Consider the following 72,089-nt stretch of genomic DNA (forward strand, 5'->3'; position numbering starts at 1 on the left):
TATCCTCCTATTAGCCCCCCTTTCCCCCCAATCCTACCCGCCACCCCATCCGCCCCATCACCACACCCACCCCCCACTGTCGTCCCTTTTTCAACCCTCTACTAGCCCCCTTTCCTCCCAATCCTACACCCCACTAACCTCCCTTTCCCACCCGCCTTCTAAGCACCCCTTCCCCCACCACCCCCTTTTTCTTCCCCCCTTGGCCCACGTTCCCCCGTAGAAACCCCCAATCCCCCACGAAGCCCCTTTTATCCACTGTTCCTATGGGCCCTCCGTTCTCATCCACAGCCCCACCACCAATACCTTGTTCATTTTTGTGCCCACACATCAACCACCATTACCAAATACCACCTCGATTGCGGTGTTCCTGCGCGCGTGGGCGTCCTGGATTATGTCTGTGACTGGCTTGTGGGTTGTTTCGTGAGTGTTCACGTGCGAGGAAGCACATCCGGTCATGTTCATGCATTGGTGCGAACGTTCGTAGCCGTTCATGCGCCATAGCCATTCTGTGCTAGCAACTGTTCCCATGTACTTTTCAAACTTAAACCTATTAAAAACACCAAAAACCATAAAACAATTAAAAAAAGAGAAATACATGAAAAAAACTCAAAATGTCAAAAAAATCACAAAAAATAGCTGAAATTTATTAAATCAATTGTTGATTTTTGGAATCATTTTTCTTTGTTAAACACACATGAATAATTTAAATGAAATATTATAAAAAATTCAAAATCCTTTCACCACTCATACAAATTCAATAAAATCAATAAAAATATTTAAAAATCGATAAAAATCCACAAAAATTTCAAAAAAAATCCCAACAAAATTCCACACTCTTTTCCAATGTTTTTCAAGATTTCATGAACTTGCATTACCTATATAAATGCTGAACTCTTTTTTTTTTAAACAAACCAACAAAACACCACACAAACAAACAAACAAAAACAAAAACCCCAAATCCAATACCTAATTCATTCACTCATTTTGAAATTTCACACATCACTTGAAAAACAATACGATCCAAACACAAACCCTCTAATTCCTTCACACATAAACTCTTCTTTTTTTTTTAACAAACAAACAAACAAAATCCTTAAATGGTCTATAAATCTTAAAATAGATCCACAAAATTTTTCCAATTCCCCTTCCCTAACGATGTGCTCATCCACATTGCACAAGTTCCCCATCTTTTTCTTTGGTGAATCATGATATTCGTCTTTTGGTTTGTATTTGACAAAAGGCAAATTGTTCCCTAGTCGCCTTGCTATTACTCGTGGATTTTTTCTCTTTTCTGTAAATTCTTTGGATGTGGAGTACGTTTCAAACATTGCGGTTATCTACCCACTGCATGGTTCCTTTTCCTTTTTCCTCTTCCATATGCACCATAACACACCGTTAATTGTAATTTAAAATCTACGGACTGTTGTACCCATCAAATAAACACATTGCACATCCTAAATTGTAATTAAAATAAAGCCAAACGTTAATTATAAAAGAAACCACGCCGTTGCACGAATACTATTACACAATAACCCACGTAATTTGTAAATTAAAATCCATTCTCAGTGCATGCGCACACTCTACAAACGCATAATTTTTCCTTGGTTGTCTGTGTGTGAACATCCTATGTAGTCTGAATGGCATAATCTTCCTCTTATTACCATTCTTATTCCTTCTATTTTTTTAGTAGATTCCCTTCAAACCTTTTTAATGCATTCTCCGTCTTTTCCACCTTTATCACTTTATTTACTCTCATTTTATGACTTATCTTATCCTCCATTACAATCTTCTCCTCTTATTCCATTGTCCTCTCCATCTGATTCTATTAACCTTCCTTCTTCCAGACAGTGCTGGATATACTTGACTATGACAATGACATTTTTCGTCGACGATAATGGAAACTACATGATTCTTACATGATCGATGGCCTTTTATTCTAGGGTTCTAGAATACAACTCTGGCATGTTCAAATTCTTATCTTTATTTTACCAAAGTATATGTTACTTCTAAGGATACCACTATTCGTCTTGCAACTTATTTTTGCTAGTATCTTACCTTCATACATCATCAATCTCATTTAAAAACTCGAAAGAGTATCCCCCATAGCTAATCATAGATCCAAATGTGGATGTAGTTCCTTCTCAAATGGATGTACTATATTACTTTGCACAGGCCTTTCCCACCAAGTTTATCATCTTACTACAAAGGATGTGTTCTCCAGTTCCTCCAAAATGTACCTCGGTACTTTGTAGATGAGAACAAAGCCTTGGAATGTCTTAAACTGAGTATGCAATTTAAGAATAAACATTTTCATCCTACTTAGCAAAAGAGGGTTTTTATGATTGTATCATCTTTTTTTCTTAATGAAAATTTTTTCATTTGCTCTCCGTTTTTTGGAGCACGTGTCATTCAGACTACTTGTCAAGTGTCAAGAGTCAATGTATGTGTACGTATTATTTTTCTCTTAAGTGAAGTTGAAGATGAAGATAAACCTGATCGCAAAGATGATTGATGGATGAATTGATAGAATATCTTATATCCTTTACCAATTTTTTTATTTTATTTTAAGAAGTATTAATGGATAAAGGATTTTACTTTCGTTGTATTATTTATCAGAGATACAAGTTATAAATTGGAATCATGATTGGATTGAGCTTTCGTGAAGATTGATATTGAAAATCAACGATATGAGCTCTTAAATGAACTTGTATTCCCTTTTTCTTAAGTCACGAGAACGTTTCTCTTTTTAAGTGTGGGGATATGTCGAATATTGAATTGACTCGATTTTTTTGTTACTTTTTATTATTTTTTAAGCTTGAATGATTGATTTTTAATGAATTTTGAGTTATGATTAGTTATTTTAAAAGTATTTGAAAGTGTTTTATATATATTTATTATATTTTAAAAGCTCGTGATCATTCTCAATAGAAATATAAAACTGTGATGTTCTGATAGGTTCTGTCAAGGTTCTGATTAATTATGTTTAGCTTTTGTTTTGTTGTATTTTTCTTTTGTATGAAGCATAGATTGATTATTGATGAAAGTTGGTTTTGATACTTTTTGTTGACCTGTGAAATCTTATGTAACCTTCTGTTGAGCTTCTATAGAGCCTCTGTCCCTGCTCTGTGATATTTCTGTTCTATTTTATTCAAATCTATAAATCTTCTATAAGTATTCTGTGGAATGTATGTGTGATTTTGAAAATGCTTTTTAGCCTTGAAAAGAGGTAAATAAAAGCTCAAAAGAGCTCAAGAAAGTGAAAGAAGTAGCTATTAAAAACTCAAGAGAAGAATAGAGTGAAGTGACAATGGTGAGCTATAAAGAGTCACTGTAGTGACTTTGGTGACCTTTCATATCAAACACACATTTTGAAAAGAGCATCCACGACCAAAGAAAGATTATGATGAGTGATTATTGAGTATTGTAGTAAGGAGATGATGTATTATTGATTGGGAGAGAAAAAGAGTTAGAGATAACCAATTCTATGCAAAACAATGCATCTATCTATGAGACTCTAAGAGAACTATGTAGACAATGAAGATGAATCATATGTGATATTTTTCCATTCAAAGTAGTGTTTCTATTATATTCTCTTGGTCTATTAATAAATTCTATGAAGAATATGAAGAGGATGTTCAATTTTATTGAAAATAAAAACCGTGAAAATTTTGTTTCTATGATGCTGCGTGAAGATTTTTTGCTAGTAGTATTGTTTTCTTTGTTGCAATTATATAAAAGATGAAAGAGATGGTTCTTAATGATACAAGATAGATTTTCTTGGTCTATTAATAAATTCTATGAACTATGTAGACAATGAAGATGAATCATATGTGATATTTTTTCATTCAAAGTAGTGTTTCTCTTATATTCTCTTAGTCTATTAATAAATTCTATGAAGAATATGAAGAGGATGATCAATTTTATTGAAAATAAAAACCGTGGAAATTTTGTTTCTATGATGCTACGTGAAGATTTTTTGCTAGTAGTATTGTTTTCTTTGTTGCAATTATATAAAAGATGAAAGAGATGGTTCTTAATGATACAAGATAGATTTTCTTGCAGTAGAAATCTTATTTTCTTAGTGTCTCTCTTAGGGCTTCACAGGTGGAGGAAAGAAAAAAAAGGTACATGCTAAGGGCACAAAGCAAAAGGACAAGAAAGATGAGAAAAATGAGAATTCCAAGTGCCCACAATGTGAGAAGAGCATGTTAAGACACTTCTTCAATTCACACACTTCATTTATGATTTAGCACTCAACCCTAAAAAGAGCTAGTGTCCACATTTTGGCCACTGTTTCAATGGATGCCTACATTGTACTTCCCCACCCTAGATAGCTTATACCTATAAATAGACGATCACTTCATTCATTCTATACCTCTCTTCAGTCATTCTTCACCACCTTCAACACCACCACTTCCCTTCTTTGCCAAACCCCTTCCACTACCCTCGCACACCTTCATGAGAACATTGCAATTCGTAACTCATGTCTGACTTCACCCTTCTTTTTCTACTTCAAGTAACGTATTCCTTCATTAGACCCTGCATTTATAGCTTCCACCTAGAATCACCATCATTTCCTTGGCATCAATACCCCTCTCCTTCAAGCTCCACCTTCAGCTGCATTTTTCAATCTCAAGGTCTTCTCCTTGCTTGGCATCATCATCTCCAACTTGGTATTAACATCCTAGCCTCTCGCAGCAATCTACACCACCTAGCATCAATGATTTCATCATTCCTCTATCACAAAGGCGACTAGGACCTACGTTTTTGCAGCATAGCTTCTCAATCATTTGGCATCACTCCTCTGTCACACAGGCTACTCCGACCTGCGTTGTATAAAACTCGCGCGGGGGTTCGTAAAACTCGCTCACCGCAAGGATGTTTTGCGATGGAAGAACTCAACATAAAATAATTATCCATAATAACTTTAGATTTAAGACGAATGAGAAAACAAATTATTTAATTAAAGATATAGCCAAGATACAAGATCAAAAGATTCTCGGATATGATTAAAAGACATCAGAACGGCTCCAGATGGAATTTCTCTTTTAAGCGAGTAAAGGTTCACTGGCCAATTAGAAGACAAGGTCGTTCTCTCAATCTCAATCTGAGAGAGAAGAAAAGGTGGAATGTCATGATTTATGGAAAGATCTTTAAGGAAGGCAAGGAGAACCAAGCTTGAACCCCATCCACTCGTAGAATTTGATGACGAGAACTTCGATGAGGGCAAGGAGCTCATAGCTCGATTCAAAAGCCACTCCATAAAACTTGATGACTATCTTCAAAGTAGGCGAGGGATACAAAGCTCAACCTCAAGCCTCTCTCTCCAATTTGATGGCAAAGCTTCAAAAAGGCAAGGAGCTTAAACCTCGACTCAAGCCTCTCTCTTGAATTTGATGGCCCCTAAGGCTCTCATAGTGTCTCCCTTTTATAGTTCTCTCTCCTACATCTTCACGTTTGTGCTTTTCTTTACTCAAAAAAGCCTAAAGCATTTAGCTTTAAAAAACCATTAAGGTTATGTTTTTAAAGCTTATGCTTTAAAAACGTGTAAACGCTGAACTGCCATCTTGCGATCATGACCCATGATTAAGCCATGATCAAGAGCCAATCAGCACCTCATTTCCTATCTTTGGATGACGAATTCCACAACAATTTCCCGTGCCTCCAAGATCTACCTGAGACTTCTCAGTTTCCACCTCTGCCTCACCAAATAGTGACAATGGAATAGGAGTAGAGATTTTCTCAACAGCAGAATGGCTAATGTGATAACTCATCCAATGTCCCAAAAATGTGCGTTGAAGTGCTAACCCACTAGGTGATGCTGTAACACCATTACTCAGACTCTTGAGCTCTTGTTCATCAAACCTCTTTCCAAGCACCCCCATGGAGCCTTCTTTACCTATAGAATCAGGTCTGTCAAGAAGCCTAAAACCATTTTCTTTCAAAACCTGCGAAGCCTGTGCTAGTGTGCGCATTTTATGATATACTTACAGCTTCCAAGCCTGTTACTCCAACAAAGCACTTGAAACTCCATCATTCACAGATCATACTGACTCACCTGAATGCTCAAACCAATCAAATGGTTCCGTATGTGCTGATCTTAAATACTCCACAAATTCCCCCCAATCATCATCAGAACTGCATTATTGTGGCTTCAGAGTAGGTGGCACTGAATCCGTGACACCTTCAAGCTTTTCTGAGTGCACCAAGGAATTCCAGTTTGAGAAAGTCAAACTGCCCAAAGGATCCTCAAAGCCCTCACTCATGGATTTACCAACAGGCAGGTGTGGTTTTGATGAAAAGAAATCAAACATATCATCGTATGCTTGATATCCCTGTCTGCTGCAGAAATCTGGTGAGTTGGAAAGAGCAACTGGGAGTACGTTGGCATGAGACTCGTCAGGTGGTACGGATTTGAATTCGCCAAAATCATCATCCGAATCAGACATACTCATCATGACCGCGTGAGAAATTGACTGCATTGAACTACCAAACAATAAGAATGCTGAAGATTCCGTCTTTGCGGGAGTTTCATGTTTAGCAGCTGAGAACAGAAAGTTGAAGTTCAGCGACTGGTCATTTGCACAGTGAAGACTGACAGGGTTGGTGGGAGCAGGCATAGAAATCTTTTCCATAGCAGGCATCCATTCCATTCAACTTGGAGGTGCTGAAAAACGTTTCACACGTGACAAAACATATTCTCAAAGAAGAAAAGCACCAAACCAGGATAGTTGGCCTCTATACTGAGTCCAAAACCATGGGCTTCACTTGAGATCTTTTTGTTATACATTGAAAGCCTTAAGAGTTGAATCTATAATAGATGGTTCTGCCATTACTCCATTGCCATAATCTCTACAAGCTAGCTTTTTAGGTATTGGTGGTATAATAACAAACCCCAACTCTTTGATTGCCTTTTGTGTGAATGGGTTGTCCCACATAAAAGTATTCATTCCTGGAGCTACAAACACCGGCTTTGAGAAATCCCATGCCCAAATAATGCATGTCAGAAGATTATCACAAAGCCCACCTGCTAGCTTTGCAAGCGTGTTTGCTGAAAGAGGTGCAATCACCATTGCATCTGCCCACTTTCGTAACTCAATATGGAGCACGTCATCACCTATCTTGCTCCAACTGGACCATTCATCCTCATCTCTATACAGCCTTACTGTTGTTGGTAGAGAAACTTTATCAATGAAATGCAGAGCAGATTTAGATGTGACAGCTTTCACTTTTGCCCAATCAGAGAACCTCTCAGCAAGAATTCAAAACTTTATGGCAGCAACACTACCACTTGCTGCTAGAATAAGTCTAGGCCATTGACAACTTGCAGAAACTGACATTGAGGCTGATAATGCTTTTGTAGCAATTTCCATCTCGGCACATGTGTTAAGGCAGCATTTATGACCATGTGAAGACTTTGAAGACTTGTGAGGGCTGGGTTTCCATGCAATATGATGGACTGAAGCTGCTGGAAGTTCAAGAAGAGAACGCCCGTCTTTTCTTCAAAGAATATTCACTGACGATGTAAAACTTACGACCTTTTCCTTCGATCCTTGAGTCTTCAAAACGGATATTCCCTTCATATGAACCTGTTTTTCCATACAATGTGCCCTATCAAGAATATGCTTTGGAAGAGAATTTCGTGCCCAATCATTCATATGGTTTGCAAATTGAAATCCATGCAATGCAATCAATCAAACGATGCTTCCATACAAAAATTTATGAATGCACTGAAGAAAATGTGCCTAGCCTATCTACATGTGCTCCTGCGTCATGCAAAATGCAAACAAAAAGACACACACAATGTAAAACAAATTCCTAATGACGCTAACTGATGAGATCAAAATCCTAGCAAAAAACTCCACCCTCACGTTCGCAGTGGTGGACGTGCAGCATCACGACATCCGCCCCCTCCAAACCTGCACATCCTCTCCGGATGGTGGGCCATAGCTACCCATCCTCGTCACCGTCGAACTCGACGGTCAACACAATCTCATCATCATCTGCAATATCCAAATCCTCATCTACATCATCTCCTGACTCAAATCCATCATAAACTTCATCATCCAACTCCTCAACTACTGTATAGGCTACATCATCTCTTCTCTTGACTTCTTCAACAAACACAACTGTGAGGCATCACTCTCCTTGTCATGAATACCACATATCTTCTTCTATAATCATAAGTGCCACCTTGAATAACATTGAAATATATTTGCTTAGACATAGATAGTATAATGGTAGACTTGCATATCTCATTAAGTTTATCCAAATATTCTCTATCCCAATTTTCTAGCTATATTCCCTTGGTTTTCAATGACCTAACCCTTTTTTTTTTTCACTAATTCCCTTGATTTTCAATAGCCTAACCTATTTCTTTTGCACCAATACCTACCAAATTTGAGTCTACAATTTGATTCTCTTCCCTGCAATCAAAATCCGCAAGGCCGTACCATCAAGTTCTGCTAAGGAATACGTAGCATTGTCATGGACTTGCTGCACCAAATAAGGCCCAAACCATCGTCTCGAAACCTTGCGGATAGCACTATACGAGTTGTCTAGACTACTGTCATAGACCAACGCCCAATCTCCCTCCTCAATCTCTCTAGATCTCAATCTGTGTCTGCTATCCAATCGGTCTTTGTTGCAAATTCTAGCCTCTTTTAGCTTTTGAACAACTCTCTCAATATCTTCAGATCTCCTCTCCAACTAACAAATAGAAAGAGCCAAAATATCCTCTCTAGTCATCTCAACTTGCTGCCACGGTAAAGCACTCCAAGTGAGTGTATAAGTCTCTATAGGCATGACTGGTTTCTATCCATACATCAACTCAACTGGCATATATCCTGTAGTCACACTGTGAGTAGTGTGATAAGCCCATAAGGCATAAGGCAACAACCTAGGCCACTCTCTGACCCGCCGCCCACTGCATGCTTTGGCCAAGGCTTTCACAATCAACGGATGGCCTCTTTCACTCTTTCCGTTGCCTTCTGGATTATAAACTGAAGTCAAAGCAAGTTTAATACCAAGGCAAGATAAAAACTTCCTAGCCTCGTCAGCATCCAACTCGCCTCTATCTGCAGTAATTTTCCCAATGCATCCATACCCGCAAATAACATCCTCCAACAGAAACATACAAACCACTGTAGTCTTCGTCCTCAATGCTCTTCCTTCCACTCTATTTGTGAGATCTTCTCATGGCAAAACAATGTAACGCATTTGCCACAATCCAACAAGTATATTAATCAAAACAAGAACCCACTTGTAGTGAATACATGGGGATAAGTAGGATGAAGCTCATCTCTATGCCTCACTGAAGAAAACAACTGACAATCAATGCATATCTCAACAAACTGTGAGATATCTCTGTACATGCCTCTGTCAGAGTGCAGCAGTGCGGAAGCATAGGACTGAGAGAGAGAGAGAATGCAGAGAGAGGAGAGAGAAAGAGACAGTGGAAGATGAAGATCTGCTGTATAAAGTGTGCTGTATACAAAGATATGCAGATATGTACACGGGCGCAGTGCGCTGGACTGCGTGTCTCCACCTCGACGATGCAACCTGCTGTTCACCTCGAAGTCCGCTGCAGTCTGCACTATCTCCTGTTAGAAATCTGCGAACAAAGATGGAATCTGCACGTGCCACCAGTCTGTAATCTGCGAGCAGAGAAGTGTGGGAGACTGCTGAAGAACTCGGCTATTTATAGCCAGAATCTGGGCGAAAAATAGGGCAGGTCGACTGGACTGCAGGCAATCGGACTGCCATGTGGCAGTCCGACTGTACAGTCCCACTGGACTGTGCAGTCCCGGTCAGGCGATGATCTCTAACACCCCCTCTCAGAGCCTGGGCGGGGCAAAAGCCTGAGGGATCTGGAATGTCTCCAAAGTAGAGCCTGGGGAAGTGCCTTCATAAACAAATCTGCAAGATTGTCCTCCGTCTTGCAGTACTCCATAGTGATGGTCTCATCCAGAAGCTTCTCTCAAATGAAGTGGTACTGGATCTCTATGTGCTTCGTCCGGGCATGAAAAACACGATTCCGTACCAAGGCAATGCAACTCTCATTGTCACATTGCAACAAAGTAGGACGAGTCTGGGGACACCCAAGCTCCTCCAATAATCTCCGAAGCCACACAACCTCACATGTGGCGGAAGACGCGGCCCGATACTCCACCTCAGTAGACGAAAGGGCTACCGTGGGCTGCTTCTTGCTACTCCATGAGATAACACCTGTACCCAAGGTAAAACAGTAACCTGTAGTAGACCGCCTGTGGTCCACATCACCGGCCCAATCCGAGTCACTCCAACCTGCAAGTACAAGATCTGAACCATCTGTCCCTGCAGGATAATGAATCCCTAAATCAAACGTCCCCCTCAAATACTGAAGTATCCTCTAAGCAGCCTGTCAATGCACCGTCTGAGGTTCACTCATAAACCCTGCCAAGAGCCCAACAGCAAAACAAAGATCAACACGAGTGTTGAGAAGCCAAATCAATGATCCAATCAACTGACGATAGCGGGAAGCATCCGCCATAGGAGAAGCTGAATGGGAAGTGGCCTTCCAATTCGGATCCATAGGAGTAGAAAGGGGCCGACAATCCTCCATCGCAAAAGAAACCAAGAGCTCCTGTACATATCTCTGCTAAGAGATGAAGATCCCCCTCTGAGACTGATAAATCTCATGGCCCAAAAAGAAATGGAGTAGACCCAAGTCCGTCATCTCAAACGTCCGATGTAAAGCTGACTTCATCTCTTGGACCTGCTGTGCATGATCACCTGTGACAATCAAATCATCAACGTATAACACAAAAAGCACACAACCATCCTCGGAAGTGTGAACATAAAGCTGCGGATCGGCCTTAGAACGCCGATATCCCAACTGAGACTAAAGGAACGAATCAATCTTCTCGTTCCATGCACGCGAAGCCTGCTTGAGGCCATAAAAGGCCTTCTTCAACCTATAGACTTTCCCATCTGAAGATCCAAAACCAGGAGGCTGCTCAACATAGATCTCCTCCTTCAAATCACCATTGAGGAAGGCCAACTTCACATCCAACTGGTAAACAGGCCATCTCCTATGGCCAGCCAAGGCAAGAACAGCTCTAATGGTCGCCATACGAGCAGTGGGGGCAAAAGTATCATGACAATCAATCCCTGGGCGCTGTGCAAAACCTTTAGCAACAAGGCGAGCCTTGTGCTTATCCAAAGAACCATCGCTAAGGTATTTGGTCTTGAAGACCCATTTGACGCCAATCACCTTCTTATTCAGGGGGCGGGGCACGAGTGACCAAGTGCCATTCCTCTCAATAGCCTCCAACTCGGCTTCCATAGCTTTCTTCCATGGTGCGGACTGTAAAGCCTCCTTCACGGAGGTGGGCTCTCGATCCTGCATAACACAGGTCATCAAACAATAGTTAGAGCAAACAAGCTCCGTAGAATGTGCCTGGTGCCTCAGTGACCGCCGCGGACCATCCTGCGGTCCCCACTCCTCAGGAACCCCCTCGATCCCAGAATCACGGAGTGTATCACGGGCCCATCGAGGAGGAGACCGAACCTCCCCTCGTCTCTCTCCATCAGCTGAAGACTCTGGAATATCCACCGGTGGTAACTCCTCAGGGGTGATTGGTGGAACAGTAGACTCTGTGTCAGAAACTAAATCATAATCAAAAGGCACGGGCTCCAATGGAACTGTAGCAGGAGCCCAACTCTCCCCTGAATCACCAAGAACGGGATGCTCCTCACCCGTTGATAGGGCCGGAACCTCCACAAACCGCACATCTCGACTAGTGTACACATCCCGCTTGACGGGATCATACAATCGATAGCCGTGGGACTGGGAGCTGTAGCCAACAAATACCTGTCTTCGGGAAGCTGCTTCAAATTTATCACAGTGAGCCTTAGGAATGTGAACATAGGCATCACACCCAAAGACCCTGAAGTAAGAAACATCAGGCTTAGTCCCAAAGTAAGCCTCAAAAGGTGTCATCCCATCAATGGCCGAAGTGGGGGATCGATTAAGAATGTGGACTGCAGTAGCCATAGCCTCGGCCCACAAAACCTAAGGGGTCTGTCGGTGCTCCATCATGGTGCGCGTCATCTCAATCACACAGCGGTTTTTCCGTTCAAGAATGCCATTTTCTTAAGGAGTGTTGGTATTAGCAAACTCCTGGTGAATACCTTTATCTGCACAAAAACGAGCAAACTCATTAGAAACAAATTCACCACCCTTGTCGAATTGCAAGGTCTTCAATTTCCGGCCTGATCGGTTCTCCTCAAAGAGAAGCCAATCCTTGAAGTGGGAGAAAGCTTCTGACTTCAATGCTAAGAAATAGGCCTATGTCATCCTGCTGTAGTCATCTACGATCAGCATGAAATACGAGCTCTCACGCAAGGACTCGTTCCTCATAGGGCCACTTAGATCCGTAGATAAAAGCTCCATCAGTGAAGTAGACCGCCGCGAAGCTATGTGGGGAATGGCATCCCTATGCTGCTTTCCACGAATGCAGGAGACGCATGGCTGCTGGCTCACCACTATATCCGGCAACCCTCGAACAAGCTGTCCACGTAACACCCTCCGAAGATAATCATAGTTGAGGTGACCAAACCGAGCATGCCATAACTCTGACTGTGTCTGAGAGGGAAAAAGAAGAGTAGAGAGGGCGGTGGAAGACTTCAATTTATAGATGCCGTTCTCCTCATATCCGGATGATAGAACCTTCCTTGACCCACGATCAAGGACTCGCACCGAGTTACTGTCAAACGCCACCAAAAGTCCAAGGGAGCAAATCTTATGAACTGACACGAGATGATACCCTAAACCTGGTACATGCAAGACCTCTGAGGTATGGGTACCACCACGTCCATCTCGAATAAGCTGCATCTTACCCCGTCCTGCAATAGACACGGAAGAGCTATCTCCAATGAGAATCTGCCCACGCGAGAGTCCCAACTGGGCAACACCATCTAATGAAGGAGTCATGTGCCGGGAGACACCACTATCAACGATCCACTCTCAAGCCTGGGGAGCCGTCATCGCAGCATCAGAAGCATTCGGTGAAGAGTCCTCAATGACAGCTAGATGAAGAAATGCAGCTGATGAGGGTGCAGCCACCGCTCCAGAATCCTTCGTGTCCTTCTTGTTGGTGTCCTTCTTGTCTTTGTCAAGGCAATCCTTCTTCCAACGGCCAGTCTTGCCACAAATATGACATGTGGATTCTTTGTCCTTGTCCTTGTCCTTCTTTGACTTGTTATCCCCCTTCTTCTTCTTTTGGTCCTTCCTCTTCTTCTAAGAGGCTTGACCTGTCAGTGCCTTCGACTTAGAAGCATTCTGTCCCTTTAGTTGTTCCTCTTGGTCCAAGACCATAGGAACCAACTCTTCCCACCGAAGAGTAGACTCCCGCCCCTGAGCAATAAGGACGGAGTAGAATGTACCGAATCGTGGCGGCAACTGGGACAAGAGTGTGATCGCCATGTCTTCGGAGGAAATCGGCTTCCCCGCATTCTGAACCTGCATCTGAAGCTGTCTTAGCTTGTTGATGTGCTCCCGTAGCAAAGAAGACTTGTTTACGGACAAGTCTTACGGACAAGGTCCAAATCTGAACCTCCAAAGAAACCCGCTTCATAAGGGTCATCCGGTTGTACATCTGATCAAGCTCCAGCCATATCTCCCGAGCCACCGTCAAGTGCTCGATGTGAGCTATCACGGCTGTAGTACACGACAGAAAAAGAAATGAACGAATCCTGGCATTCAGTTTGTCCCAGTGAGACTGAGCCTTGGCCAACTCTGCACGAGCCTCAAAAGAGAGTTTGGACTCATCTCTTACGGAGGGCCGGTCGATCTCCTCCTATACAAGCTCCGCCAAATCATAGGATTCAAGGATGGCCAACATCATGACGCGCCAGATGCGGTAGTTGTCGCCATCGACTAGAACTCCAAGTCAATCTCTATAGACGTCTTCACCTGTAATGCCTTCACAAACGCAAAAGCAGCCCCCTCTGACTGTGAAAACTCAGCCTGCTAGGGCTCTTCCGCGTCCTGAATCTTCTTCACCCGCCGGAGGCGATGAAAAAGCAAAACCTGCACTTGAAAGCTGAAAACTCAAACTTTCTCCTCGTCAAACAGCAATAAACAGCAGCAAATCCACCACCTGAACTCCTTTCCTGCGCGCCCACGCTCACTTCAGCCTTGTTCCGAGGCACAGCCCTCCTGCCTGCCCTCAAATGCTGAAAATGCAACTTTGTGTCGCGATAGAAACTCCTCTTCGGCTTGGTTCTGCGCTCAGTCAGTCCTTTAACACTGCTCTGATACCATGTCAAAGTGCAGCGGTGCGGAAGCGTAGGACTGAGAGAGAGAGAATGCAGAGAGAGAAGAGAGAAAGAGACAGTGGAAGATGAAGATCTGCTGTATAAAGTGTGCTGTATACAAAGATATGCAGATATGTACACGGGCGCAGTGCGCTGGACTGCGTGTCTCCACCTCGACGATGCAACCTGCTGTTCACCTCGAAGTCCGCTGCAGTCTGCACTGTCTCCTGTCAGAAATCTGCGAACAAAGACGGAATCTGCGCGTGCCACCAGTCTGTAATCTGCGAGCAGAGAAGTGCGGGAGACTGCTGAAGAACTCCGCTATTTATAGCCAGAATCTGGGCGAAAAACAGGGCAGGTCGACTGCATTAAATGCAGCCGACTGGACTGTAGGCAGTCCGACTGCCACGTGGCAGTCCGACTGGACTGTGCAGTCCCGGTCAAGCGATGATCTCTAACAGCCTCTCTACCAGTAGAGCTCTCTAATCTTCTCATAGGTCAGCTAAACAGCTCTATGTCCAACCCAAATACTTTCATGAAACTCTTTCATGATTCGCACCTATGAAGCTCTATCACATACAACTCTCAATGGTTGTCCTTCTCGCTTCCGTGGATGCTTCTAAAGTAGTCCATTCTACAAGAAAAAACCATAAGCTTTTCTTGTGATCTTCTTGAACTCCACATCAATCCACCCATCCTGTCTAGACATACAAAGACTCATCAAAGCTTTCCAAAGCAAATACATAACAAATATGACCAACATGCATAGCTAAAAGATCAACCCCATCATCAACATCATCAATGCAAGAAAAATCCATGTCATCATACCTCGCTCATGAAAGCATATCAACTACTTACTTGTCTTTACCTGCTATATGTCTGAACTCAAGAATCATGGATTTTATGTACCCAATCCACCTAACCATGCCAATATCTGGAGTAGAATAACTTGTTATTATACCTAGAAGAGGCAAGCAATCAATCTCGACCACCACAGCAGCACCAATGAAGTACTCTTTATAATTCTAGAGAGTCATGACAACTCCTAAGAGCTCCCTTTTAATCTGTGGATACCTACGCTATCGATCATTTAGGACTTTTACCCCAAACCGAATAGCATACCTATTCCCATCTCCATCGTCTTGACCAACAGTCCATCCAATGCCGATAGGACTAGTATCAACAGTAAGTACAATAGGTCTCCCACAATCATAACCTACTTTCCAAAGAGTCAGAGCAACTCTCAACAATCTCTTCAATTTCTACATAACTTTAGTGTGTCTCGTGTCCCAAGAAAATGTTGCCCTTTCCCAAGAGCTGATAGAGATTATCTGCAATATGAGCAAAATGAGAAATCCAAATAAGATAAAATACATAAGCTCCAAGAAACCTGCGAACCTCCGAAGTAGAAGAGCAAGTCTCCGCAATCTTCTCTATGGCATCAACCTTCGCAAGGGAAGACTTCTTGCCATAAAAACCACACATGTCCAACAATCAAAACCTCTCTAGCACCAAAAATAGACTTCAACCCTGACAAGGTCAAATTCACTTCCTCTAGCCTGCAAAGAATCCTCTCAACCTCTCTAATATACGCGGCCACAAGGAACCTGCATCCATGATCATCTAAAGTCTCATCCTTTTCTTTCTCCAAACAACCCTTAATAGGTAGATCATCAATGAAAGGCATGGTAAGCTCAAGAATAAAATCCCGTAAGACCTTATTCATCCCATTCATTATATGAGCAACCGAATTAGTACCTTCATCGTAGTCAAATCTCTGCTCTCAAGGGCAAGCTAGAACTGGTCATAGCCAGAATAAAGATCTCCAAGTGAATAGATAGCACGTCTAGCAAAAGCCTCTACAAACTCATCCACAATAGGTCTTGCGCCAACATTCCGTATAGTGACCCTGTTCATTGGCTATAAGTCCTATATGAATTTGAGCATTCCATTCTTCTTAGGATTTGTGAACCATCTATTAGAATATAGAGCTGAAGATGGTTCTAGAATCCCCATCTTGATCCGCTCATTCAAAAGCTCTACCAATTTGGGCAAGTGAGCTCTAGACACAAGAATCGGCAGTAGATTCCAAGGGACATGCGGAATAGTAAAAATAACCATAGGCGTCACAACCCTAGAATCAACGCATCCAATCTCGTGCTGGAAAAAAGTAAAAGCTCTCCCATGTCTACACAACATGTCTTCAAAACATCTCACCTCTGCTAGAAGCAAAAAATCTTTAGTTCCAATCTTCATCTCTTTCAGTGTCTCCGTTGAAAACCTGTCTCCAAGACCTGCTGCAAGATCTCGTAAAGGAGCCTGCATAGTTGCTCTCCTAATCATCTCGTCACTATTCAATGGTGCAGGTCCTGCAACTGGTCTAACCCTCTTGTCAATTGTCTTATATTTTGTCTTTACTCTGGCTTCTTTGCTACAACCTGTTAATTTCAGCCCTTGTTGTAAATACCCTGGTAAACACAAATTTTGCTGTGTATAAACAGGCCCAACCCTTTTTGCTGAAATATTTCAGTAAAGAACACTGTTTACCGAGAATTCTCAGTACCCAACTTTTCTTGCAGCATGAAATCAGTAATTTCGCAAATATATTGCCAGAAAATGAACCTGGAAAACATATGTCAACCCTTGATTTTCAGTTTTCAGCAATGCTAAAAGATACTCCATAGTATCCGAGCATGATAGCCCATCATAGAGACCATCTACCCTCTCTTCTTCTTTTAAAACACCTGCAAGCTTCAATTCTTTCTCTTTTCTCTTCACATACTGCGTGGTAGCTCTAGGCAGGTCTGAAATATGCTAAAAACACAAAGTACTTTCAGTAGATACACCATAAACACATGAGGAAAAACTGCCACTACCAAGAGGAGAGAACTTTCCCTGTCTCATACCACCATTGTCTCGCAAGACAGTGGTACCTAACAAAAATCCGGCTCTCCTATTGGAAGAGGAAAATCCCTCAAAGAATCCTTATTCTGCTGATGGTTGACACAAACTATCATGAATTGGACAGCCCTCTTTCCATCCTTGCTTCGTATCCACGTATAGGCAGACCCATTGTCCAAACCTTAGTCTCCATCCGAGACTTAGCAATAGCTGCCCCAAAATAATAGGATAGGAATAAGAATTCTGCACAAAGAAATGATAAGGCTTATCCACATCTCCAATAGAAATCTTCAAGTTCGAACAAGTAGCATATAAATCTCCTGCAGTATTGTTGGCCGCATGCATGCGCCAACCATGATCCACATCAACTGACCATCTACCAATATCAAATAATCTACGCACTATGACATTAATCTTGAAGCCATGATCCAAAAGAGTAACACAAGGGATCTTTGTCTCACCAAGCTTGACTATAGTCTCCATAGTCGCACCAGCCCAGTGACTACAAGAAAACTGGCTACAAGACACCAATCTATTAGAATATGCGGAATCTAGAGCATGGCAATTGCGGAAGCTATGGAGGTTGAAAGAGGAATAAGAAACTCATGAAGACATTGACCCTGATAAAGACAAATTGTCACACAAGTGAATTAGGTTCCAAGTTTGAGACTTTGACTCATAAACACAATCTTGTGTATTGATAATGACAAGACACTTTACTGGAAAGAAAAGAGTACTATCATTGCATTAGAAAAAGAGTGCAAGGACAATGCTTTATAGGAATTGAGTGGTGGCACTTTCTGCTACTGCTCATATGGGATTCTAGTTTTGAGCCCTCAATGCTCCTTACAAAGGGACTGAAATAGGTATGATTGCAAAATATCTCAACACCCCTCCTCAATCACAACCAAAAGTACAAAGTGTATAGAGGCTTTAGTGAAAGCAACACCTACAAAGTGTGGGCACACCAAAAACATGGCAAAACACCAGAGGCTGTTGCGAAAAAAAGCTAAGTGTGGGTACCACAACCATGATGGTCATCCAGAGGCTGTAGCAGGGGCCTCACAAAGTGTACAGAGGCTTTAGTACAAGGCTTATTGGAGGAGTTTATAAGTTTATGTTTGAAGCACTAGGACTAGGAAATACAAAGCTAAAAAATTCTATCTGAATAGAAGGAATGATGAGGTTTGTCCTTCTCCTAGTGGTCTTCTTCTTCTTCTTCTTCCTTTGCTCTGTTTTCTTCTTCTTCTTTGATTGCAACTAGATAGGCCTTTTGAGACCTCTTTCTGGCGTGGCAGAACTTCTCTGTGTGTCCAGTCCTTTTGGAGAAGTCACAAAAGAGCTGATCCCTCTTGCATTTGTACCTATTGCCAACATATAATGCATGTTCATCTCTAGAGATGCTTGGTTCTTCCTTAGTTTTTAGCTTTTTTTCCTCCTCTAACAGTGATGCCTAGTTATCAACGAGTTCAGGATTTGGCATGTTGATTAGAAATGCTGATACATTATTATATTCAGGAGGCAAACTTTTAATTAGAATACCGATGCAAACATCTTCTTCCATTTTAATGTTGATTTCTGCAAGTTGGATTAGGAGTCCTTCCATGTAATTTAGATGGGTGGCAAGTGATGTGTTGGACTTCATTTCAAGCCTGAAAAACTCAATCAAGAGACCATACTATGATGATTTAGACTATGCACCAAACAAGGTATCAAGTCTCTTTCATATATCCTGTGAAGTCTCACAATTATCCACATGGTGGATATACCTGTCGTCTAGCTCCAATTTGATAATGGCCTGAGCCTTATCATCGTTCTTTTGCCAAGTGACTACAAGGTCAGCATCACGAGGCTTCTTTTCTTTTCCAATGGTAATGGCCCAGAGGCTCTTCTTCATCAGGATGAGTTTGATGCGAGTCTGCTAGGTGTGAAACCCGACTCCTTTGAATCGAGCAGTTGGAGAGTCTTTGCCCATGTTAGATAGCTAGAGCAGCATCAAACAACTCCAGAATTCTCAACCCAACATCAAATCAAGAAGGAGAAAAACCTGGATTCATTGATGGAGGATCAACAACCCCGAACTAAGAAGATTTGAGTTCGACATAAACTAGGACATAGTCTTTACATAGTGTGTTTTCACATTGTCATTACTTGTATCTCTTAACACACTGTAATCTGCTCTCAAAATCCTGGTTTATATCCAAGTCAAATCTTCTTAGCTCGGGGTCGTTGATCTTCCGTCAATGAATCCAGGTTATTCTCCTCCTTGATTTGATGCTGGGACAGTAGATCAGAGTGACAGTGGATTGTTCCAGGTAGCAGAATAGAGAAAATGATGAGATTTTTGAGCTTCAGGTGAAAATGGCTATGAAGTCACAGTTAGGGTTTCTGGGGGCAGCCTGGTTTTTCTGATATTACAGGAGCTACACTTGATCATTTTGAAAACTTTTTTTATGAAAATGAAGCTCTCTTCATGCTCTACCAAAGCCCCATGATGATGGTCATGATTAATGTTGGATTTAAGCGCGCAGGGCGGACGACAGCAGCAGGCTTATTTTTTGACAATTCACGTTTTTTTCAAAGCTGGTCTCAACGTGCATCAATCTTGACAATTTTTATGATAGGATGGAGCGCCTTGACCTGGGAAAGATCTTCATAGAAGGAAGCTCTAGGAGATGTGCCTTATTGAAGAGATCTCGGCCCTCCAAGTCAGGTAGGTCCTGCAGGCTATGGCAAACAAACAAGGCAGCAACTATGAAAAATCACAATGCTGAGTTTGAAATGGCCTAATGTTGAGCTCTGAGATGACAGGGAGGAGCTCCAAGAGCAGCGCAGCACTTCTCCAGAAAAAAGTTTGTCAGGATCGCTTCTAGTTGAAGAGATCTAAGGGCTTGAAGCAGGATAGGTGCAAGTTGGCTATGGCTGCCACAAGGTCAAATGGAGAGGAAGGAGTAGGAGATGAGGTTCTAGACTTAACCTGATTAGCAACAAGGCGGGCCTTGTGCTTATCCAAAGAACCATCGCTAAGGTACTTGGTCTTAAAGACCCACTTGACGCCAATCACCTTCTTGTGAGAGGGACGAGACACAAGGTACCAAGTGCCATTCCTCTCAATAGCCTCCAACGTGACTTCCATAGCCTTCCGCCAATGGTTAAGACTGCAAAGCCTCCGTCACTAAAGTGGCCTCTCGATCCTGCATAACACAGATCATCAAACAATAGTTAGAGCAAACAAGCTCCGTAGAATGTGCCTAGTTCCTCCGTGACCTCCGCAGTCCATCCTGCGGTTCCCACTCCTCAGGGACCCCCTCGATCCTTGAATCTCGAAGTGTACCACGGGCCCAATGAGGAGGAGGCTGAATCTCTCCCCGTCGCTCTCCATCTATTAAATCAAGTAAATCCATCAGCAGAAGCTCCATTGGAGTGGCCGGTGGAAGGGAAGACTCTAAATCAAAAGAAGAATCTCCATCAAGAGGCTCTTGCTCCAAAGGAACTATCTCGGGAGCCCAACTCTCCCCTTGATCTCCAAGGATGGGGTGCTCCTCACCCCTCTCTGCGGCCAGAACTTCCATGAACCGCACATCTCGGCTCGTGTAGACATCCCGCTTGACAAGATCAAACAAACCATAACCTTGGAACTGGAAGTTGTAGCCAAAAAAAACCTGTTATTGGGAAGCCGCCTCAAACTTGTCACGCTACGTCTTTGGGATGTGCACATAGGCGTCACACCTAAAGATCCTGAAAGAAGAGACATCATGCTTAGTCCCAAAGTAAGCCTCAAAAGGGCTCATCCTGTCAACGGCCGAAGTGGAAGATAGATTGAGGATGTGAACTGCGATAGCCACTACCTCGGCCCACAGAAACTGAGGTGCCTATCAGTGCTCCATCGTGGTGCACGCCATCTCGATCACACTTCGGTTCTTCCACTCCAAAATGCCATTCTCTTTAGGAGTGTTGGTGTTACCAAACTCCTGGTGAATGCCCCTATCAACACAAAAACAAGCAAACTCATTAGACATAAATTCACCGCCCTTGTCTGAACGCAAGGTCTTCAATCGCTGGCCAGATTGGTTCTCCTCAAAGAGAAGCCAATCCTTGAAGTGGGAGAAAGCCTACGACTTTAATGTCAAGAAATAGGCCCAAGTCAACCTGTTGTAGTCATCTACGATCAACATGAAGTACAAGCTCCTCTTCAGGGACTCGGTCCTCATCGAGCCACAAAGATCCGTAGATACAAGCTCCATAGGTGAAGTAGACCACAATGAAGCTTTGTTGGTAATCGCATCCCGATGCAATTTTCCACAAATGCAAGAAACACATGGCTGATGGCTCACCACTATGTCCGGCAAACCTCGAACAAATGATCCTTGCGACACCTGCTGAAGGTACTCATAGTTCAGGTGGCCAAACTGAGCATGCCATAGCTCGAACTGTGTCTAAGAGGTAAGAAGAAGAAAGATAAGAGCTGCAGAAGGCTTCAATTTGTAGATGTCATTCTCCTCATACCCTACAGAGAGAACCTTTCTCGATCCACGATCAAGGACTCGAACAGTATCACTATCAAACTCCACCAAGAGGCCAAGAGCACAAATCTTATGGACCGAAAGCAAATGATACCCCAAGCCTAGCACATGCAACACCTTGAAAGTGTGGGTACCACCACGTCCATCTGGAATCGGCTGCATCTCACCCCACACAACAATAGACACAGAAGAGTTGTCTCCAATGAGAATCTGCCCACGTGAAGATTGCAAATGGGCAACACCAATGGGAGAAGGAGTCATGTGTTGTGAGGCACCACTGTCCACGATCCACTCTTGAGCCTTGGGAGTTGTCATCACAGCATCACAAGTCTTTGGTGTAGGGTCCTCAATGACCGCTAAGTGTAGAAAAGCAGCTAATAAGGGTGCAGCTACAGCTCCAGAATCCTTTGTGTCCTTCTTCTTGGTGTCCTTGTCTTTGTCAAGGCAATCCTTCTTCCAATGTCCGATCTTACCATAAATATAGCAAGTCGATTCCTTCTCCTTGTCCTTCTTGGATTTGTTGTCCTCCTTCTTCTTTTGGTCCTTTCTCTTCTTCTGAGAGGAAGGACCAACCAAAGCCTCCAATTTGAAAGCAATTTGTCCCTTCAATTGTTCCGCTTGATCCAAGACCATAGGAACCAACTCTTCCCACCGAAGAGTCAACTCCCGCCCTAATGCAATAAGAGCGGAATAAAAGGTACCAAATCGTGGCAATAACTAGGACAATAAAGTGATCACCATGTCTTCGAATGAAATAGGCTTCCTTGCATTTTGAACCTGCATCCAAAGTTGCCGAAGCTTGTTGATATGTTCTCGAAGCGAAGAAGACTTATTCACAGACAAGGTCCGCATCTGTACCTCCAAAGAAACCCTCTTTATTAGGGTCATCTAGTTATACATCTGGTCGAGCTCCAGCCATATCTCTCGAGCCACCATCAAGTGCTCAATGTGAGCTATCACGGCTATAGTACAAGGCAAAAAAAGAAAAGAACGAATTTTGGCATTCAGTTTGTCCCAATGAGACTGAGCTTTGGTCAACTCCACACGGGCACTGGAAGAGAGTTTGGACTCATCTCTCACCAAGGACCAATTGATCTCCTCCATCACAAGCTCCTCTAAATCACAAGACTCCAAGATGGCCAACATCATCACTCGCCAGATACGGTAATTGCCACCATCAAGCTTCTAATCTAATGGAAGAGCCAGTAGGACAAGCACCTTCCATTCCATGATTGCCTTGAACTCCACGTCAGTCTATGTAGACATCATCACCTGCAATGCCTGCACAAACGCAAAAGCAATCCCCTCTGACTGTGAAGACGCAGCTTGCTAGGGCTCTTTCCTCCGCTTTCCAAATCTTCTTTAGCTGCCGAAGGCAATGAAAATGTAAAATCTGCAATGGAAGGCCTAAAACACAATCTTCCTCCCCATGAAACAACAACAACCTACAGCAAATTCACCGACTGGACTCCTTTCCCGCATGCCCACACTCACTCTAACCTTGTTCTAATGCGCAACTCTCCCGCTCGCCCTCGAATGCTGAAAACACAGCCTTGTGTCGCGCTGAAATCTCCTTTTCAGGTAGGTTCTGCACTCAATCTGTCCGTCTTCACCGCTCTGATACCATGTCAGAGTGCAGCGATACGGAAGCATAGGACAAAGACTAAGAGAGAGTAAACACAAAGAGGAGAGAGAGAGAGAGAGAGAGAGAGGAGACAGTGAAACACAGAAAATTTGTAGTGTACTATGCTGTATAGGAGTGCAGAAATATACATGGGTGAAGAGAAAATATATCCATGTGTCTCCACCTTGAGAACCTCGATCTCCGTCAGCCCGTGCACTGTCAATCTCAACAAACCAACTCTGTCAGATCAAAATATGTGAAATCCCATAGGCTGCGTACGGTCCTCTAGCAACTCTCCCAACTCATCTTGAAGTGCAAGATCAGCCGCCTGCAACAATAACTCCACTTTCTCTGAGTTTAGAGCTCTTTGCTCTAGTGCATCCAACTAGTTATATCGCTCTTCAAACTCCCGCAACAACTCAAAAGTAACAAGTCCTTTGTTAGGCTGATAGACCCACTCTCTGAATGTCTTCCCCATAGCGCGTCTGGCTTTCAAAGGCTTTAATATAGGTTGAAACATTCCGGCCATCAAATAGTTCTCTCACTAACCACAACCTTGATCGCCTTGGTCGCACCATGCATATACTCCTGTTCTTGATGCAATAGTCATTGTTGATCCAACTATCACTAATGCAACTACTGATGCTGCTACATAGATAATTGCATCTGCTAATTCTGCATCATAATGGCCGAAGAAAGAGTTTGTAACAATGTCTTCAACTCATCAGTCGAAAAGGAATAAGTCATTGATAAAGAGGGTGGATTATTCGAAGAGTCTCCCATCTCGATGATCAAAAGCGACGCTTTCACATCAAGTTCACCAGATCTCACACGGAATTTGCGCGAGGGTCGTGAAAGTCACTCACCGCAAGGACACTTTGCGATGGGAGAACTCAACGTAAAATAATTATCCATAAGATTTTTAGATTCAAGACGAATGAGAAAACAAATTCTTTGATTAAAAATATAGACAAGATTCAAGATTAAAAGATTCTCGGATATGATCAAAAGACATTAGAACAGCTCGTGATGGAATTTCTCTCTTTTAAGCAAGTAAAGGTTCACTGGCCAATTAGAAAACAAGGTCGTTCTCTCAATCTCAATCTGAGAGAGAGGAGAAGAAGGTGTGTTATGTAAAGTCCCTTCATCTCGATGTATATAGTCATATGGGTGTGAACACACCCTTATTGTACCCTAACATATAAATACATTCTTTTATTCTTTGTGTACCATCACGATCTGGTACACCTATCTTTGCGTTCACTCTCGCTAACTCTCAGCTCTGCAGCTCGCACCTCGATCTCGCACTCCATTGCACACTCTCTCCCCTTCAAACTGGTATCAAAGCACACAGTGCATGCTTCTCAAGATCAAAGGCAGCTCGCAAACAGCTCGAGGCAGAAGGTCAGTTGAGCACCAGTCAGGGTGACTCGCAGCTACTGAGTGTATGACCGTCAAGCGTCAGACAGACACAGCAAAACGTGTGGCATACAAGTCAAGCGAGCAGCGGGGCGACTAGGTAAGGGTGGGCTGACAACCAACACGGACAGGAGCAGACAATCATGACGCAGGCAGTCGACGAGGCTGTTGAGTGATGGGCGACAGTTTCGCGACACTCGACAGGGGATAGGCCCAATCGACAAACGAGTGATAGGCTGGCAGGGTTTCAAATCGCGCAGTTGACAGGTCGCACGTTTGGCACGTGGAGCTAGCTGACGTGCGTCCGACGAGCAAGTCAATGGCCTTTTTTTTTCATAAATTTTGGGTTATTTTATCTCCTCTCTTCCGGGTGTTCACGCCCGCAAGCACAGTGCACAGATTTGTGCAGATTTAGGACCATAAAATTGGGGCTTTTCTAGATTGAGTGTTATTCATGCATAATTGAGACACCTGCATCAAAAATTACAGACATTATACACGTTTAAATTGGGGATTTCGCCAAATTTAGTAAAATTTTGCTCATTTGAGTAAAATTTCCTAAAATTTGGGGCTTTGCTATATTAGTGAAATTTTGTTCAGCTGAATCAGATTGGCTGACATTTGTACACACTTGAACCCGGAAATTTTGGAACTTTTGTAAAATTTTGTGAAATTTTGTGAAATTTGCTCATTTTATGCTCTCGGAAACATGTATTAATGCAATTGAGGCAGATTTGATAGTGAAATTTTAGGGCTTTTGCTAAAATCTGTGGATTTTGACAAAGTTGATGCGTGAAATGCACTTTGTGAATATTACTGAAGCAATCTTGTTGCCATAAGGAGAGTGATTTGAGCATTTTTATCTCCCGCTTGTGCGATTTTGAAAATTTTGCAGAGATTTCTTGGTGTTTTGTGTATCAGAATTTGATACGAGCACATATGTATACAATACACATATTGGGCAGCTCCCAATGAGTTGATGTATTGCTGATTATTCATGTTGCAGCAGTCTTAGTAATCATTTGCAGATCTGGGATTGTTATAGATGTATTTTTGGTGATATTGCTGAAGTGGGAGTTACCTGGCAATGATGTATGCATTTAATATATGCTGAAATTGCAGTCATACTGCTGAAAGTCATTCATTCTACTGTTGTACATGTACTTGGACTGAATCTTGCTATTTTTTGCTGAAATCAGCTTCAGCTCTTTTTTTATGTCATAAATTGCAACATTGAATTTCTGGTGTATTGCTAAAAAATGGCTGCAAATGCTTCTAGCAGCAGTGACAGTAAATCCCTCTTTGAAATCAAGAGGTTTAATGGCATTGGCTTTGACTCATGGAAGGATAGGATGCAAGGCATTTTGTTTCTCAAGGATTGTGAAGATGCTCTCTTGGAGACTAAGCTTGCAGCTATGACAGATGTGGATTGGGCTAGACTTAACAAGAAGGCCATTGCATAGATTAAGATGGTTGTGTCTGATAATGTACTTACAGACATCAAGCGTCTTGATACAAGTTATACTATATGGAAAAAGCTTAAGGACACTTATGAAAATACAACTCCTGTGAATCAAGTGCATCTTATGCGTAAACTTGTGAACATGGAGTTGGATGAGTCTAAGCCAACATTTGAGCATTTGAGTGCTTTCACAAGGGTTTTGACTCATTGCAGGACTCCAGTTTGGCCACTTTCAATGATAAATTGAAAGCTATTTTCTTATTGACGACTTTGCCTGACATCTAGCAATCTTTCGTTGTGTCACTTAGCAATAACCTCGCTTTGACTTTTGATGGTGTTAGAGGTTCAATCCTTAATGAAGAAATCAAAAGAAAGTCTAGTGGTGAAAGCAGTGGCTCAGCAAGTGATATGCACATCACCAAAAAAGAGATAATTGATGCCTTACTTTCAACTCATAATAGGATGTCACAATCATGGATAGTGGACAGTAGTGCCTCTTTTCATGTTCCCCCCTATGCACATCACCAAAAAAGAGGTAATTGATGCCCTACTTTCAGCTCATGATGGGATGTCACAATCATGGATAGTGGACAGCAGTGCCTCTTTTCATGTTACCCCCTCTTTGGAGTCATTTTCTAAATACACTCCAAGTTGCCTAGGCAAGGTTTACTTGGGTAATAACTACGCATAGGTTTACTTGGGTAATAACTATACATGTGAGATAGAGGGTGTTAGCACCATTCATTTGGCCCTTGAAAATGACCAAGAGCTGATTTTGCAGGATGTTAGATTTCTACCTGGCATAAAGATAATTCTACTATCAGTTGGGCAGCTTGATGCTAAAGGGTATTTTACTATCTTTGGTGGTAGATCTTGGAAGTTCTATATGGGCTCTATGCTGATTGTTAAAGGCAACAAAAGGGAGACTTTATATTACTTGCACTGTAAAGCATTACCTAGCAAGTTCTTGGCTATGGCTGAAGTCCATTCATAGATAGAGATTTGACACAAAAGACTTGGTCATATGAGCCAAAAAGACCTTCAAGTTCTCTCCTCTTTAGGGAGATTTGATGTAAAAGGATCTGGTCTCGAATTTTGTAATGATTGCTTATATGGAAAACAAGTGAAGTCTCCTTATTACTCTGGTGTCGTTAAGAAGTCTAATGCTCTTGACGTAGTACACTCTGATGTGTGCACTATATCTGTTAATTCGTATGGGGGTGCACGCTACTTTGTTACTTTCATTGATGATTTCAGTAGAAAGTCATGGGTGTATGTACTTAAGAGAAAAAAGGAAGTGTTGGATGCTTTTAAAAAGTTTCATGCTTTTGTTACCACACAGAAAGGGCTTAAGTTGAAAGCCATAAGAACAAATAATGGGGGTGAGTATGTCTCAAATGAATTTAACAAGTTTTGTGAGATGTATGGCATTAAGAAAGAGTTAACAGCTCCTTATAATCCTGCATCAAATGGCATGGCTGAAAGATTTAATCGCACACTTTGTGAGAGAGTCAAATGCATGCTGTCCACAGCTAATCTCCCGCACCAATTTTGGGGAGAGGCTCTTAAAACTACATTTCATGTATGCAATCACTCTCCCAATCGTGCATTGGAAAATGGCATTCCTAAAACGGTTTGGTTTGGCAAACATGATTCATATGACCATTTGCGTGTCTTTGGTTGTGATGCCTTTGTGCAGGTACCTGTAGAACAAAGGACCAAACTAGACATGAAATCCATCAAGGGCATCTTCATGGGATATGGAGATAAGGAAGAGATGGATTATAGAGTTTGGCTTCCTTAGGGTAAGAAGATAGTAGGCAGCTGAGACATAGTATTTAATGAGGCAAAGTTGCTGAAAAATGCTACACATGGTGATCTTGACAAAAAGGTCGTCAAATTTCAGCATGAACAATCCGCCATTCAGCAGTCATTAGCTGAAAGTTCTGTCCCTTTTGATGTTGAAATTGAGCAGCAACCTATTGTGCTACAGCCAGAAGATCATGGACAGCAAGTTGATGCACACGATGAAATAGGACAGCAAGAAGAACATGTTGAAAACAGATTACAACAGCAAGAAAATGCTAAAAATCAGCCACCTAGTGATGGTGTGCACATTCCTCAGGATGTAGGCCCACTGCCTGATAATACAAATCATTGGGTAAGAAGGTCTACACGTGTCAAAAGGCAGCCACAGAGGTTTTAGCCATCTTTGGATTGCATTTTGTTGACTGATGAGGGTGAGCCTCTGAAATTTAAAGAGGCACATTCATGTGAAAACAACAAAAAGTGGGAGCTTGCTATGCAAGAAGAGATGAAGTCTCTATATGCAAATAACACATGGGAGCTTGTATCTTTGCCCAAGGATAGGAAAGCTATTTCTAATAAATGGGTTTACAAAGTGAAATGTATTGATGGGAAGCCCAAGTACAAGGCACAGCTAGTTGCTAAGGGCTATACATAGAAGGAAGGCATAGACTTCCAGGAGGTCTTTTGACCAATGGTGAAGATGACTACACTCCATGTTTTGTTTGCTCTCACTACATTCTTGGATTTAGAGTTGGATTAGATGAATGTGAAGACTCCTTTTCTTCATAGTGACTTGGATGAAGAGTTGTACATGAAGCAATCGGAAGGATTTGTTATTCCTAAAAAAGAGCATTTGGTTTGTAAGTTGAAACGCACCTTATATGGGCTGAAACAAGCCCCTAGACAATGGTACAAAAAATTTGATACCTTTATGGTCAGCCATGGATTTATATAATCATGCATATCACTGCTTATACATGTAAAAGGCTAATGATGGAAGCCTTATTGTGCTAGTTTTATGTGGATGACATGTTGATTGCAGGACAGCATAAGAGTACTTTGAATGCTCTTAAAAGGCAGCTCGATTCAGCCTTCTCCATGACAGATTTGGGGGCAACTGAACACATTTCAGACATGCGCATTAAAAGAGACAGAGGGCAGCATTTGTTGTTTCTCTCATAGGACAAGTACATCAACAAGTACTTGACAGGTTTAATATGGCTGATGCTAAGCCTCTTGGTGTGTCTTTACCGCCACATACAAAGCTTAGCAAAGTTGATTGCCCTAAGGATGATACAACTGCTAGTGCCATGAAGGGTATACCTTATGCATCAGCTTGTGGATCTTTGATGTATGCCATGGTTGCAACTCGCCCCGACATTGCTCATGCAGTAGGAGTTGTTAGTAGATTCATGTCTAACCCTTGCAAGCCACATTGGAAAGCAATGAAATGTATCTTCCCATACTTGAAAGGTACACAAGAAAAGTGTTGCTATGGAAAGGGTACACTAGAGCTACAGGGATTTTGTCATCCGCACACTAGGAAATCTACCATTGGGTATGTTTTTACTTTGGCTAGTGGGGCTATCTCTTGGTGTTCAAGATTGCAGAAAACTATGGCACTGAGTACTACAGAAGCTGAATATATTTCAACCATAGAAGCTTCTAAGGAAGCTATTTGGCTTGGCCGTTTGGTCAAGGATTTTGGTCTTTTTTCACGTACTCGTTGTGATAACCAAAGTGCAGTATGTCTCGCTAAGAATGCGATATTCCATGCACGTACCAAACACATAGATGTTCGGTATCACTTCATTCGACAGGTCTTGGATGATGGTCTTGTCACACTGACTGACGTCAAAACCCAAGATAACCCTACAGATGTTCTCACTAAGTGTCTTGCAAAGGCTCAGCATGAGCATTGCATTTGTTTAGTGGGAGTTGGTTAGCTTAAAGGTACCACTTCGGGCCTTTAAGTGGGAGGTCGTAGGGTGTAAAGTCCCTTCATCGTAGTGTATATAGCCATACGGGTGTGAACACACCCTTATTGTACCCTAACATATAAATACATTCTTTTACTATTTGTGTACCATCACGATCTAGTAAACCTATCTCTGCGTTCACTCTCTCTAACTCTCAACTCTGCAGCTCGCGCCTCAATCTCACACTCCATTGCACATTCTCTCCCCTTCAAGGTGGAATGTTAGGATTTATGGAAAGATCTTCAAGGAAGGCGAGGAGCACCAAGCTCGAACTCAAGCCACTCTCATAAAATTTGACGACAAGAACTTCGAAGAGGGCAAGGAGCTCATAGCTCGACTCAAAAGCCACTCCATAGAACTTGATGACGATCTTCAAAGTAGGCGAGGAATACAAAGCTCAACCTCAAGCCTCTCTCTCCAATTTGATGGCAAAGCTTCAAAGAGGCGAGGAGCTTAAAGCTCGACTCAAGCCTCTCTCTTGAATTTGATGGCCCCTAAGGCTCTCATAGTGTCTCCCTTTTATAGTTTTCTCTCCTACATCTTCATGTTTGTGCTTTCCTTTACCCAAAAAAGCCAAAGGCATTTAGCTTTCAAAAAACATTAAGGTTATGGTTTTAAAGCTTATGCTTTAAAAACGCTTAAACGCTGAACTGCCATCTTGCTATCATGACCCATGATTAAGCCATGATCGGGAGCCAATCAGCACCTCACTTCCTATCTTCGGATGATGAATTCCACAACAGTTTCCCGATCTACCTGAGACTTAGTTTCCACCTCTGCCTCACCAAATGGTGGCAATGGAATAGGAGTAGAGATTTTCTCAACAGCAGAAATGCTGCTGTGATAACTCATCGAATGTCCAGAAAGTGTGTGTTGAATAGGTGATGATGTAACACCATTGGTCAGACTCTTGAGCTATTGTTCATCAAACCTCTTTCCAAGCACCCCCATGGAGCCTTCTTTACCTATAGGATCAGGTCCGTCAAGAAGGCTAAAACCGTTTCTTTCAAAACCTGTGAAACCTGTGCTAGTGTGTGCATTTTATGATATGCTTACAGCTTACAAGCCTGTTACCTTGGGAGATTCAAACAAAGCACTTGAAGCTCCATCATTCACAGATCATACCAACTCACTTGAATGCTCAAACCAATCAAATGGTTCCTTATGCGCTGATCTTAAATACTCCACAAATTCCCCCCAATCATCATCAAAACTGCATTCTTGTGGCTTCAGAGTAGGTGGCACTGAATCCGTGACACCTTCAAGCTTTTTTGAGTGCACCAAGGAATTCCCGTTTGAGAAAGTCAAACTGCCCAAAGGATCCTCAAAGCCCTCACTCATGGATTTACCAATACGCAGACCGTTTGGTTTTGATGAAAAGAAATCAAACATATCATCGTATGCTTGATATTCCTGTCTGCTGCTGAAATCTGGTGAGTTGGAAAGAGCAACTGGAAGTATGTTGGCATGAGACTCGTCAGGTGGTACGGATTTGAATTCGCCAAAATCATCATCCCAATCAGACATACTCGTCACGACCGCGTGAGAAATTGCCTGCATTGAACTACCAAACAATAAGAATGCTGAAGATTCTCTCTTTGCGGGAGTTTCATGTTTAGCAGCTGAGAACAGAAAGTTGAAGTTCAGCGACTGGTCATTTGCACAGTGAAGACTGACATGGTCGGTGTGAGCAGGCATAGAAATCTGTTTCATAGCAGACATCCATTCCATTCAACTTGGAGGCACTGAAAAACGTCTCACAGGTGACAAAATATATTCTCAAAGAAGAAAAGCACCAAACCAGTATAGTTGGCCTCTATACTGAGTCCAAAACCATGGAGCCCACTTGAGATCTTTTTGTTATGCATTGAAAGCCTTGAGAGTTGAATCTATAATAGATGGTTCTGCCATTACTCCATTGCCATAATCTCCACAAGCTAGCTTTTTAGGTATTGGTGGTATAATAACAAACCCCAACTCTTTGATTGCCTGTAGATGCTTTTGTGTGAATGGGTTGTCCTACATAAAAGTATTCATTGCTGGAACTACAATCACTGGCTTTGAGAAATCCCATGCCCAAAGAATGCATGTCAGAAGATTATCACAAAGCCCACCTGCTAGCTTTGCAAGCGTTTTTGCTGAAAGAGGTGCAATCACCATTGCATCTGCCCACTTTTGTAACTCAATATGGAGCACGTCATCACCTATCTTGCTCCAACTGGACCATTCATCCTCATCTGTATATAGCCTTACTGTTGTTGGTAGAGAAACTTTAGCAATGAAATGCAGAGCAGATTTAGATGTGACAGCTTTCACTTTTGCCCAATCAGAGAAGCTCTCAGCAAGAATTTCAAACTTTATGGGAGCAACACTACCACTTGCTGCTAGAATAAGTCGAGGCCTTTGACAACTTGCAGACTGTGACATTGAAGCTCATAATGTTTTTGTAGCCATTTCCACCTCAGCACCTGTGAGGGCTGGAGTTCCATGCAATATGATGGACTGAAGCTGCTGGAAGTTTGAGAAGAGGAGGCCCCTCTTTTCTTCAAAGAATACTCACAGATGATGTAAAACTTACGACCTTTTCCTTCGATCCTTGAGTCTTCAAAATAGATATTCCCTCCATATGAACCTGTTTTTCCATACAATGTGCCTATCAAGAATATACTTTGGAAGAAATTTTTATGCCCAATCATTCAAGTGGTTTGCAAATTAAAATCCATGCAATGCAATCAATCAAACGATGCTTCCACACAAAAATATGAATGCACTGAAGAAAATGTGCCTAGCCTATCTACATGTGCTCGTGCGTCATGCAAAATGCAAACAAAAAGACACACCCAACGTAAAACAAATTCCTAATGACGTTGACTAATAGATCAAAATCCTAGCAAAAAACTCCGCCCTCAGATTCACAGTGGTCGACGCACAACGTCATGACATCCGCCCCCTCCAAACCTGCACATCCTCCGGATGGGCCACAACTACCCATCCTCGTCACCGTTAAGCTCGACGGTCAACACAATCTCATCATCATTTGCAAAGCCATCTGCAATATCTACATCATCTCCTGACTCAAATCCATCATAAACTTCATCATCCAACTCCTCAACTACTGCATAGGCTGCATCATCTCTTCTCTTAAACAATTTGATTCTCTTCCCTACAATCAGAATCTGCAAGGCTGTATCATCAAGTTCTGCTAAGGAATACGTAGCATTGTCATGTACTTGCTGCACCAAATAAGGCCCAAACCATCGTCTCGAAACCTTGCAGATAGCACTATACGGGTTGTCTAGACTGCTGTCATAGACCAACGCCCAATCTCCTGAATCCCTCCTCAATCTCTCTAGATCTCAATCTGTGTCTGCTATCAAATCGGTCTTTGCTGCAAATTCTGGCCTTTTTTAGCTTTTGAACAACTCCCTCAATATCTTCAGATCTCCTCTCCAACTGACAAATACGAAGAGCCAAAATATCCTCTCTAGTCATCTCATCTTGCTGCCACGGTAAAGCACTCCAAGTGAGTGTAAGGCAACAACCTAGGCCACTCTCTGACACGCCATCCACCGCATGCTTTGGCCAAGGCTTTCACAATCGATGGATGGTCTCTTTCGCTCTTTCCGTTGCCTTCTAAATTATAAACTGAAGTCAAAGCAAGTTTAATGCCAAGAAACTCCTTAGCCTCATCAGCATCCAACCCACCTCTATTTGCAGTAATTTTCCCAATGCATCCATACTTGCAAATAACATCCTCCAATAGAAACTTACAAACCACTGAAGTAGTCTTCGTCCTTAATGCTCTTCCTTCCACTTGATTTATGAAATCTTCTCATGCAAAAACAATGTAACGCATCTGCCACAATCCAACAAGCATAGTAATTAAATCAAGAATCCACTTGTAGTGAATACATAGTGAGTAAGTAGGATGAAGCTCATCTCTATGCCTCACTGAAGAAAACAACTGACAATCAATCCATGTCTCAACAAACTATGAGATATCTCTCTACATGCCTCTCTATCAATAGCGCTCTCTAATCTTCTCATAGGTCACCCAAACAGCTCTATGTCCAACCCAAAGACTTTCATGAAACTCTTTCATGATTCGCACCTATGAAGCTCTGTCACATACAACTCTCAATGGCTGTCCTCCTCGCTTCCGTAGATGCTTCTAAAGTAGTCCATTCCACAAGAAGAAACCATAAGCTTTTCTCCTGATCTTCTTGAAGTCCGCATTAGTCCACCCATCATGTCTAGACATGGTACTCAAATAACGACCAATCTCTATATACTCTCCTATCTACAAAGACTCATCAAAGCTTTCCAAAGCAAATACATGACAAATATGATCGGTATGCATAGCTGAAAGATCAGCCCCATCATCAACATCATCAATGCAAGAAAAATCCATGTCATCATACCTCGCTCGTGAAAGCATATCGACTACTGGGTTGTCTTTACCTACTATATACCTGAACTCAGGATTCATGGATGTTATGTACCCAATCCACCTAAGCATGGAAAAATCTAGAGTAGAACAACTCGTGATCATACCCAGAAGAGGCAAGCAATCAGTCTCAACCACCACAACAGCACCAATGAAGTACTTTTTATCATTCTTGAGAGCCATGACAACTCCCAAGAGGTCCCTTTTAATCTGTGGATACCTGCACTACTGCTCGTTTAGGACTTTTGCCCCAAACCGAATAGCATACCTATTCCCATTTCCATCGTCTTGACCAACAGTCCATCCAATGCCGATAGGACTAGTATCAACAGTAAGTACAATAGGTCTCCCAAACTCATAACCTGCTTTCCGAAGAGTCAGAGCAACTCTCAACAATCTCTTCAATTTCTACATAACTTTAGTGTGTCTCGTGTCCTAAGAAAAATTTTGACCTTTCCTCAAGAGCTGATAGAGATCATCTGCAATATGAGCAAAATGAGAAATCCAAATAAGATAAAATACACAAGCTCCAAGAAACCTGCAAACCTCCGAAGTAGAAGAGCAAGTCTGCGCAATCTTCTCGATGGCATCAACCTTCGCAAGGGAAGGCTTCCTACCATAATAACCACACATATGTCCAACAATTAAAACCTCTCTAGCACCAGAAATAGACTTCAACCCTGACAAGGTCAAATTCACTTCCTCTAGCCTGCAAAGAATCCTCTCAACATCTCTAATATGCGCGACCACAAGGAACCTACATCCATGATCATCTAAAGTCTCATCCTTTTCTTTCTCCAAACAACCCTTAATAGGCAGATCATCAATGAAAGGCATGGTAAGCTCAAGAATAAAATTCCGTAAGACCTTGTTCATCCCATTCATCATATGAGCAACCGAATTAGGAGCTTCATCATAGTCAAATCTCTGCTCTCAAGGGCAAGCTAGAACTGGTCATAGCCGGAATAAAGATCTCCAAGTGAATAGATAGCATGTCCAGCAAAAGCCTCTGCAAACTCATCCACAATAGGTCTTGTACCAACATTCCGTATAGTGACCCTGTTCATTGGCTGTAAGTCCTCTATGAATCTGAGTGTTCCATTCTTCTTAGGAACTATAAACCATCTATTAGAATACGGAGCTGAAGATGGTTCTAGAATCCCCATCTTGATCTGCTCATTCAAAAGCCCCACTAATTTGGACAAGTGAGCTCTAGGCAGAAAAATCAGCCGTAAATTGCAAGGGACACGAGGATGGTAAAAATAACCATAGGCGTCACAACCCTAGAATCAACGCATCCAATCTCGTGCGGAAAAAGAGCAAAAGCTCTCCCATGTCTACACAACATGTCTTCAAAACATCTCACCTCTGCTAGAAGCAAAAAATCTTTAGTCCCAATCTTCATCTCTTTCAGTGTCTCCGCTGAAAACCTGTGTCCAATACCTATAGGATCTCGTAAAGGAGCCTGCATAGTTACCCTCCTAATCATCTCATCACTGTCCAATGGTAGATGTCCTACAACTGGTCTAACCCTCTTGTCAACTGTCTTATATTTTGTCTATACTCTGGCTTCTTTGCTACAACCTGCAAATTTCAGCCCTTGTTGTAGATACCCAGTAAATACAAATTTTGCTATGTATAAACAGCACCCAACTCTTTTTGCTAAAATATTTTAGGAAAGAATACTGTTTACCGAGAATTCTCAATACCCAAATTTTCTTGCAGCATGAAATCGGCAATTTCGCAATACATCGCCAGAGAATGGACCTATAAGACATATGTCAACTCTTGATTTTCAGTTTTCAGCAATGCTAAAAGATCCTACATAGTATCCAGGCATGACAGCCCATCATAGAGACCATCTACCCTGTCTTCTTCCTGTAAAACACCTGCAAGCTTCAATTCTTTCTCTTTTCTCTTCACATACTGCCTAGCAACTCTAGGCATGTCTGAAATATGCTGAAAACACAAAGTACTTTCAATAGATACACCATAAACACAGGAGAAAAAATTATCGCTGCCAAGAGGCGAGAGCTTTCCCTATCTCGTACCACTGTCATTTCGCAAGACCGTGGTACCTAACAAAAATCCGGCTCTCTTGCTGGAAGAGGGGAATCCCTCAAAGAATCCTTATTCCGCTGATGGTTGACACAAACTGTCATGAACTGGACAGCCCTCTTTCCATCCTTGCTTCGTATCCGCGCATAGGCAGACACATCGTCGAAAACCTTAGTCTCCATCTGAGACTCGGCAATAAATGGCTGCCCCAAAATAATAGGATAGAAGGAAGAATTCTACACAAAGAAATGATAAGACTCATCCACATCTCCAATAGAAATCTTCAAGTTCGGACAAGCAGTATATAAATCTCCTGTAATATTGTTGGCTGCACCCATGCACCAACCATGATCCACATCAACTCGCCATCTACCAATATCATATAATCCACGCACTACGACATTAATCTCGGAGCCATAATCCAAAAGAGCAACACAAGGGATCTCTGTCTCACCAAGCTTGACTATAGTCTCCATAGTTGCACCAGCCCAGTGACTGAGAAAAATGGCTACGAGGCACCAATCTAGGCACGTCATCACTCTCCGCATACTCTACGGACTAAAGTAAAGACTGAAGAGTCTTCTTGGACTACATGCATAAAGCTCCATCTGTAGACTCCTCAATAATCTCATCATCAGAATCAATCTTCTCAATCTGCAATCCATAGATAATAGCCTCAGCAACTGCTAAAGCCTCTCAATGGATCATATCCTGTGTTGGCTCTTCAATAACCTGTCGTTTTCTTTTAATGATGTCGATGATAACATCATGAAATTCTCTCTTGGCAATCCCCAAAACTATTCAGAAAGTAGCTTGAATCCAGATTGCTTTTTCGGCTTCGAATCCTTTGTCTTCAGGCCTTTTTGATCTTCCTGTACTTTCGGCTTCTGAACATCAGCCATACTTTGCTCTGGTCCTGAAGAAAAAGACTAAGAAATTGGATCATTCCTCCTAGTCACCCTCTTCGAACCTTCAAGCTGATCATTATCTCTTTTTCGCTTCTCCTCAACAAGCGCTTCAAATCCTTGAGATTTCGCCATATAAGCATAGATAGAAAAGACATCAACTCGATCATCCCATCCAGTCCCTTTTCTGATCACATCACCTATGGCTGAAAGTTCGGATGATGAAGCTTTTCCCTTCTTCTCTGCGTACAATGCATAGGACCATAAAGGAGATTTGTCCTTTAGCAACTGCTCCAACTAAAGGCCATAGGCAGCTACTTCTCTTGCCACTCTTACATCACATAAGAAGAGCACAAAAGAGACTCCTCCAACAATTTCTTCATACCATCCTTACCGTAATTTGGTTTAATCAATTGTTCTGTATCTCCAAAACATATCATCTTGTCTTTCCAAACTACCAACTCCAACCTTCTCACCTCTTCAAAATCTTGACAATCCTTCCGCTCATGATCTGGATTATCACACCATACGCAACAATGGACACGATCAATCCTGGAAGAATTTGCTAGAGTAGAAGAAGTTGGGGCTGAAATTGGAGCTAAACTAAGTGACTGCTACTCCATTTTGGTCATCTTGATTTGTAGGTCTTTTAAGTTCTTTGAAATTTCCTCCACCATATCTTCAACAGTCGGTTTTGCAGACAATGTGACAACCACAGCTTAGTGTCATCATCTCTAGCTTGGTGTCTGAATCCTAGCCTCTAGCGGCAATCTACACCACCTAGCATAAATGATTTCATCGTTCATCTATCACAGGGACTACACAACAGTTTTCCATGCCTCCAAGATCTAGCTGAGACTTCTCAGTTTCCACCTCTGCCTCACCAAATAGTGACAATCTCGACAGCAGAATGGCTAATGTGATAACTCATCCAATGTCCAAAAAATGTGCATTGAAGAGCTAACCCACTAGGTGATGCTGTGAGAGAAGAAACTCTAATGAATGAAATGATGAAGTTCTGAACCATGGAGTGAATGTGATACAAGGGAACAAGGATGCCGTAGCACAAGGAAGATGATGAAGACAGCCACGAGCCACAAACTGCGATGTCCTCTTGAAGGGGTGTGAGGGTAGTGGAGAGATTAAAGAGAAGAGGTGACCGACTGAATGAATTAGCTGTGAGAAATGAATGAGAGAGGGGCCTATAAGTAGGCACACTCAGTCTAGGATGGCGCCCCTTTTTGGGGCTGCAAACCCTAAACGCAAAACGCAAAAACACAAAAACACAAACTGCAAGTGAAGGGTGAAGGATTTCTCAACACTTTCTTCTACAAAGATAAGAGTATCGTGCCTTATGTTCTACAGCTATGGAGGCGGTTTGGCTTCGCCGCATGTTGACAAAGATTGGCTTTCCTCAACCAAGACCTTCAAAGTTGTGAGTGGACAACCAAAGTGCTCTAGCTTTGGCCAAGAACCCTATGTTTCATGCACGCACGAAGCACATCGAGGTTCAATACCACTATGTTCGCGAGCGGATCGTGGATTCTGAGTTGGCGGTGGCCTACTATCCCATGGTGGACAACGCAGTAGATCTCTTCATGGAGCCTTTGCCCAAGGCTTCTCTGCTTCATCACATGAGATTGTTGGTCTCCAGACACTCCCAAGATCTAAGAGGAGATGTATATAAGTTATGTCAATCCGTCATCTCTTGGTTGTGAGCTCCTATCACAATCTAACAAACTCATATGAGCTCTAGCAATTTAGGTGCATTTCATTTACTTATCAACTTCATGTATGCATTCCTAGGCCAATTATTGCTTTCCATAGTCTCTGCTACACCTGCCAGATATTGTCATTGCCATTTGGGATTTTTCAAAGGTATCCCCTATTTTTTCTGACATTTTTCTTCAATGACCAGCATTTATTACTAGTCGGCCAGCATTTATGGCCTCTCCTGGATCAAGTTGGCTAGTTATTTGGTGCTCTTGCTATTTATAGTAGCACCCCCCACTTGGCAAACACACACACTCTTCAATCTTCAATCTTCCCTCTGCAGGTGCACACTCCGACTCTCCGTGCTTGGTGTTACCATCATCATCAACTTGATCTGGTGCCCTCACTGACGCTTTGGGCTGCATGCAAGGACTGATCAGTCCATCATCATTATATCAGCATTCTTCTTCAATCAGTGCAATATTCTTCCCTCATCTTTTGCTTCCTCTCTCTCTCTCTCTCTCTCTCTCTCTCTCTCTCTCTACTTCTCTCTCTCTCTCTCTCTCTCTCTCTCTCTCTCTCTCTCTCTCTCTCTCTCTGTTCGTGTTTCTCTTCCATTATACATGCTCACAAGGGTAAGCCTTCAGTTTTCATCTCTCTTGGCTAATGGATCATTTGTAATGTAGTGGCAACTCTTTTGAGTCATAAGAGTTCTTTAGGATCTCAAATTTTGCTTTTTCTTTTTATTTTACCTTTGCCTATATGGCAATGTCCCAAAGTGGAATGTAAATGGAAGTGTCTATGTCCCATAGGTTGAGTTCGCGACCTCCCATGGATGTTAATATGACTTTCTTTCTTTCTAAGCCCAGCTATACTAAGGGTGTGGACATGTTATTGCTCTCTTAAGCATCATGCAATGCTCCAAATCTGAGCAGCTCTGCTGAATCAGAACTTTGAAGGCTCTAACTAAAGAGCCTCTAGGCTTGGCATTAACTGAGGTGAATCTACTGAGTCATCCTCCTCCATCCACTTCAGACACATCGAGGAATATTTCTGAAACTTCACCAGATAGCAACAAGAAACTTTACCTCTTATCTTCCTTTCCCTATTTGCCAAAATTTGTTCTAGAACCAAAATCTCATCCAGTTCCTCAACTTTAGGCTAAGACTCTATCTTGTCAACATGGCAGCCTCCTGTACCATGCAACAGAGCCATGTGGGTTGATGAAGCCTACAAAGCTGCACCATATGATATCTGGGAAGCATATACAGCTGATCCATAGAAAAGTGTACTATACAAAATATGGAAGCTTTTACAGCTGTACAGCATGTACACTACGGCCACCCAATCAACCTACTTACTTTTGGTATGCTTTAGGCATAAAGAATTACAGCAAGATTTTACCTAATTCTGCAAAAGACTGATGTAGCTTGGAGTTGGAGCATGGTATCCTGAGCTGCACATCACACTGCATCTTAAACATCACACAATGTTTTCCCCTCTCAGATGATGCACATACTTCCTTGCAGTTGCTGGTTGAGTAATTTTATCTGTTGTGCAAAAAGTTCACACACAACTGAAGTTGGTAAAAATTAAATTCCAGAATCAGTTGCAACAATAATTATACAAATGAAATCAAAAATTTAATTTGGCATAAGATGTGAAAAAATTCCACCATGGCTGCCTTGCTGTACTTCAGGAGACCACAGAAAGTTTATGGATTTGAAGGCTTCTGACAAAGTCATCCCCATTAGACAGGTTGTCACTTCAAATCAGGATCCTAACCCATTTCTTGTTCTGAGTGAATGGAACGGCACCTGCTAAAATGGGAAAATATATTAAGATACAAATTTCGTTCTAGCATGTCAGAAGACAGAGAAGTGCTATTTCGTTTACCCTTAGATGCAAGTTGACATGACCAACATCCATAAAGTGGCCCAGCGTAGCTTTTTCAAACTAACATTTGTTCCAGCACCAGACCAACTTGTGGAATATAGCCCTCCTGTTCCATTTTCCCTTTCAAGGCCTGAAATTTGACACACACAACATCAGTCATCGGGTGATGTTTGTTTCCTGCAATGAACTGGTGGACCTTATTATCTGATTCGATCCAAGCCTTCCCAGGCTTCTTCCATACACTGGCACCTTTTCTCATCTCATGCAAATTTTGAACAGCAGACCACATATCAGTATCAACACAAAGGTTAGACAGAATTATGTAGCCAGCTGCATTATCAGGATCTAGCTTAAGGGTTTTGTCAAAGCATTGTTTTCCTAAATCCAAACTTCCATGACTTCTACAGGATGCTAGTAAAGATGTCCATCCGGTAACATTTGGTGGAGCTGGCATGGCCTTCAGTAACTCAGCTGCATCATTAATTTGTCCTGCACGTCCAAGGAGGTCAATCATACAATTAAAATGTTCAGTGTTGGCCATAATGTCATTGTCCATCATAGATTTAAAATACCAGCGGCCATCTTCCACTTTGCCTGCATGGCTACAAGCTGCAAGAATACTGACATATGTGGTGCTGTCTGGTTCTACACCACATATTTGCATTGCTTGAAGACATTGCTCAACCATCTTGTAATGGCAATGGTTAGTAAAGCCTGCAATCATTGCATTCCAGCATACAACATCTTGAGCTGGTACTTTTTGGAGACTTTCCCAGGCCTCCACTAAGCTGCCACATTTAGCATACATATCAACGAGTGTGCTGCCAATAACTCCATCTATCTGGCATGACGTCCTGATGATTTGGTCATGTATAGCTCTGCCCTGCTGTAATGCTCCAGTGGCGCCACATGCTTTCAAAATGCAAGCAAATATGTAGCTGTCCGGTTCTATGCACTCATGTTGCATCTTTTCAAATAGTTCCAAGGCACCACAGCCATCATCAAGCTGGGCATAACCAGCCATTACTGAACCCCATGAAATTACATCTTGACATTTCATCACCTCAAGAATTCTTCCAGCCTCTTCCAAGCTTTCACATTTCGCATACATATCCACTACAGCACCTGTAAACCCCACATCTGAACTCAGAGCCATTCTGATGCCCAGATCATGTATCTGTCTCCCTTGAACCAGGGCTTTGATGCTGCCACAGGCTTTCAAAATAGACAGAAAAATAACCCTGTCTGGATTGACATTATCTGTTTGCATCCACTCAAATAGCTTGAGAGCAGTATTCCCATCACCACAGTGTGTAAAACCCGAAATTAATGTACCCCATGACACAACATTTCGCTCTGGCCAGCTCACCAGCGCTTTAAGACCCTCGTCTAGGCTTCCACACTTAACATACATGTCAACTAGATGGTTTCCCATTCCTACATCCAATTGAAGTCCACTTGATATGATCTGCTTGTGGAGAAACCTTCCATTTTCAAGATCTCCTATGTTGCCACATGCTTTCAGCACACATGAAAATATGATCCTGTTAGGCTGAAAGCCTTTTTGTTGCATCTTTTGAAAAAGCTCAAGAGCCAGACAACCAAGACCATGCTGGGCATACCCAGCAATCATTGCACCCCAAGAAACTAAATCCTGGTTTGGTAGCATGCCAAACAGCCTGTGACCCTCTTCTAGACTGCCACACTTGGCATACATGTCCACAAGGGCATTGCCAATGGCTGTATCTGATTCAAGATGACCCCGATTGATCCAATCATGAGCCAACCTACCTTCTACAATGGCTCTTATGCTGCCACATGCTTTAAGGACAGGCAAGAATGTAAATTTGTCCGGCACTAAACCAGCTTGTTGCATTTTCCGATACAATTCAAGAGCATTTGCACAGTCTCCTAGCTTAGAATGTGCTGCAATAACTGCATTCCATGTATAGATGGTAGGCTTTGTAACGTTACGGAATGCGCTGACAGCACCCTGTAAGCATCCGCAGGCAGCAAAGAGGCGGATGAGGTGATCACCCACCACAGCAAGGGTATCAAGTCTTCCTCTGGACAGAATCGAGCACAACTGCCGAGCAGCAGCCAGATCTTCCTTCTTGGCACAGCAATGAATGATGCAGCGCACGACATCCGTTGAAACTGGCAGTTCTTGCTGGCAGATGAAACCCAGACTCCGAATCGCTTCATGAAGCCGCTCTGTTTGACAGAGCTCGAGGATATGCTCCGAATAATCCATACTTCTTCCTCCATGGCCGGCTAGCGTGTATGAAATTCTACAGTCCAGCGGCAAGCACGTCAGTTTGTATTTCGGCCTTCGTGGCTACGAGATAGCCTTGTCTTGCTGGAAAAAGTTTCGAGCTCTGTTTAGAGCAGCCCGTTAAGGCTTCTGTCTCTCTCTCTCTCTCTCTCTCGCGCGCGCGCCCGACAACATCTAGTTCATGCTCTCTGTAGATAAGACGGTTTAACAAGGGTGCTTCGGAGTTCAACAAAGGCATTATGAGCATTCTCTCTCTTCTTTTTTAGTAATAGGTGATTGTCCTAATTATAAAAAAAATGTACAAGATTACATGATACCTTGCTTAACAAAATATCAAATAACTAAATGAGTACAAAAGTCACAACAAAGAAGTAGCAGAGATTGCCGCCGAGCTAAATCTTCCCCAAGGAAAAGACCATCATGTTGCACAAGATCTCATGGGAAGCCCACCAATGATCACTCTCTAAAGAAAGACCTTGCATTTGCGCATGGTCTTGTTCAACCATCTTTCCAGCACCGTCATTTTCCACCAAGCCTTGGATTTATATGCTTGCCCCAAACCGCATTGGCTTTAGTAATCAGCTAATCTTCGTCCTTAATCAAAGAGATGTATCATCTAGTTAGATAAAGCCTTTTGAAGACAAAGGCCTCGAGTACTCTCTCTCTCTCTCTCTCTCTCTCTCTCTCTCTCTCTCTCTCTCTCAACATATGGTCAATTACACCCCAAGCCGAGGACAATTGAATAGAGTACAAAAAAACAATGCTCGTCATGCAATGTGTCGCAAAGCAATTCCATCTGCTTTTTACAGTTTGCGAATACTTTTGGGCAAGGGATCTCCCCTATCCAATAATTTAGGCACGCATGACGAGTCACTACAAGATAATGTTTTAATTGAAAAAATTTGTGCCTAACAAGAATTGAACCCCCCAACAATCAAGGTGAGGATAAAACTTAAAACCAACGGGACAACCCACTTTTTTTATAATTTTGGGCAATGCTAGAGTGTACACACAATCATGGATAGATTTCATATTCTATCCATCCACTACTCATGTAGAGTGGGCCCTTAAACAAGGGTGCTTTGGAGTTCACCCATGAACATGATTTGCTTGAGTTTAGACGTGAAATGATTTGAGCCATTGAGGATATACAGCCCAAGGTTTGAACTTATACAACCATAAGGTAAGGGGCCCAATTAAAAAACAACTCCCCAAAAGTAACAAAAAATTGGTGCATTGAAACATTAAAAAATAAGGATGAAATGCATAAAAAGCAACAAAGTGTCTTCTTCTCTATGTGTGGTGCTATGAGTTGAGATGAGACACACATGTTGCTCTCTTTATGCCTTGCTTACTTGGATCCCCGCCTGCATAGAAACAACCAAAACTAGGATCATGTCAAAAACACACTTGGTTGTGTGGCTACCAATCCACACGGCTCATGAAATACAATTTCAAACTACTATTTACCAAGCACGATTACTACTTCAAATTACAAATCTAATATTATCTTAGAGATTATAATGCAAGCTCTGCAATTTGGATTCCTATAAATAGAAGAAGGCAAAGCATTTTCAAACCCCATCTCCAAATTTGATGAGTACATCTTTCCCTTCCATGCATGAGTGCAAGCGGCATTGCCTCTCTAAATGTCATCCTCGTGCCTCCCATATCCTCTACAACACAAACTTACTATTGGATTAGACTTGGGGATATGGTCTCCCCTTGTGGGGGCATCCATGTAAAGCCTTCCTATCTTTGCTCTTCCAAGTCATCAAGATGATCCATAGCTACCAAGCTACCATCAATGAACAAGCCACCCACCATACTAATTAGCCCACCCCTCCCATTCAAGCTACAATCCACCTCATTCAAGCTTACTCATTTTGGTCAAGATAATAGTGAGATGAAATCTAAAATTGAGCTAGAATAGCAACCTAAGAAGAAACATACAATGTCAAGACTACAAAGTCCTATTGATTTGAATCAAGCTAGTATGCCTTCTCTATTGATTCTTGAGTTAAGGTGTCAGCATCACCATTTTCCTTATATGCTACTTTCTAATATGAGCTATCTTTTAAGCAGTTTGGCAACTCCCTTTTTAATGTGCAATGTTGCTCATAAATCAACAACTACCACTATTTCAAATCAGGTGAGTATGCTTTCTCTATTTGATGCCAGGAGGCATATTCCACGGTGGATTCCGTGAGACCACAGTGGATTCCATGAGGTTTTGCGATGAATTGTATAAAACTATATTTATTTATCGGAGCTCGTATACAAGGTGGATTCCTTGTGTGAAAAGTTGACGGGGACGCCTGTCCTTTTTGGACGTCACGTTAATTCAATGTGCAAGTGGGTGATTTCATAAAATACATATTTAAATTAATGGATGTTTATGAGTTTAGAGTGCGCACTCATATTAAATTAAGGTTAAGACAAAGTTCCAACCTATTTATTTATTTTGTAGCTGAAGACAGCTAGGATTCACTTTTGTCTGTTTAATTTTATTATTTTCTAACAATTTGAATGCTTCAATTGATGTGTAGAGCAGGCGGCGGTGGCGTTGGGAAGCACTGGGCGATAGCGTGTATTCAAGTTATTTAGAAGAAATTATCATTTTTGATGGACATACGTCTTCGGCATGACGCTAATATTTATTTTGGAACGCTTATTTATTGAACTGCTTGATATATATTTATTATTTTGTATGTGCATGGGCGCATGGTTTAAATATTCATTATTGGACATTGTATTTGGGCATTGCCCGACTCTTGGGCCGCCCAACCGCTTTATTCTTTATTTGGACAAAAGCAAACACAAAAGCTAAAGCATGCTAATTGTAAAATTGGGCTGTTTTTTAGCTTGGAGATGAATAAATTATTAAATACATGCTTTGAGGAGCGCTCACACAAGGCATGGGGGAGATTGTACCCAATTGGTCTCTTTTCTTCATGTCGTGCAAGTCTATCTTCTTGCTTTTTGTCCTAAAGTAGAGTTCTTTTGTTCTTGGGGACCTTCCGGTGCTCGCTATGTACACATCTAGCATCCGATCTACGCACCACTATTGCTCTCTTAGCTATGTTGTATGCATCACCATGCTCCTTCTCAACTAATTTCTTATATGAGCTATTTTACTAGCAATTTTGCAAGTCCCTTTTGATTAAGTGCTACTCATACATCAATTATTTTCCTTGTGTTTGTTTAACACAGATTCCCAATTGGGGCAAGCCAATTTAGCATGCCCTCTAAGTAGACTCCCTTGAGAAAGAAGAGGTTAGGGCAATCTCTTTTTGCTTTCAGCCAAAGATGGTTTCTACCTCATGCCCCTTTGCATGTGCACACTACCACTTCTAAGAGAGGACCTCCATCCACAAGGGCCAAACCATAAAAAAGCAAAGCATCATCTACAACACACAAAGTCTATTTGAGAGTACCTAGAACCACGTCCCATGCATCCATTGTTGGAGATATGTTACGAGCTCCAACTCAAAGGCAAAGCTCTCTTGCAAGAACCATGTCATCTACAAGAGTGGATACATTTGCTACCCATGAACCCATTGTTGGAAATTTCCCTATTCCCTACAACCTCCAACTCAAACACCATTGGTTCCCTACTCTCAAAAGTAGACAAAGAGGCATGAGTTTCGATGGACAAAGGAGGACATGGCAAAAGCCATTGTAGCACACGAAGAAGGCATGTCCATGCATGAGTGTGAAAGGCAATTCATTATGAGCTTGATTGCCCTTTTAGGTTGGATTGATGGCTCCATCAAGCACAAATGCAAGGGTCCCCCAACTACTTAGACCACACTAAAGAGGAGAAAGTGCCTTTTAGATTGAACCTTTCAATTACAAGATGTATGTTAGGCAGCATCATTGTCATGTTTCAATCTTAAGGTTGTTGAATTATGTTTAACAAGGAAAGATACTTTCACAAATGGCATTCTAGGAAAGAGTTGGTGGGATGGCTTTTGCCATTGGCAACCAAATTTTGCATTTAGGGTGATAGAGAATCTAGACAAATAAAGAGCAATTAGCTTTCACCCCAAGGTTGTGAAGATATTCCATGATAATCTCCAACTACTATACAACTAGCATAACTACCCTCCTAAGAAGATTTGAAATGCAGATGAAACTAATGTCCAAGGCAGCAAATACAATGGCATGTGCATGCTTGCTAGGAAGGGGTCAATAATAGTTTATAGCATCACTCCTAATAGTTGAGAGTGGCTCAATATATTAGCATGTGTTAATGTTACTAGTTTTTCTCTTCCAAGGTACTTACTATATATTCAAGGGCAAAAAAGCAATGCAAAACTATTTGATTGAGTGTGAGAATGGAGTAGTCATGTCCATGCAAAATAAGGCATGGATGACATGCCAACTCTTTGACTCATGGCTTGATCACTTCAAACATGAGAAGTGCAAAATGAAGGAACAAAAGAGGCAAGAAGCATTAGCCATTGTAGCTGCAAAGAAAGGGTCTCATAAGGAAGACAAGCTTGCTCATTGAGCATGCAAAAGATGGGAGGCCCAACAAAAAGAAATTGACAAGCACATGAGGTAAGTGTTGTGGGTGGGGGGGTGTAGAACATATGCATGGACTACCTTTGTTTTATGTGCCAAAATTCTAGCAAAAAGTCAATAAAGCAAATTGTCTACATGCGTTATGACAAAAGAATCTCCATGCCATGGATGTATGCACCACACAAATAAGTGTATATCTCCCTAAAGCCCTTTAAATAGCCCTTCTCTTCTCCTTACAACCAATTGTATTGCCTAAGCTATGTATCACAAAGGCCTATCTTTTAATTATCCCCTTTTTTGTTAGAGAATATGTTGCATTAGCCCCTTGTTGTAGCCTAGGTAGCACTATCTATATATCGACAAAAGCAATGTATCAAAGTCACCCCTTTTTGCCACCACGACTGTTGACTTTGTATTGTCAATCCCCTTTGATGACAATATATCTATGCAATCCCATATTTCTATTCCTTCGTGGCAATACATTTCTGCAATTGCTAGTGTTTACAATGGTTCAATTAGTGCACTCAATTGGTTTGATGTGTCAATTTGATTAGGAGTACATGCAAGCAATAGATCAAGATTGTGTTGTGACTGAGAGATGCTCACATGAAAATTTTGGTTTTACCTTGGATAATCCATTGCTTTAGATTATGTGCACATGCATGATGTCTACCCCTCCTATTGTATTGCATGCTTGATACTTGGAGATCCACCTTTGTTGTCAACTTCTAATTATCACTTGGATTCGGTGTGTACATACATTTCAATATATGTATAGGCAAGGCTAATAAGTTATTTGAATAGGTTAGTATATTTCAATATATTTCATTTCAATATATGTACATGTAAAGCATATTTCAGGCAAATTGTCTTTAGTTGCTCATCAACAGCAGTGCGGTATCCACATTTTCCACATTTACATCCTTACAAAGCCTCAACTCACAAATATTGTATTGTAGTCTCTCTAGCCCATATTGATCTACCACTGCAAGTGAATGCCATACCACCATGGTGTCAACTTTGCAACTTGAAGGGGAAGAATTGCTTGTCAATTCTATGGTTTCTAGAAGACAATCATGATAGATAAAGTGTAACATTACCTCCAAATACAAGTATGTTCTAACTTTAGTCTCAATTCTCACATATTGCCATTTCTAGTAGTCAATTTGGTGCTCTTATCATAGCCTCCTTATAGCATTCTACCTTGTGAGTGGAAGCTATTGTCCCATGTGAACTTGTAAGTGAAGATCTCGGTTGCTTGATGTTGCCCTGCACCTATACAATCTACAGGCTTTGCTCTAGCTCTCCATCAAACTGAAAGATGTACCTTGGATTTCTTTATTTCCTTCCTTCTTCAATGACAAGTGCAAGACATTCAATGGAGATTAGGCATCACAATGACCTAATCACAATTGTTCTATATTGCCCATGCACTCTTTGGTGAAGAACCATGTAGGATCCCCTCTGAATCTGCAATAAAAAATATTGCCCATGCATTATTGGTGAAGAACCATGTAGGATCCCCTCCAAATTTGGAATAAAAAATCGCAAATAGAGAGGAATTTTTATTTAGATCAATAGATTTAAGGGGGGAATAAAGAAAGAAAAAATCACATGCATTTCCTTTACATCCATCAACAAGGCCATCACTTTCATTGCAAACTCTATCATTCCTATTACCATCGTGCCTCAACTTCCCATGGGCATCAATCAACCTCATCACCATTCCTACTACTCCTACACCCATCATCATCATCTTATGACATGCACAAGTGAGAGGCATCTTCTGATGATAATTGCACTACAACTACATGACTGTTGCCACTATCCAAACCTACCCCACTACCAAACCCAGTTCTAACTACTACCATGGCTGCTAGACAACTACACTTTTCTATCATTGAAACATCACTACCATTGTTGATACTATTGAGCACAATTTGCCACATCATTATTCTACCTAGAGACTACAATATTTTTGGTCATTACATGCCACATGGTTGGCTAGTCCATCTTACGGTGATTTTATATGCAGTCCATTATTGAGTGCTATTGTCTGCTCCATTATGAGAACGAGATTATTGACAATAAAGATATGAATATGGATGATGTTCAAGGAGTGGAGGGGCCAATTACAACGTAGCTAGAGAGGAGGCAAAGGCTTGTATCAAAGATTGGAGAAATTGTAGAAGTCTCCATTACTCGGGTTCTTAGGTTGTGGGTGCTAGAGTCATTGCTAACGATACCATGGATTTGTAAGAGGAGTTCATTAGATTTGTTGCATCATCATATTTGCTGGGGGGGTGTTTCACAACAGTGGGAACAAGCTTCACAAATGAAGGTGGGCATGCATACTCAACAGTGGACGACAATGTAATAAACAACGAGTGGCAAGAGATCATGCAAGAGTGTGCTAGAGAACTCGGGAAGAAGCTGTCTTGCATCAAACACTTTGTAATAGCAGTGGGGTTTTTCTCCACTTGGAATATATTTAAAATCTTTATATTTTCCCTTTTCTTTGTTTTCTTTTTCCATGTGATCTTTTTGTTGCATGCTTGTCCCTTGGGATTGATAATGGGTATGATGAGACGAGATAGGTAGCCATTTTTTTGCAAGGGGGCCACAAGAGGACCCCTTTAATAGTCAACCCACACTCAAACCATTAAGATATATGACCTTGTTGGCATAATTTGCTTTAGTTTATTAAAGTTCTCACTAAAATTATGTAGGAAAGCTACCATGTACCTATTTACAAAACACCTATATTATTTATTTTTCCAACTTTAATATGTTTTTATGTTTTTCTCAAAACACATTATTAAATAAATAGATAGTGGAGTTCTCAAGAGCAATTTGTCATTGATAAAACACAAGCATCCATTTACAAGGTCTAAAGATGGGATATGCCCCTCAAGCTTCTCAATCCAAGTAGTCAGCCGGGTGGTGATGATGCCATCCCCACATGACCTAGCTTTTGCATTGTATTGCTATTCTTATGCCCTAGGGTGGGGATGATGCCCACCCCTCACTCCTCATTTGACTTGGCTTTCTTGCTACACCACTTCCAGTCTTACACCATCCAAAACTTCAATGTTTCCCTAGTCGTATGTATATGCTTCATCTTGACATTGAGCTCTTAAAAAAATGAATCAATAAATAACAAAAACTCAAAAACAATATCAAGTAATACCAAATCAACATAGTGTATGCACCCCTTGACCACTCATGCTCTCTATATATACACATATGACCTAGTGTTGTGCTTGAAGAGAAGGTTGGATGGCTTTTTTGAGATATCGGTAGGAATTTCTAATGGGAGAACATGTAAATGGATTTTTGGCATTTTAAAATTTTTCTAAAAAATGTGAATTGAAGTAATAGAATTGTAGAGCTCATCGCGATAATTGCAATATTCAAATAGCTCCAAATTGTGAGTTCTAGATCAAAAGCTATGGTCGTCTTAAGTTTTGTCTAATGTGTAGGGATTTTTATAAGTGAGGTGCATGTCAATGTGAAAAGGCCATGTTTTTGCTTTTCTTAGACTCTAAACTTATAAAAATGTGGATGGTCACTAATTTGAGCTAATGCACTTAGAAAGCTTGATTTAAGTTTAAAGCAACCCCCTCTTCGTCTACATGTATAGCCCATGGGTAGTATGAGTGAACATAACTCTCTTAGAGGAGACATCACTTTGCAAGCACAAGTGAAGCTAGAGAGAAACTCTTTCTCTTGGCTTTTTCTCCCCTTTTCCACACATCCATGGAAGCTTTGTCGAAATCCACTATGCCTCTCCCCTTCTCCTCACATACACAAAAGCTCTATCGAAATCCAACGAGCTTCTCTCTTCTGCTCCACACATGCATGAAAACTCTACCAAATTCCACCAAGATTTTCCCTCTCTTCTGCACATGTGCACAAAAGAGTTGTTCAAATCTATCAAGAATTTTCTCTCTTCTCAATTGCACTGAAGCTTTGCTAGAATCCATAAGCTTTTTCTCTTATTGTAATGTACCCACCTTGATACCTTAGACATTATGTAATATTTAGTAATAAAAGTAATCAAAGATGTTGCATATTTTGTTGCACATTAGTAACTTCAAGAGTAATAATGTTTGGGAGTATCAAGGGGCTTGCCTTATTGATTTTTTTTGAGATATCAGTAGGAATTTTTTAGAGGAAAAAAAGAAGTATGAATTTTGAAATTTTTATCATTGTTCAAACATATAAAATGAAGTGGTATAAGTATAGAGCTTGTTGTTGTGATCGCAATGGTTCAAATGGATCTGAATTTTGAGTTATGATCAAAAGTTAGGGTCATTTTAAGTTATGTCTAGTGTGAATGAATTTTCATATGCAAGCTACGTGCGAGTGTAAGAAGGTCGCATTTTTGCTTTTTTTTGGAATCCTAAATTCTTAAAAATATGGATAGTTAGTCATTTGAGTTAAACCCCTAAAAAGCACATGAAATATCTTGCTTCAAACATAAGGCAAGCCCCATTCTCTAGGTATATAAACAACCCATGGGTAGCCTCGAAGACACACCACTCTATTGGAGGAGACACCACATGGGTGTTGGTGAAGCTACAAGGAGGATCTCTCTCTTAGCTTTCTCCCTCTCTTTTATAATTGTGTGGAAGCTCTATCAGAATCTGCCAAGCTTCTCCTCTCTTCTTTAGATGTGCACAAAAGCTCAACCAAAATCCACCGAGCTTCTCTCCTCTTCTCCACATGTGTGTAGAAGTTTTACCAAATCCACCAAGCTTCTCTTCTATTCTCTACACATGCACATGGAAGCTTTATCGAAATCCACCATGATTCTCTTCTCTTTCACACATATGTGTGGTAGCTTTACTAAAATTCATCAAGCTTTTCCTCTTTTCTCCTCCATCAAGCAAAAGCTATGTTAAAATCCCTTCTCGAAACCCACAAGAAATCTTTGTTGAAATTTGCCTAGCTTTTTTCTCCTTTACCAAAACTATGCAAAAGCTCTATCAAAGTTACTTTAAACAATGGCCCTTGAAAGATATCATGAAGGAAAGGAAGATGTTCCAAAAGGCACTTCTCAAGAACTCAAAGAAGACACCCAAGCGAAGAACATAGAAGATCACATCAAAGATAAAGATATAGACCATATCATACATAGTTGCAAAATTTGGGTCTAAGTTGTTTATTTTATATTTGGATTAAAAGTGTTGCTTTAGTTGAGCTTGTTTATTAATTGAAAAATATTATATTCCTTACATCAGTATGTCTGCTTTATGATTTTGTTTATGAATTAATAAGAAGATTTAAGAGGCTATGTGGCTATTGGATCCACAGGAAAAGGATATGTGGGTATTGGATCTGTGAAACCAATGAATCCATCAATAGTTGGACTACCCCTAAGGTCCAACGGGAATGCCAAATTTATTGAGATAAACCCAAAAGGGTATAGCTTGGTATCCAAGGCTGAGAGCTAAGTGGTGAAAAAATCCAAGTGCATTGTTGCTACATCACCTTAGGTGGAGGAGCGTAGAGGGGATCTAAGCCAGTAAATCCTCAATGGTGTTTGATAGGGGTATAGAGCTCTGTGATTGTTATTGTTGGTTAGAGATGGATGAACTCAAATACTAGTCAAGAGAGGTGGAATGACCTTAAGGGGTCGAAAGTCCTCATGGGGGACTAGGATAGCTTCACAAAAATTGGGATCCTTGTGGGGATCATAATAAAGGAATTTCACCCTAATTAAAAATAATTGCTTTTCTTATTGATTGTTTATATCTCATACCTAAATTATGCATAATGAACCTCATGTAATGGGACAATAAAAGGAATTTGCTTTTATACATTCTCATAGTGTGACAGTATGTTTTGCTAATTAGATAACTAAAACAAATGCATCAAGAAAAGTACAAGGCCTTGGTTTTAATGATGACAAGTCTACAATCGGGTGGAATCGATAAGCTGAGTAACTTTCTTAAACACTAGATAGTGCCTCTAAAACATGACTCCCAACTTGGTAGGATAGTTAGCTGACTTAACCCTATTTTAGGGGATTGGAGTTGAGATTTTACCTCATGGATAGGGAAATTAAGTTACACTCTTCCCCATCTTTCACTCTCTTTGAACCGAGTACTATGTTAGCCCACTCTCACCTTTGATTGGTTACAAAGTGATCCTTCTTAGGGGGGTATTAGATGATTGTTTAGAATAATACCTTTGTAGTCTAGGAGCCTTGACGTCGATCCTTCAAGTTAAGGCCTTAACTTTTTCTATGAGGTAGACTTGAGACTACCCGATTGGCTGGGTCCAGATGGTGTTGCTCTAGAGAGGTGTCCAACCTCCTCAAGCCTAGCTAGGGGTGGATATGTCACCCTTCTCTAAAATTACATTTAAACTCTATTGAAATTCACCTAGCTTTTTATCTCTTTCCAATAATGATGTGGAAGCTCTATTAAAATCACTCTAAAACAATGGCCCCTAAGAGACATCCTGAAGAAAATGAGATCTTTAGAGAAGGCACTTCTCAAAAACTCAAGGAAGGTGCTCTAGTGAGTAACTTAGAAGATGGCATTAAGAATGTAGACCATATCATATTGAGTTGTAATAATTGGGTTTGAGTTTTTTATTTTATATTTAACTATTTTTATTTCAGTTAAAAGTGTTTGCTTTAGTTGGCCTTGTTTATGGATCGGAAAAGATTATATACCTTCTTTAGGTATGTTTACTTTATGATTGTGCTTGTAAATTAATAACAAGAAAACTAGTGATGGATTGAGAGCGAATGTGGATATCCCAAACACATGTACAAAGTTCCACTACCAGGAATTGGTTCCATCACGGGTGCTTAGACTAGGCCCATAGAAGCGAGGTCTCTTCACAACATATGATTGATCCCTTGAAACCATGATTACTAGGAAAGGCTCTAGGGAGACCTTCATGGATCCAAAACGTGATCATTATTTGAGTGACTTCGAGGTCGAATGAATCTTGAAGACTTTATATACTAGTTAGGGGATATAGTGAAGGCTTGGTACCCTCTGCTCGGTCTATGGTAGCACTGGATATCAATAGTTCCAGTCTAAAAAGCAGTCATAAAAGGAAGCTGCTCTTACATGTTCTCACAATCTATGTAGCATGATTTGGTAATTAGATAACTAAAATAAACCTATCAAGAAAGGGGAGACCTCAATCTCAATATTCAAGACTCTATTTCTTGTTTGGACCTAATTGATTAAATATTTTTCCTAAACACTAAGCAAAGCTTTTAGGATGTGATCCATTAATTTGGTAGAATAATTAATTGTCTCGACACCATTTTAGGGGATCAATGTAGTTTATAAAACCATTGATGTATCTAACTTCCATGGATAAAGCCTTGTAGTCAAAATAATCCTACATTACTAAGAATAATCCCTATCTTGATATATCATCTTTTTGCCTTTAGCAACTACGATTAACAATGGTCTTTGCTTTTCCTTCTAATTGTGCATCTGTTGTGTGAGATCAATATTTTCTTAATATTGTTTTCTTGAGACTTTTCTTGTGGATATGAAAAAGTGTGAATGAAACATTGAATAAACTATACAAGAGTTAGCTTTGTGCTTTGCAAAACCAATACATTGTTGAAGTTTGGATTGAGACTCTTAAATATCATTTTGAGGTGGCATGAATAGGTGCAACTAACAATGTTCTCACAATATATGTAGCATGATTTGGTAATTAGATAACTAAAATAAACCTGTCAAGAAAGGGGAGACCTCAATCTCGATGATCAAGACTCTATTTCTTGTTTGAACCTAATTGATTAAATAACTTTCCTAAACACTAAGTAAAGCTTCTAGGATGTGATCCATTAATTCAGTAGAATAGTTAATTGGCTTGACACCATTTTAGGGGACCAATGTAGTTTATAAAACCATTGATATATCTAACTTCCATGGATAAAGCCTTGTAGTCAAAATAATCCTACATTACTAAGAATAATCCCTATCTTGATATATCATCTTTTTGCCTTTAGTTACTACAATTAACAATGATGTATTTGCTTTTCCTTCTAATTGTGCATGTGTTGTGTGAGATCAATATTTTCTTAATATTGTTTCCTTGAGACTTTTCTTGTGGATATGAAAAAGTGTGAATGAAACATTGAATAAATTATATAAGAGTTAGCTTTGTGCTTTGAAAAACCAATACATTGCTGAAGTTTGGATTGAGACTCTTAAATATCATTTTGAGGTGGCATGAATAGGTGCAGCTAACAAGGTCATGATTGCAAAGCTATGGCTGGTAGTCAAGACACTCTTGTGGTGGAAGTAGTGGTGCTAAGACAATGCTGGTACCACCAAAGCCCTTATGCTAGGAGGAAATCAAGAGGTCCATAAGAAAGAGATATTCATTGGCTTCTTATCATTCTATCAAGTTGAATGAGTCCTTCACCTTTTGCACTAGCTAGGGTTAATCTTGAAAGCATAATATTATTAGTTCATAACACTTTAGAAGTATGCTCGCCTATGGACATTGCTTAGCAAGTAGCCAAACTCTGCCATGGATTGAAACCTCCATTGGATACCCAATTAGAATTGCTTTGACCTATGGATCTTGAGGATGCCTCCTTAGAGCGAATGATTGGTTCAAATAGCGGCCAATGTCTTGAGGATAACTATCTCTCAATGGACATCGAAGAAGACTATAATGACTCAAAGGAACAATGATAAAGGTGCCATAACTATGGTGGGTTAAGGCACATCCAAAAGAGATTCCCTAATAATTGATACTTCAATTGCAATGAGCTAGGGCATGTCAAAGTTAATTGCCCTAAACTGGATCAAGAAGATGAGCAACTAATAGAGAAGCTGCCAAACCATACAAGTTTAGCATTCGATATACTCTAAGAATCAGATAATGATGAAGACTTAGAGCCCAATATAACCTTTGAATATGATTGGAAACCCTAGAAAGATCATCATGAGATGTAATAAACATTACACTTGTAATAGGCCTACTTTTTTTACAATAGTCATTGGGCTTGAATATATTGCAATAAAATAATATTTGAAGTCACTATATCATTTGAAGTTTGAGTGCTTGTGAGTAAGCAAAGTAGTATAGTGGAAATATAATGGTTTAAAACCCATAGGTCCTATGGAGCAATAATAACTTAGCATAGAGGACAATAAACCCTAAGATCTTCTCGAGATGAGGGCATCTCGAATCCTCTAAGGTAGAGATAATATAATACCCAAGCCAATAATTTCAAGTACTTGTGTAAGAATGGGGGCTTACAAAAAAGTAAAAGTTCCACTTTACTTCTATAACTCATCGTCTCCATCTTCATTCAACTCAGTGTTGCCATTGCATTACTATGAATATCAAATGTGCCAAATGTCATCTTGAACTGGTGAGAGGAAACATATCAAACTAGCAAATAGATAGACAATCTCTATGCACATTGAGATCATCACCTTGATCAGCACCATCCCAACATCAAGATAATCATCAACTCATTATCTTTCTCATGAGATAAAGAGGGTTGTAACAATTGCCACACCACTATTGTCATCCTTCTCGGCATCATCATAATGCAGTTCATAACAGTAGTACCATTATGATAAACCATCATCAATATTTTCCTCTTCTCCTCACATTGAGATTAGAGTTGATCTATCATAGACTACAATGCACATTGAGATCACTGCAAAGATAGAAAGAGGATGATAAGAGAGAGAGAGAGATAGAGAGAGAGAGAGAGAGAGAGAGAGAGAGAGAGAGCATATACTCCAATCCAACTATCTTCCTCACACTTACATCCATCACCCCGAGATCCTTGCATTTGGTGCAAGAGAAACCTATCACCCTACTCTCCTAACCAGTTTGAGATTCCTTGATGATCATCATCTCCCTTCCATGGATCATCTACACCTTCATGCAATCACCCTTCCCTCATCTTTGGGAAGATTTGTTGCCTCCGCTTCCAATCTCCTTCAAAATCAATATTATTATCTCCCCTTTTGAATTGTAGTTACACCTTCTTCAAAGTTGTTGTGCTACACAAGTTCAATGATGGGAGTTTGGACACTCTCTTATTTGTTCAAGAGGTTCAATCAACATAAAGCATTACAGTTATCTCTCACACCTAGCCTCTTTCACACATTATGATTACCAAGATTTACTTGTAGTGAGCTTGCACGGCCTTCCTTCAAGCATAAAGGATGCTCTTGCAAAGCTCCATGATCCACGAATATGTGGAGACCCAAGAGAGACACCAAGGAAAAAGGGTTTCTATTGCAAGAAAATCTATCTTGTAACATCAACGAGCTTTTGTTTCATTATTTAGAGAACCATGACAAGGAAAAGAACAAATCTTCACGTAGCAGCATAGTAGATATCTCCCATGAATTTGATAGAATCAACTATAATCTTCAACATCTTCATAGAATCCATCAATAAAACAAGAAACACAAAAGAAAGACACCAATTTTTAATGGAAATAATCACATATGATTCATCTTCATTGTCTTCATAGTTCTCTCTCTCAATCCACTAGAGCCACTACATTGTCTCTTAAGAGCTCATCACTGTCACTTCACTCCAATTTTTTCTTCAGTCTTCTTCAACAGCTACTTCTTCCATTTTTTTTAGCTCTTTTGAACTTAGATTCATCCTTTCCAAAATCTAGGAAACTTTCCCAAGTCACACATACATTCCATAGAACACTTACTGAAGATTTACAGAACAGAACAGAACAGGAACAGAGTAGGAACAAAGGCTCTACAGAAGGTCTACAAAGGTTCAACAGCAACTAAACATTAAACATTCAGCTCAACTAAAACCAAATAATCCCATTATAAATCACTCAATAAGCTATCATACGACCTCAATATTCATCATTAAATATCCCAACCTCACTTAAACAAAACATAGCAAAACAGAAGCTCAACAGGCCCAAATAGGATCATACAGAAGCTATCAAAACATCATCAGAACCTATCACATCAATATATCTTCATCAAAAAATATCATGAGCTATCAAATCAATCATTCAATCCACCAAAAACAACAAAAATCAATCAAAATCCGGTCTTTTTCCACTCTCAATATATCTCCACACTTAAAATAGGAAGCGTTCTCACGACCTAAGGAAAAGAAGAATACAAGTTCAATAAAGACCTCAATGTGATCTTTTGTCTTCAACAGCACTTCATAAAATCATCCTATCACGACCCCAACAAGTAACCTATATATTTGATAATACTACAATGAATGGAAAGCACCTTTTTGGATATTATCTCCATTTTTAAAAAAAATTGATAGTAATAGAAACTCACAAAGTATATAAGAGTTTTCTTTAAATCAGCATCATCTTCTGCTAGCTTTTAATCAAATATCTTTTTTAGCAATCTAGCTTCAATTTAAGCTCCATTCAACAAAGATAAACAATATAAACATACCACAACTCACACCACTTACAAGAACAATATTTGAATGGCACTTCTTTGGAAGGAAAAAGATAGATAGATGCATTCTGATCAAGCATCAAAGTTACAAAGGGTAACGTATCAATGAAGATGATCCCTTTTAAAGGATTGATGATTTTTAAACCTTTCTAGGGATAAAGATTCATCCACAAAGGTTTTGGGAGGATTTTGCAAGAATTGTAAACAACACATTCTCTCCTGTAAGATAACAAATCTGCTTGGCAAGCACAAAGCATGAAAATAAAGCACATCCAATTGATGGGTATCCACATCTACATTGACATCCAAGCATAACTTTGACACTTTTTTTAAATCACCATGAGAGTGACGATGCATAAAGGCTAGATACCATGAAAAATGGGAAGTCTAGTCTCACTGATGGATCCAAAGATTGAGAATGAAGCTAAGCAAAACGTAAATAGTTGTGAAAGGCTTGATTTGCAGTCTTCCATTCTCTTAGAATCACATGCCAGTTAATTTGGGGTCCCATCAAAGAATCTCTAGTACTCCAGCTTCTTCTTCTCAGGATTGTCTGATCAAAGACTTCATATTTTGTAACCAACTGAGGGGGATTCTGAATAAAAGATGAAGGAGACGGGAATGGAATAAAGGATAAAGGATGAAGAAAGGGATAAGCAAAATCATAAAAAGAAGAATAAGATAAGGTATAAGAATCCAACAATTTAGCAGTATCAGAAAGGATGGGAGTAAGGAAATGTGGTGGGAACGTGGACAGGAAATGAGAAGATGGGGGAGGACAAGAAGGGGAGAAGATACCCGATCAATGATGAAAGGACATTGCATAAAAATAGGAATATGGGGTGCATCTTTAGGTTGAAATAGAAGGGGTAAAATGACATGTGGGGTATTCTGGAAAAGAGACATATAAGCATCATACCTATGAGCCATTTGTTGATAGTAGGTCAAGGATGGAACTGATGGTCCTAAGGCAGAATGTCTAGCATAGGCCTCAAAAAATAAAAGATCAAAGGGAGGTTGCTTGGAAAGATGGGATAACAGATCCACCCTCAGTTGGTTGACATTTTGACCCCGTATTAGGCAGATAAAATGTACCCTTAATTGGATAAATCAATCAAATCAATAACCACAGACATTATAACCAGAACATCATCGACCATTAGTAACAAGAAAGACCATGTTGAAGACTACACGTGCCCATCCCACGAAGCGTGTTTATTGAAAAAGGGAAAGAAAAAAAGTGTAGTGAGGAAAATTATTTTAGTGAAGGGTTCGTTTTAATAAATGATTAAAAATGGGTGAAATTTTATTAGGTTGTAAACCTTAGAAAAGAAAAACAACTGTTTATTTTTAAATTGTTATTTGCAATTTATTAAGGTGGAATGGTGCTTTTAATGAATCATGGACTTCGATACCTAGACTAGGTCTCTAAATGCAGATTCATTAATTAAGAATTTAATGTGTTTGAAGCGCTCTTCTTTTTCAGCACGTGCATTTTGTGAGATTGGTTCATTGTATTTAAAATTAAGGTGCTTTTGAAGCGCACGTAGTGCGTGCAAAGTGAACGACTAGTTGAGTTTTATTAAATTAAAAAGAAGGTGTGTGAAGCATGGATGTGCGTGCCATGGTGATGATTAGGGTTCATTTTAGGAATTAATATGTGAATTTTGGGGTAGTGAAAAGAATATACGAGAAGGGGAAAAGAATTACCTGAGAGAGAGTGTGTGTGTAAGGATATTGAATGCGCACGTATCAATTCCACAATGCAAATGAGTCTCAAAAGAGAAAAGCCAACAAACTGAAAAAGATTTGAACATTGTAAGCTCATAAAAAAACCAAACCAACAACGCATTAAAAAGTAATCAAGAAACATGTGGTATATGGTTAGATTTTTGGTAAGATAATACTTTTATTGACAAGATTAGGGTGGGTGTATTTGATTTGATTGGGGTTAGTGTTTCGGTTGGGTGTTGACTTTTATTTTATTTTGGTTTTGTTGGTTTTAGTAAAGAAATCCCCCAGGTTGAAATGTTTAGGTGGGAATCCAATTTAAAAGCATTTTGGAGGTTGAGTTTTTTTCAAAATGCGTTAGGTTGGACACATAAAAAAAGGGTTGCAAATTTTAAGTATGATGTTTCAACCATCCAATATGAGTAAAACCTAAACCAACAAATTTCAGCAAGGTGTCTAGATTTTTCCAACATTTTTTTGTTGATGTTTGGCATTCAACATGCTTTTGTCAAGAATTTTGCCCAAAAATAAAATTTTGACCATTTTATAAAGCATGTTCACCTTTTAAAAAAAATTCAAAATTAAAGAAAAAGGTGGATAGAATTTTTGATATTTTTTTGATGTTTATGTATTTTAAAACTATTGTAACCATATTTAATGAATTTTAAATGAAATTTAAAGTTTTTGAATTGCCTGCAATTAAATTTTGGAATTTCAAATTTGGAAAATAGTCCAAAAATTGACTAGTTGGTCAATTTTTTGTAAATTTTTATGATTTTTTACTAATTTTGTTTGATTTTAATGTGTTTTTTAGGGTTTTCAACAGTTTTTTAGTGAAAAATTGGGTACCCGACTGCGTGTGAATAGCAGTTGCGCATATCCATGAATGAGTCCTCATGCGTCCTTGCACATGAACACCTACGTAGACCACGGCCACACCAACCACGTACGAAAAACCACGCACAATGGCGTGTGAATAGCCGTGACAAACCCGCAAACGCATCACGCGCACGAATCCATGCATACGCCCACTCACGGTTGGGGGGTAGATATAGGTGTCTTAAGAGAAAGGCATACGAGGGAAAGGGGGTGTGTGATGATAGGGGTGGTGGGAAGGGGGGCTTAAGGGAGAATTGAGGGGGGTGGGGTTAGTTGGGGGGTTGAGGTTAGGCCAGTTGGTGGGGAGGTTAGGGGGTTAGGTAGGGGGGAGGGTTATGGTAATTGGGTGGGGGGGAGGGGGGGGGGGGGGGGGTAGGGGGAAAGGCAGGCAGGCAGGGGAGGGTAGGAGGGGGGGGGGGGGGGGGTGGGTTTACAGGTGGTGGCGGTGCGAGGATGGACAACGCATCGGCGCAGTCGAGGCGGGTGGTGGTGAGCAGCACCAGGTGGTGGGTGACCAGGGCGAAGAGGCAACAGCGAGGAGGACGAGTGGGTGTGGGGAGGAGAGTGGTTGGCGATGTGTGCAATGGTGGGTGGCGGCGGCCTAGCGTTCCGGCGGGGGGGTTGGGGGGAGGGAAAGAAGAGAACAAGAGGAGGAGGAGTAGGAGAGGAAGGAAGGGAAGGAGGGGGGAGGAGGAGATGGAAGGAAGGAAGTGGTGGAAACGAAGGGGAGGAGGAAGGAAGATGACTGGCGAAGGGGAGGAGGGAGGAGAAGAAGAGAACGAGAGGAGGAGGAGGGGGAAGGAGGAGGGGGGAAGAGGAGATGGAGGTAGGGGAGAGGGAGGGAAGGAAGAGGAGGAGGGGAAGGGGAGGAGATGGTGGAGTGTAGGAGCAGGGAGAGAGGGGAGAGAGAGGGAAGGGTCGGGGAGAGAGAAGAAGAACAAGAGAGAGAAAGAAGAGGAGAGAGAGAGGGAAGGGTCGGGGAGAGAGAAGAATAACAAGAAAGAGAAAGAAGAGGAGAGAGAAGGAGGAAGGAGGGGAAAAACCGCCCGGGGAGTTAATTTTTTTAAATTCATTTTTTTGAAGATAAATAAGTAGAAAAAGAAAAACAAGGAAGCCCGCCCCCCTCGTCCAACGGATAAGCAAAGGGCGAGGTAAAAAAATTTGCAGTGGCAGGAAGCAACAGGGGTCAGGATGGCAGCACAGGTGCGGGATGATGCGACAGACTTGATGGATACGACGTTAGGAGTAAAAATCGAAAAAACGGACGGGCACGCGCGACGCGAGAGGCACGACATGCGCAAATGGATTGAAATTTTTTATAAAACCCAAACCGTGTGCCAGAACGAAATGCTGTAAAAAGAAAAACTTTGTCAAAAGGTAAGGGAAAGACAACGAAAAAGTGCAATGGGGTGTCTTATAACAATTTAGGGCATTCACATGGAAAAAACACAAAAATCAAGCTAAAAAATGCATACGAGAATTAATATCGAAAAATCGGTTAGCTAAACGAAGTGAGGGAAGAATGAAAAATGTGCAAAAAGGCATGCCAGAAAGTCCTACCATGTTAGAACACAATTCGATGAAAATAAGGCTCGCTCGCATGGAAAAAAACCCAAAACCGTAATCGAAAAGGGATTCAGAAATTAATATGGAATGATCCATGCACCTGAATGGAGGGCAGTAAAAAGAAAAAATATCAAGACATAGATTATCTATAGGGATGTCACATTAGAACTTAGTTTGGATGGGGTTAGGAGGCGTTCACATGGAAAAAATAATAAAATAAAGCTAAAAAATACCAATAAAAAATAATAACAAAAAATATAAAGGTCAAAATAGGGCAGAGAGGAAAGAAAACATGTGCAAAAAGGGTGGTCGAATAAGGCTATCTAGTCAGAATTAAATTCCGAGGAGAATGGGGTAGGTTCCTATGGAAAAAGTGCAAAAATACATTAAAAAAAGACACGAAAACCCACAAAAATTAATAACGAACAAATCGTATAGCGGAATAATAGGTGGGTAGAAGGAAAAATGTCTAGGGGAAGTCATAGGACAGGACTGGGATGTCAGATCATTGTTTCGAAGCGATAAGGGCAAGTTCTTATGGAAATACATCAAATTGTGCGAGAAAATCTTAAAAATTTAATAATGCAAAAACAATAAGCCAAAACAGGGGGATGTAAAAAGGAAAAGGGTGTCGTTCAAAGGGACAAACATGGCTATAAGGTTGAATTAGGAGTTTGGTGAACGTAGGGTGTGTTCACATAGAAAAGGGAAAAAATTACGCAATAAAAGCAACGGCAAGGGAAATGGCCTCGACGATAGGGGGTACGAGGGTGAGTGGGTGGGAAAGGGACCCATCAGGGCAGAACTAATATGCGGTAGATACGAATGATTGGTTAATGACATATGCAGGGGGATATGCACAGTAGACACGCAGGGATGCGTCCCAACACTTAAGACCTTACTGGTTAGGGTAGATGGATCTACACGGTCTATGACTTGTCAACCGACTAGACGTGGACATCCCCACACTTAAGACATAACATGCACTTGAAAACAGAAAGGTAGGGTTAGGAACACTTAGCCCATTTCGTAGATGGTGGAAGAGAACCGTCGTTGTTGATGCAGGAAGATCGGAGACATCGATAAGAGGTACTAGGGCTCACCACAGAACACGTCCAGCATGGCAAGGACCATGCAACAACACCCAGGGAGGTAGCTTTGTCGGAAAATTCCGTCGATTCAAGTGTTGATGACGAAAAATAGAACTCTCAGCTTATGGTCATGCAAGAGGATGATAGAATAGTCGCTCACCCCATGACGCATATCGATCAATGAATAAGCACGAAATCCCATAACTCATGCTCGGTTTAGAATTGAACAAGGGGAAAATGATTTGGAGGGAGTATGCCAATGTGTACCATTGATGGTGCATTCATGTGTCCTGCCCGATGTCAGCATACGGTGTGAGACGGAAGGCCAAGGAGCCTTGTCATGCAGTGTATAGAAGAGGGTGACGTGGCTTGTGATGGTGACAAAGACCCATCCCATGGGTGAATAGGGAAAGGAGAATGTACTTGACTCGAATTGTTGTAACATCCCTCAATCCTCACCTCTCGATAATTGCTTTAGGAAATACCAGTCATGCTCAACCCTGACTCATGCTCTGTTGATGAATACAGGAGGGCAACCCATTCCTTACATCCATTGTTGTGATCCCCATAGTCAGTTATGCGAAGGTTGTATGCTTTGTGTGCAATTGATGGTGCAACTGTGCATCCCACCTGGTGTCAGCATACTATGCGAGAAGAAAGGCTAGGGTGCCTTATAGTGCAATGCACATGAACGTATGATGCTTTGTGCATTGAGAAGCCCAACCCGTGCGTGCAACACTCCATTCCACATAGCTCACCTCACATTTGAATTGAATGGAAGGGATTGGTCACTCACCCCACCTTCTGTCTCACACTCATTTGATATATATAAAGGGCAGACCATATTCACATCTCCATTCAGTTAGGATGAAAGCTTACATCACTCAATGGGTTGTCGATGAAGATCGCTTCGTCTATTATTGTCATCAGGGTGTTGAAGATAAGGCATACCCAGGGAGGCAGCCAACACGTCTGGTACTTCGATGATTTGTATGAAAGATCGTTGGTTAAAGAGGGTGAGACGGACTAATGAAGTTGCAGGGATAGCGTACCAAGGGAGGCGTGAAGAAGTTCTGTTGGTGAATCAACTATCTCTAACTGTGGGGTGTTACCACCTTTTCTACAGCTAGCTTCCCGCCCAAGGGTGTTTACCACCGTTTCTTGGAACGAGGCCTGCTATGACAGGAAATTGATTCCTTTTCTCCCATAGTAGTTTGTTTGTTTTTTTTTTCTTTTTTCTTTCCTTCTTTCCTACTCCCGAGGGTGTTTCCATATTTTCTCAAAGAATAGGTTGGCATGACAGGGACCTAAGTTCTTTTCTCCCATACCTATATTTGTTTTTTTATTCCTCTTTTTTTATTCAAAATTAATGGAATGGCTAAACTGCCAAGTTTTAGAACCATCCTTGCCCAAATTGTTGGTTGAAAATGAAAGAGAGGAGAATAGAGGCGAAAGGTGGAGTTGAGGGGATAGAGGGATCATGCCACATCATCAGTAGGAAAAGAATGGCTATTAGAAATAATATCAAGAACAAAAAGTGACATCCCATAGGGGGAGGGACTGTCAACTGTGATTGTCAAGATCTCCAGGGAGGGAAGTACTTTTTCAGGCGATAGCCATTAATCGGGAAGGGATCATCAAAGGCATCAGCTGTTTGGACTTGGATTGAGCCATTTGGATTGATGACAAGTATATTTTTAAGGGCCCATCTAGTGTTGTTGAAGCTTGCCAAGAAACTTCCCAAATCACGAATCATAGGCCAAGACAAGATCACCTTCTTTGAACTCTTTGTGCTTGATGAAGCTGTCATGATAGGCCTTGCGTCGTGCTTGAGTGGTTTCCATGCACTGTAGGGCCATCCGCTAAATCTCATCCAAACATTCCAAATGTAGCAGGCGGCGTTGCAGGCTGTGACTGCCACTCGCAAAGAGGGCAACTCTAGCTCAATAGGGAATACGACTTTTGTGCCATACACCAATTGGAAAGGAGTTTGCCTTGTAGCTACCTTATAAGAGGTTTTGTATGCCCAAAGGCCCTCTATAAGTCGATCATCCCATTTGCGACGATGTGCAGTAATTGTCCATGTTAGGATCGAGGAGAGGATATGATTGGTGATTTCAACCTAGCCGTTGTCTCTGGGGTGATGGTGGAACTTGTATAGCTTTGTCAACTCTTCCATGATCTTGTTAAGGAAGTGCGTACCTTGGTCACTTACAAGCTCTAGGGGACTGCCAAAATGGGTGATGACGTTTTCATACATGAACAGAGATACGATGTTACCATCATCTTGCTTCAGAGGTTAAGCTTCACACCACTTGGTGACATAATCCATACATACTAGGATGTATCTGTTTTTCTTCCGTCTGGTGGGTGGATCAATGGGATCCTTGAAATCAATCCCCCACTTCTCGAATGGGTTTAGGGGAAGAATAGATTGCAATGGCATGGCACTTGTTTTGGTGGGTTTCCCCATTCATTGACAAGCATCGCATCTCTTGTAGTAGTCATTGGCATCCTTGTGGAGGGTTGGCCACCAATATCAAACATTCAGCTCAACTAAAACCAAATAATCCCATGATAAATCACTCAATAAGCTATCATACAATCTCAAGATTCATCATTCAATATTCCAACCTCACTTAAACAAAACGGAGCAGAACAAAAGAAAACAGAAGCTCAACAGGCTCAAACAGGATCATACAGTAGCTATCAAAACATCATTAGAACCTATCACATCAATATATCTTCATTAAAAAAATATCACGAGCTATCAAAATCAAACCAAACCTATCCAAATCATTCTAAAATCAATAAAAAATCATACCAAATCAATCATTCAGTCCATCGAAAACAACAAAAATCAGTCAAAAATTCAAAAATTTTCCACTCTCAACAATATGCCCCTTTCTTTCTCAACCCTTTATGGCTTTAGCATGCAAGGAAGAAATGCAAGGAAGAAGTATGAATGTAGGCATGAGAGAGAGCTAAGAGAAATAAGAAAAAGGCTTCACCTACATGGTCCCTCACCCAGCTTATATATTATATGAGTTACTTATTAACGTTATAATTAATGTTAAATGAAGAAAAGCATCGCCGTCGCTACCATAACGGATGTCTCCACCTTGAATCCAACCGATGAACAAGCTACGAGCATCATCGTCATACGTTAGAACAAAAAGAAAAAAAGCTCCCACTCTAAAACTAAGAGTGAAGGAGCTATTATGGCCAAAAAGGGAGGAGAAAGACAAGGGAAGGGAGAGGTAGCATGTACTCCCTTCTGACTATATAAAGGCATGCCTTCTACTCGAAAACAGAGTAGGAAGATACTCCAAGAGGCTATGAGAGAGAGAGAGAGAGAGAGAGAGAGAGAGAGAGAGAGAGAGAGAGAGAGAGAGAGAGAGAGAGAGAGAGAGAGAGAGAGAGAGAGAGAGAGAGAGGTGACGTTCAAGTCTCTGTGCAAGAACTTGTGAGAGATGGGTTTACATTGAAGCATTTGTATACATATACCATTGCGTAGCAATTGGTTCCTAGATTGACCAAGTGGGTGAGGAGATCCAAGCCAATTAGTGTTGAGGGTTCAAAGGGGGTTTCCAATGAGGATGAGTGGAGAGTAAGTGTCATGTTTGTGCTAAAAGACAAGGGCCAGTGGGTCAAATCCCTAACCGGGTAGATCACTTGAATCTAGAGGACGTGGCAATTAGTCGAGTAAGTGATTGTGTTACATTTGTGTGGTGTACTAGACACCTATTGTTTAGTCACTTCTACTTGGAGTTTGAGGTAGGCAATTAGGTGATTAGACTACAATGTAGTGTGTCAAGGGAGAGAGAGAGAGAGAGAGAGTTCCTACTTTATTGCTAGTCACTCATGGTCCATGGGGGTTGGTTTCATGAGGTTTCTCAGTGAGCTTGAGTGTATGAGAGTCGATGTCGAGCCCATTTTAGGTCTTGATAGCTTGGGGGGTAGGGTGATTGTGCCAACCATAGACTCAATAGGGAAGCAAGGTAGGGTAGACTCAATAGGGCAGTGAAGCAAGGTAGAAGAGATAGGATAGACATGAACATATGCAACAACTTTGCATTACAACTCAATGTAATAGACATCAGGTTTGAAATTGGAGAGAGAGAGAGAGAGAGAGAGAGAGAGAGAGAGAGAGAGAGAGAGAGAGAGAGAGAGAGAGAGAGAGAGAGAGAGAGAGAGAGAGAGAGAGAGATGCATTGTGACAAAATTGAATACTAATTTTATGATGGTATCATGTTTAAGGTTTAGACATGTTCTAATGTTCAGCTACAAGTTAAATGCAACAAACATACTCCTAATGCCTTGATGGGAAATTTGGAAGAACCCCTACATCTTAGTCACAATTCCCTTCTAGTCTTGACGAATCTTAGGATTTGGAATGGGAGCCCTTATTGGAGTTTGTTAACACATCATTGGGTGGGTATATCCAATACAATCGTGAAACATTACTTGACTAGGACAAAGATGATGTTTTGGATGCTACTACGGTGGATATAAATATTGTGCTATATTCCTTTTAGCATCCTATGAAAGAGGGTTTTTCTTCTTCATAAGTTAGATCCTAGTGCTTTCCTGGATCTGAATGGTTGCACTCAAAGTTATTGGGGGATTGTGTGGATGAGATCTTTGTGGGACCGTGGGGCTTTTATGAAGTGATGCGAAAATCAATAACATACAAGGATAATCTCTTGGCAAGGTTGCCTTCATTATGTGATAAATACGTGGTCCATGTTATGCCATGGAGAAGAATGGCAAACTTCCAATGCTTGCTTCAATTAGAATGCCACGTGTGTGGGTAGAAGTGGAAGCTTGTCTTACTGTGTATTGGCCTTTATTGAAAGACATACTATTGAAGTTGGATATGATCATAATGTCATCAGCATAAAACAATATTGAAACCAACACCTCAGCTAAACTAGCTCCAAGACCTTCTTCTCTATTAATATAATCTAAGAACTCATCTATATAGAGCCCAAACAAGGTGGGTGAGAGTAGGTATCCCTATTTCACTCCTATAGTGCTATTGACTAAGTTTGAGATACCCCTTGGGGCCCATAATTTTCTCAAATCCCTCAAAAACTACTCTGTTGAAAATATGAGCCAACATTGATGCTAAGAGATTGTAAGCATGTGCAAATTGTTCAGCTCCACTAAGCCATCATGATCCTGAGCTGTCCCATTCTTTAACTTCCATATGGAATGCTTCACTCTCTTTTTTGTGGAAAAATTACAATATGTTGGCATTGAGACGGATGGATGGGGTATAGGGTCCTAACTTGGAACATAATAAATCATACAAGATGAACCATGCCATTCTTTAGGTCTAGTAATCTAGATCAACGGCCAACTTTCATGAAGTCTTCTCCATGCACGTTTTCTCTCTTGTCCGAGATAGAATACATTTGTGTCTCCAATCTAGTCGAGTATTCTCATTTCATTTTCCGCACTAGGTGTTCGAAAAGTGTACGAGCATTGCTTATGCATACATACACCAAGTTTCACTTCTTGCTAGAGATGTGTACATGTCTCTCTATAATATACTCATCATGCCAACCATTTTAAGGGGTTGAGAATCTTGGTGGCATAGTGAATGGCATTGTGTGTGGGAAGGGATGGGTTGCTAAAGTATGTAGTATTTCAACTAGATGTCTTATGAACTCATCTAATGGAGTTTGAAAATCTAACACGATCAATGACTTTTAGATTGTTGTGATCTATACAGGTGAGGTTGCCTCCATAAATTCATAACTTGGGAATCTAGGTACATATGACTATGCTTGCTATACATGATCATGTGCCATTGTGAAGGTCAAGATAGCATGGTCTATTGCTAAGCCAATCGGTTTGCCTAAGATCTCAGAACTCTAATATCTAGTACTAAGCTTAGTGAACCAATCAAGTAATCCATAGTACTTGCTCTTTTCTTATTATTGTAGCATCTGAAGCCATTTGATCCTAGCTACTGTGATATTGAGTGCCTATAGAGGTGTATCACATATTCTGTCAACTCTCTATCTTGGGCTGATTTAAGTAACCCCTCCTCATTCAGTGTAAGCTCTTCAAAACATCTTAGTACTTGTGTCATAGAAAGAAAATTGACCATTCCTTATATAGGCATTGAAATCTCCTACTATTAAGACAGCCCCAATACTCACAAATCTCATGATGTCATAATAAAATGATGCATATGTGGGGATCTTTCTCTAGCAACAAATCTAGAGTATACTGGAGGGGGAAAGTAATATATTGCAATATAGATATCCTTAGGCCTATTTGTGGCACTCTGATCCACATGTACCTTGTGTCTAGTCTTTATGCATTACATGAATCACATCTTGTAGCCCTTCTCTAAGCTAAATAGTTATGATACTTAAGCCCCTCTTCCCTCTAGGCCTCCTAGATTGAGGTCAAAATTTACTTTCCCATTTGCATCCACATACATTAGGGAGTGTGTGGGAGAAGAGAGCTTTTGGAGCTTGTTTTTTTGGCAACCTCTAGTTTTATTCCACATAGTCCACTTGGTTCTCTTTTTCTTTTGGGCATATATTAAGCACCAGTCCTCCTCCTCCGTTGCCACCACCACCACCACTACATCTTGCTTTCCCACTCCTCATTAGAGCCACAACCAATTCCTCTCTCTCTCTCTCTCTCTCTCTCTCTCTCTCTCTCTCTCTCTCTCTCTCTCTCTCTCTCTCTCTCTCTCTCTCTCTCTCATATGTTGGGGACCAATCACCGACATCTCACTCCCCTCAATAACATTACCACCGCCAACACTAGCACTACCACCACCATATCTTATTCTCCCTCTTCTCATCAGAACCATAACCGATTCTCCTCTCTCTCCTCATATTTTTGGACCAACCACCAATATCTCCCTTCCCTCAATAATATATATATATATCTCATATCATATCTTGGAGACCCATGACATACATGTTAATATTGGTGCAAAGAAAGAAAGAAAAAAGCAAAATAAAATAAAAAAGATATAAGGCAAAATGAAAAAAGATGGCCCAATGGAAAAGTAGAAGGAAAAGAACCAAAAGCACAAGAAGCAAACTTAAAAGTCCAAGGGAAGTGCAAAAGGGAAAATATGCATTTTAAATATAAAAGTGCACCCTATATCCTTGTAAAAGAGCCGTGGAGGGGAGCTTCTGCTAAATGACCCGTGGAGGGGAGTCAGTATCCTCTATGTCAATGGGTTCTGAATCGTCTAAAGGTGGAGGGGGAGGGACTGGATCAGATGGAGGAGGAAAAAACACGTTCCTTAAGGCTTGAATGTCAGAAAATCATATAAATATGAACCAAAGGTTACATTGGTAACATTCCCTTTAGTTACCTTGACAAAATGCTGGTCCATATTCGTAAGAAGGTGAGTGCTCCAGTCAATGGCAACCCCTCTAAAAACCATCTTGGAAGCTATGAAGAGATCCTTGGATAAGCAGTGAGATGGTGACTTGGTAGTCATGAACCTATCCTGGAGAAATTGGCAGACTAGCTTCTAGAGAGGATTAGTGATCATTGAGA

The 72,089-nt window shown here is 41.1% G+C and overlaps 1 protein-coding gene and 2 pseudogenes across 3 annotated transcripts; all 3 read right to left on the reverse strand.

Moving 5' to 3' along the window:
* Window positions 1–4,980: 4,980 nt before the first annotated feature.
* Window positions 4,981–40,682, reverse strand: LOC148010814 (putative phosphopantothenoylcysteine decarboxylase pseudogene; annotated as a pseudogene). The gene is made up of 2 exons (XR_015689518.1): window positions 40,546–40,682; window positions 4,981–7,589 (listed from the first exon to the last, which is right to left on the reverse strand). The product of XR_015689518.1 is annotated as a putative phosphopantothenoylcysteine decarboxylase pseudogene (transcript).
* On the reverse strand, window positions 31,593–40,682 carry LOC148010815 (phosphopantothenoylcysteine decarboxylase pseudogene; annotated as a pseudogene). The gene is made up of 2 exons (XR_015689519.1): window positions 40,546–40,682; window positions 31,593–32,650 (listed from the first exon to the last, which is right to left on the reverse strand). The product of XR_015689519.1 is annotated as a phosphopantothenoylcysteine decarboxylase pseudogene (transcript).
* Window positions 40,683–40,816: 134 nt separating this feature from the next.
* Window positions 40,817–43,530, reverse strand: LOC148010816 (pentatricopeptide repeat-containing protein At1g15510, chloroplastic-like). Its single transcript, XM_087671801.1, has 2 exons — window positions 41,038–43,530; window positions 40,817–40,958 (listed from the first exon to the last, which is right to left on the reverse strand). The coding sequence occupies exon 1, from the start codon at window positions 43,289–43,291 to the stop codon at window positions 41,093–41,095; it is 2,199 nt and encodes a 732-aa protein (XP_087527927.1). The 5' UTR covers window positions 43,292–43,530; the 3' UTR covers window positions 40,817–40,958; window positions 41,038–41,092.
* Window positions 43,531–72,089: the final 28,559 nt, after the last annotated feature.

The sequence above is a fragment of the Lygodium microphyllum genome, chromosome 29 (assembly GCF_053477565.2).
Source record: "Lygodium microphyllum isolate KBCC chromosome 29, Lygodium_microphyllum_v1.1.10, whole genome shotgun sequence".
Classification (NCBI taxonomy): Eukaryota; Viridiplantae; Streptophyta; class Polypodiopsida; order Schizaeales; family Lygodiaceae; genus Lygodium; species Lygodium microphyllum.

Coding starts and splice junctions, on each gene's coding strand:
- LOC148010816 (XM_087671801.1), bottom strand. CDS start 43,291: ATGGATTATTCGGAGCATATCCTCGAGCTCTGTCAAACAGAGCGGCTT.